This window comes from Grammomys surdaster, unplaced genomic scaffold, assembly GCF_004785775.1.
Source record: "Grammomys surdaster isolate TR1022 unplaced genomic scaffold, NIH_TR_1.0 126118, whole genome shotgun sequence".
Lineage (NCBI taxonomy): Eukaryota > Metazoa > Chordata > Mammalia > Rodentia > Muridae > Grammomys > Grammomys surdaster.
The window spans coordinates 2,832,048-2,904,136 of record NW_021620926.1 but is presented as its reverse complement, the minus strand read 5'-3'; the positions used below and the strand labels follow the sequence as shown (position 1 = coordinate 2,904,136).

At 37.1% G+C, this 72,089-nt stretch overlaps 2 protein-coding genes and 1 long non-coding RNA gene across 3 annotated transcripts in view; 2 read left to right on the top strand and 1 right to left on the bottom strand.

The window, feature by feature from the left end:
• The window catches only part of Cldn8 (claudin 8), a 2,364-nt gene extending 1,154 nt beyond the window's left edge, over positions 1-1,210 (top strand). Inside the window, exon 1 of the mRNA XM_028756414.1 lies at positions 1-1,210. This exon is cut by the window's left edge and continues 1,154 nt beyond it. The gene's annotated coding sequence lies outside the window, so the exon portion shown is untranslated.
• Positions 1,211-2,330: 1,120 nt separating this feature from the next.
• LOC114611569 lies at positions 2,331-8,399 on the bottom strand. Its single transcript, XR_003709863.1, has 2 exons — positions 8,297-8,399; positions 2,331-2,518 (listed from the first exon to the last, which is right to left on the bottom strand). It is a non-coding gene; the product is annotated as an uncharacterized LOC114611569 (long non-coding RNA).
• A 35,710-nt stretch (positions 8,400-44,109) lies between these two features.
• Cldn17 (claudin 17) lies at positions 44,110-45,277 on the top strand. The gene has a single exon (XM_028756424.1). It carries the CDS (start codon positions 44,243-44,245, stop codon positions 44,915-44,917), a length of 675 nt encoding a protein of 224 aa, XP_028612257.1. The 5' UTR covers positions 44,110-44,242; the 3' UTR covers positions 44,918-45,277.
• Positions 45,278-72,089: the final 26,812 nt, after the last annotated feature.

Below are 72,089 nucleotides of genomic sequence, written 5' to 3'. Positions count from 1 at the left end.
ATATCTCACACAAATAGAGACAGGCTTATGTGGTTCTATTTAAAGTGAAATGCCAATCCATCACGCTGAATAAATAGAACTCAGCTATTGCATTTCAGGGGAACTGGGGATAAAAGGGAAGAAGGCTGATATTAATTGCTTAAAAACAGCTTAAGGATTAGTGCACTCTATTTATAGCGAAGGTTAAAATGAAGGCTTTAATCATTAGTGTAAGGAAAACTGAATGGCTTTCTGATATCCTGCTTTGCAGCCTCGAGGAGTTAGGAATTCAGTCACCTTTATCCTCTCCCTCCACAGGCCACCGTTTTTGTTGCATAGTATCTTTTAGCGTTTAAAGCAGATGTTTTGGCAAAATATTTTTTTTCTTTCAGACTGCTTTTGTAAGGCTGTACTAACAAGACAAATAAAGCAGTGGTCTTAGAAAAATTAACAATTTCAGAAAAATGAGTTTGCCTTAGCCTTTCTGTTGAGAGAAGAATGTATTGTTTTTGAAATGAAGTCATGCCATGTAAGGGACTATCCAAGTGATATTTGTGCTTAGCTTTTTGGGAATTTATCAGTGTAAATAGGGGGGTGGGGGAGAGACCGTTTTGATTGTCATTTTCTTACCCCCAAAAGGCACAACTCCTCCAACCAAAAACTGTGTCCTCTTTCAACTCCTGTCACTAAAAGTTGTCATTTCTGTTCTGTTGAAAGTGATTTCCCCATTTTCTATGTCTTTGCTAAGTTTTATTGAAGAGGTGGCATTACTGAGTGTTTCCTCCTAATTTGAGAAAACTGTTAATATAATACTAAGTTTCATATATTGACTTTGATATTGATAAGTTGTATCTTTTATAACAATATAACATTTCTTACACTTACATTCTGTTTTATTACTCTGTACAAGTGTATAAAACTTGGTATTGACAATTTATGTTTGAACATAGACTTTGTGTTCATTTTTGAGTGCAGTGTAAGATTTAAAATCAATTTACTTTATAATGACCTCAAACATGCACTAATATTTGATTAGTATGTTCATAATATTAAGTTGTACTTAGGTCCAATGAAATGTCTGTTGTAAATATTGTGTATGTAATCATTTTTTAAAAATTTGTCCATACGTATTTCCACTTGTGAGAATTCATATGAATTAAAAACAATGCTGAATGATTTAGGAGTATATATCATGTTTATGTGAAGTATATTATTAAACCTTTGCAATACTCATATTGTAGTTGTTTTAATTTACAAATGGGAGAGCCTCAGAAATAGTTCTGTGATTACCAGGGATACTAGTAGAAAACACAAGAGGTGACATTGGAAAATTCTTCAGTGAATGCTCATCATGTTTTAGTAGATCTAATTTATAAACCAATCTTTGTATGTGGAATTAAAGGTTCAAGTACTGTTAGCTGGAAGAGCTTTAGTTCTTGTTCCCATGTAGGTCATGTCACTACACTAAGTGCTGACCCACCCTGGGCAATGTTGCCTCTTTGAGTTAAAACATTTGCTAGGAGGACTAACAAATCAGGACTAACAAAATGGCCTAGAGAAAAATCCATTTTATACAAGAAAGTCTGTAAGCAACAAATACTTAGTTGCCCTAAGTGTCACAGACTACATTCACATTTTCTTGGTCCCCTCCCCCACTAAGACAGAATTTAAGGGATTGGGATCACTTCTTTGGTGTTTTTGAAGTGTCTCTTCACTTTCTACCTTTATTATAATCCCATCTCTTCTCACAAAAAATGTATTCTTGTGTCACTCTATCAATACTAGTTTTCATCCAATTAGCTGCCAAATTCTTAGCAGAGTTGTTTCTAAAATATGTCAAAAATGGTGAAGGCTTTGCAAGTAAAGGCTCTAGCTATCCAAGTCTGGAGCCCTGAGTTCTATCTTTAGAATCCTTGACATGTGTGCTGTGGTATGTGAATCATCCACACACAGAAACATGTACATATGTTAGCAAGAAACTTTCTTAAAAATTACAAAACATAAGAATGAAATGTAAAAGTATTTCCACTATACTTTGTTCCTATCTTCAAAGGCAAGTCAAAATTCCTGCAATGTAAAGTCCAAATATCTTGCATACTACAAGTAGTAGAAAGAAACCATTATATTATCTAGAAAGTGAATTCCATCAATAGAAAAACATTGTGTGACCAGCAAAACAAAGAGATGATTGACACCCAAATGCTAGAAATCCCCATGTCAAAGCTTTCCTTTAATATTCTGAAAGAAGTATACTGAACTTGGAAAATAGTTCAGTTGGCAGCAAAGCATGTGCCAATGTAAGTTGTATAATATTATTTTAAAGGAAAAAAATATTATCACAAATCAAAAAGTAGGCAAAGAGTAAGAGAATGTATTTATTTGTTTATTTCTTTGAGGTAGGATTCCATGTATACCAGGCTGGCCTCAGACTCAGTATGCAGCGGAGGCTGACTCATGCTTCTGATCCTCCTGCCTTCATGTCTCCAGTGCTCAGGTTATTTGTGTGCTCCACAGCAGCTGCTGTATGTGCTCCTGGGAACTGAACATAAGGGGTGTGTATATGCCAGACAATTGCTGTAATTCTTAAGAGATATATTCTAAGCTGAGCATGTGGTTTTAGTCTTTCACCTTATAGCTAATTGGTTTTATGACTTCAAACCAAATATATTATTTTCTAAGCACTAGGTAGGATTAGCAGCAAACAGGGCCTAAGATTTTTGTATGTTAAAGAAATTAGAAATATTAGGCATGTTGTATAAGAAAAAAAAGACACGTTCAGGACAAAGAAAATGAGGTTTCCTGTCAAAGAATCACCCCACACCCACTTCCAAAGAAACACCGCATAGAGCAGAGCCCCTTAGTCCTTGTTAGCTCTACCTTCCATCAGTGGATTGAAGACAATTGGGTTGTTACAGAAAATAAATTTCCAAACATAACAAGCAGCCTAAAGCAATGCTAAAGCTAGTAAGCTTTGGATTGCTTCTCTGCTTAGAGAATCCTTTCCTAAAATTCAGTGGAGTTTTATGCATAATATTCACAGAAACTAATGAGGCATAAATGTTGAATGAAGACTATGTGTGTGGTAGTGCACACCTTTAATCCCACCACTAAGAGGCAGAGGCAGAGGCAGAGGAATCTTTAAAAATATGAGGCCAGCCTGGTCTACCACAGATTTGAGGCCAGACAGATCTTCAGAGTTCTAGGACAGTCAGGACTATACAGAGATATCCTGTCTTTGAAAAAAAATCATAAAAACCAAAAACAAAACAAAATTTGGAATGAAACATTCAAATCAGACTTTTTTTCATCGAGTGTTCACTATGAATATTTTCAGACTTATTTTATATATTCAGACTATACATTCCCAAGAATTACATTTCTTATTCAATGAAAGAAAAGATAAATGTACTTTTATAATGAAGACTAAGACGAAACATTCATATTTACACATTCTTGTCTAAACAAGAATTTCTACTTACAAGACTTTAGCATATAAGTAAAAAAAAATACATTTACCTTTATACTCAAAGTCTTTCATTGCTGCCACTGTTTATGGCACAGGAAAGTTCTAGGTATTATAACAATGACCTGTTTCAGAGGCCTTTATTCACCAATAAATTTCTAAGAATGTCTTTCAATGAGTGGAGCTTTTAAATAGCACTCAGATGCTCACCTCCATGGTTACTCAAAATGTAGTAAATATAAGTCTGTTGAAAGTTCCATAAGGGAATGCCACAACAGTCAATGCCTCTGGCTACTCATTTCTTTTCACTTTTGACATCCACACTGAGTGATGGTCAAAGTTCCTATGATACTACAACTTGTAAAAACGTTAGCTAAGGACTGTAGCATCTCAGCATGAAGCTGTTCAGTGGACAGAACAGCATTCTACCTGTACAACCATGTGACTCTACTGAGCCTCAACTCGGCAACATGGAATTGTGTGATCTGACACAGCTTAACTCTCACACTGCTTTATTTTCCTGTCTATGTGATGGGATGACAAGAATAGTGTCTCAGCCCTTGGGTTGCTTGGAATGTTAACCAAATGGATGCACTTAAAGCCTTTATTACAATATTGAGCATAGAATAAACTCTGCATTAGTCTCAACTATTATTCTGTGTCTAAACATTCAACTCAGAGAGAAATTGCCTTTTTTCTTACTATAGTGTATAACCTGTGTCTCCAAAATTACCCCTTGTAATGATTCTGCACCCACAGCAGGTACTAAATGTGCTCAAGACTGATGAGCTGAATTGGTCCTTCAGTACCAATGCAGAAAGCCTTCCACAGGTCTGTGAGCTAATAATCCCAGGGGTGGGAAGGCAGAGACAAGCAGATCCCATCTTCATCTGATGAATGAGATGCAGCTCTCAACTGCCTCAGACAATAAGTGAATGGTTCCTGAGAGAAAGCATCTGACATTGACATCTCTGTCTCTGTCTCTGTCTCTGTCTCTCTCTCTCTCTCTCTCTCTCTGTCTCTTACATACACGCACACCACAAGCACAAACACATCCACACAATACCACATACAGAAACAGCACATACCCACCCACAGCACACACATACACAGAACACACTCACACCACACACATATAACCCACATGCACATAGAAGCACACACATATGCACACATTCACACACAAACACACAGCCTATATAAACATACATAGTAAATTAGTTAGTTACTCCATTAATTAAATATAAATGAAAATTATTTACAACATAGTGAGTACTAAGGATGCAGCAAGGGCTAAAACGTTGCTTTGATTTCACAGTAGTTACAAAACTGAATGGACAACCGTGTGATGTCCACCATGTGCTTGGAGTTTCTTTACATTACTGATCCATCACAAACGCTGAATCTGGGGAGAATGGTGAGTCTCCAAAATGTAATATAGACAACAGATTACTATAGATACACATAAGGTAATATTGCATAATATTTAGATACATGTATTCCATAGTTCATTTAGAATATTCTATAGGTGTTTATGCAACTAATTGAATAATGCATTCTGCATATATTAATATATACATATACTCAGTATGTCACCTTTGATATTAAGTACTTTGAAATTAAGATTATGAAGCCCCCCTACATTAGCATAGACAAGGACTTTCCCTTGTGGAATTGACTTTCTGAGCATCTAGCCTCTGGTGTGCGGGAACTACTGCCTCCACAAAGATACGCATAGCCCTCTCCTCCCAAGACTTTAATGATCTTATCATGAACCTTTGCTGTCCTATTCCACTTTCCTTCCTGTTGAAGCTTCTACAGTATTCCTCTACCCTATCTCCTCAACTCTGATCTAACTGCTGAAGCAAATGGAGGAGCTTTTAGGATCTGGCCAACTGGCAGTGCCTGGGGCCTTCTGAGAAGCCTCTGTCTATAATGTTCCAGAAGGAAAGAACCACTGTGTTAAATAAGCCTGGGGATGACCATACAGTTCTGCCTGGGGCTAGAGGTAGAGATATAAATATGGGTTCAACATGCTCCATAAACAGCCCTGGAGGGTAAACAACTCTGTCTTCTCAAGGGGGAGAACATTGGAACTGAAACCTTAGTCATCTTCATGGTCAGTATGGGTCTTTTCTTCTCAGGGCCTTGGGAGAAGTTTGGGTCTAGGAGTGCAGACAACTCAAGAGCTGCAAACACCTAAGACAGTTCCCAGAATTCTAACAAAGAGATTCCAACAACTGCTAATAGCATACCACTGAGTCACTGCCAACAGGAACATTTCCTGCCACTCAGGTTTGGCTTTTTGTAAAGTAGAGCAACCTGGTTCTTATAACCTTGATTCCTTGTGGGGAAAACACCAAACAGGACTCAAAACCTGGAGAGGGGAAAAGACCCCAAATCTAACAGTTGTTCACCTTTGAAGACTTGGTCACTAAGAGAACAACTTAAAGAGACAAAGACAAAAAAAAAAAAAAGAACAGAGACAGCAGATGGAGATACAGCATAAGGACCAGCTTCCTAGTAAAGTAATTTAGAATTTTTCACTTCGTAAGTCTGCAGGGAGTTGAGAGAAGATTTTACCTATGAGGTAAAATTATGAGTATTTGGAAGATTATGGATATGAGAAGGCTCAGAACAGAAAGGAAAAAAAGCATAATTCATAAGAGGAAATATATATGAAAGCGATTTGGTTTAAAAATCCAAAATTCTGCAACACATACTCAGAGTGACAAATAGGTGAAGTTTGAGAAATTATAATGAAGTAGCTTAGGAAACTATGTAGTCATGCAAGTCAAGGGCACACATGACTCAGTGAAGCCCACAAAATAATGTCAAACCTTAAGTTAAATTCCTATTCCAGGTGCAGCAGGTAAGCACGGCAGCTAGTAATGAAGAGACCGTAGCTATAAAGCACATTTTCATGTGAATCCTTTCAGCCACACATCCAGAAGGCAGGCAAACTACTCTTTTCCCAGCATCATAGATATGGGTCACATTCGACACAGATGAAAGCCCCAAATGGCAAACACATAAAAGCATCCTGGGAGATGGAACGTGAGCTCAGGGACTCCACTACAGGCTGGACAGTGGCCTAGTGTCAAGACAAAATAAAGGAAAGTTTGTGCAACGTGGCCTAGTTTCTGAATTAAAAGTTATAATCTTTGGCAAATGACCATAAAGTGCCAATAGCCTTGGCAGACACTGAGTGCTGCTTCTCTCCCCACCCCCAGCTAGAGTTTTGTCTTCCAAGCCTCTGCTCATCTGCAATGCAGATATATATATATATATATGTGTGTGTGTGTGTGTGTGTGTGTGTGTGTGTGTGTGCACGTGCACATACACACATAATGGATGTATATATTCTATAAGTAGAATATACACAGATATGTAGAATGTATATATTCTACAAATATATATACATACATATACATATATGTGGAATATATATCATACAAATAGAATATATATGTTCACATATATTATTTTGTTTCATATATATTCTCTTTGAAGCAGGAACTATAATTTATTAGTTATTAATTGCATGTTGGTAAACTCATAGTCTTTCCATTCCCTGTTTTTTTCTCAGCCATTGAAAATCATATAAAAATATTAGAGACAGAAAGAACTTTTTTAAAATACAGAACTGAAGGTTTTCCTGGTTGAGCACAGGATTGATGCTATCTTTCTTACCAATAAGTTAAAAATAATTGGCACTTCTCCATCTTTTCCAGAGTAAACAGAATAAATCATACTACCACTGCTTTCAATCAGCGCCATGGTCCTATGTCCCCAGCTTCTTCTGTGACTGCCTTTTCTTAGCATACCCTGTTCTTTTTCCTACACAACTTCCATATGCATCCCTTCCACCACCACCACCACCACATTCCTTACACCACTGTCAACCTCAGTTCTTTGCAGTTTGCTTATTAGAGACCCTTATACAAGAGGAAATACTTTCTAATTTGGCAGAAGCATTGTAATAAGGTTGCATGGGCTTCATGAACACCACCTTTTTGGTTTGGGGGTTTTGTTCAGTTTTTGTAAATTGGAACACTTTTACTGCATTGTTCTTTCACTGTTTATTATAAATATAGATATACATTGACATTTTTATAGTTTCATTGGGTCTGTGAACAAGGAAATGGACTTTATTAGATGCTAAAACGAGACACATAGGTAAATCAAACTGCTCTCTGGCTTTAAAGTTGAGAAAGTCACCACCTCAGTGAAGTCAAACATGGATTCTCAACTTGATGGTCTTTTACTTCATGGAAGAATAGAAAGGAAAAATTAGTAAGAGCACATTCTTATGCCTTCCTGTATAACAATTATTCTAAGACATGTGGAGATTGCTCAGCAAGCATGGTGACTTGCTGTCAAGCTTGATATCCTCAGTTCAATCCCATACGGTGGAGAGAGAGAACTGACTCCTGCAAAGTCATCTTTGGCCCTCCACTAATGCACATATGTGCCATGACATAGAAACACACACTCTCTCTCCCTCTCTCTCTCTCTCTCTCTCTCTCTCTCTCTCTCTCTCTCCCTCCCTCCCTCCCTCCCTCCCTCCCTCCCTCCCTCCCTCTCTCTCTCTCTCTCTCTCTCTCTCCTCTCTCTCTCTCTCTTTCTGTGTGTGTGTGTTTAGTAGAGAAAACAAAATTGAAAATGATATGTTATTTTTATAAAAAAGTAAGCTAATTCATGAGTTTTTCAAGTTAGGGACTTAAGCAGCTTTTCTATAGATTTCCAGTTTAGATGGGTTAATAATAGCGATTTCCTTTACCAGCTTCTGCCTTGACAATGATGTCTGAAATCTGGCCTTGCTGGACTGATGCCCCTATTCTCCCATCTCACCTTTTCCACAAGGAAGCCAGGCATCCAGCATGGAGGCTGAGGGTTCTCAAGATCCAAGCAAAAACTCATCAGTCCTTTTATGAGACTTGGCTTCTTGTATAAGCACTTGGTTAAAGACAACCTGGGGTTGGAGAGTGGAAAAATAAACACTATTTCTCAACAGGGCAGACTGCCAAGGAATTTGAGGCGACCTTTAATCCACTCCAGGATGAGTAATGTTTTATTTATTCATTTTTTGAGATTGTAATTTACTTTTTTCTCCCCTTCCTTTCCTCCTTCCAATTTCTTCCGTATACTGGCCCCACTCTTCTTCAAATTCATGAAATCTTTTAAAAAATATTATTGTATGCATATAGGTATTTTATATACATACATATTTGTAAATATAACCTGCCCCTATAATGTTACTTGTATGTATATTTGGCACTGAGCAACCAATTGCTGTCATCTGAGGACAATCACCCCTTCTGGTCTCAATATTCTTTAGTTGCCTAAAGGTCTTTGTGAAGGGTTGAGATCTTGTGGGCTTTTTTGTGCACTTTCGCATGCCCAGTGGTATCACTGCTTCAGCTCATGTTTGGATACTTATGTTAACAAGACATTAGGGGTGTAGCTGCTGATACTACCAGAAGACACAATCTGAAAGCAAAGTCTGTGTTCCTCTGGTTCTTAGAATTTTTTCAACCCTCTCCTCTGCAATGTTCCCTGAGCCTTAGATGCATCCATCTACAAAACTCTTCTTCATCTGAGGCTCAGGGAACATTGCTCCACAACTCTTCATTTTGATCCAGTAAGATCTTAATCAAAAGAAATGTGCTGGAGTGAAGAGCAAGGCTACAGAATGGGAAAGAAGTCTGCCAAATGTTCAGCACACTGCAAGTTAATATGCAGAACATATAAAGGACTCAAAAAACTAAGCACCAGAAGATAAATAATAAATCAATGATAAAATAAACCAAATAGACACTGTTTTATAAAAGAAATAAAATTGGCTGTAAAGTACATCTAAAGATGTTCAATATATTTAGCCATCAATAAATGTAAATTAAAACATAAAAGTCAGATACCTTCTTCTATTAGTGATAATGGCTTCATCAAGCAAATAAACAGGTGGCTGGAGAGTTTAAGAGCTCTGACTGTTCTTCCAGGGGTCCTGAGTACAATTTCCAGTAACATGGTGGCTCATAACCATGATAATGAGATGTGGTGCCCTCTTATAGTGTGCAGGCATGTATGCCATGCAGAACACTGTATACATAATAAATAGATAAATCTTGAATGAAAGAAAGAAAGAAAGAAAGAAAGAAAGAAAGAAAGAAAGAAAGAAAGAAAGAAAGGGAGGAAGGAAGGAAGGAAGGAAGAAAGAAAGAAAGAAAGAAAGAAAGAAAGAAAGAAAGAAAGAAAACAAAAAACCCAAAATCAAAAAAGAATTCAAGCTGGAGGCCAGGTTTACGATATTGCTGTGAGTATAAATTGGTCTCACTACTATAGAACTCAGAGTTTCTCCAAAAACTATAAACAACATGAACATACAGTCTACTATATAGCTTTAATATAGTCATCAAAGACAGCATAGAGCAGAGATACCTGCACTGCACATGTATGTTTACTTCAACACAATTCAAAATTGTAAGGCTGGGAATCAGACAAAGTGTCATCCAGAAATAAATGTATAAAATGTATGTCACACTATTCATAAATACATGTATATACAGATAAGCATATACACATAGATACAAACATTCACAATACATCCACAAACTCACACACCTACACAAACACACCAATACATCTACAGACTCATACAAACACACACAAACACACGCACCAAAAATAAAATATTTCTTTCTCTACACTTTTTATAACAAGAGTGGAAGATTAAAAATTATGGTCCCACAACACAGGGCAAAATGATTAAAAGGACCGATGAGGGAAATGCTCACAATAGTAAATTTGTGCTTAGTGAAAAGTCAGGTGCTACTACCGCTTAATAAAAACATGCTCACCTGAGGACGCTTAGTGAGATCCATCTTAACAAATGAAGGTGCAGCAACCTGTCCATCTCTCTTCCTGTTAGTGAAATGTGCCAAGGTAGATGGAGAAAAGAATACCTGGCCTCAACCCTACAAAAAGAATTATAGGCAACTGAAGACAGCTGGGATCTGAAGAGGTAGTCTTCCTGAGAAAAGAGCACACTGTCTGTCCAATGCCAAGCAGTTGGACCTGAAAACATACATAAAAGTAATAGTACATGGACTGAGAAGGTTGTATTTAGAAACCATGTACATATACATCATATACATGTACATATACACGTACATATCCTATGCATAATGTTTATACATAGAAGCATATATATGCATAAGCATGTATACATATAAGCATATATACATATATATTTATGAAGTTGTACATATATATTATATGCATATATCTGCATGTAATAACAAGTAATGAATAAAGAGGAAAAGAGTTTGAAGGAGAGCAGGGAGATATACAGAATAGAATAGCTCCACAAAGAACAGCTTAAAGGAGGAAGGGCTTATTTTACCTCATTTTCTATGTTTCCTTCTGTTATTATAGGGAAGTAAAACCAGGAACTCCAAACCTCCACAGTCAAGAGTAGAGAAAAAAAAAAACAAATGTGGGGGGTTCTTGCTTGCTTGCATATACTCAGCTAGATTTCTAGTTTTAGGGAAGAAAGGGAAAGGGGAAATGTTGTAATTACAATATCAACAATAAAAAAGAAAATTATATGTATGTATGTATGGAGAAAAATAAAATACACAATATCAAAGAGGGAAGAGAAGGGTTTTTAAACTACTAAACACAAATTGTGTTTTGATTTTATCTTTAAACAATAACTAAAGAGTAAGCAGATTTTTTTGAGTTCATTCTTTGGTATGAATTTTAAAATTTAACTTGAGTCATCTTATCCCCCAAAGTCAATGCACTTCTTAACATGGTGAAATGTGGATAGAAGCCAGTGATTTACTAATGAAGCACATTTCAGCTTCATATATTAGACAACCCATTTCTTGTTGTTTGTTAATGCATTATTTATCAAAGAGTAAATGTACACCTCTCTTACTGTCTCTGGGCTACTTATTCTTCTTTACTGGTTCCTGGTATTTTAAATTTACATCAGTTACTGATGTAAGGCATATGATATCATCAAGTCTTTGCACACTTGTCTTGAAGTTAATTCACATTAATATTCGGACTTTTTGTCTACATACAGATAATTAAAGTACCTGAAGAAAAATGGCTATATGAAGAGAAAGTATATCCAACTTTTATCCTTTTAATAGCAATGGGACAGGCATAATATTCCAGTTGTCCCTTATAGAATACCTTCTGTAAGTAGTTAATAAAAAAAATTCCTCTTCCATTTTTCAAGTCCATATTTGTTGAAAAAAAGACTGAAAGTGCACTGAGGAAGCCAAGGTTACATATTTCAATAAACACCTGTTGCTCAGCAAATAGCTGCAAGACAAATTTCCCCCAATTAACCCTTTAGTTTGAAGCAGTGTCAGCTTCCTATTGCTGAGGTGATACAGGAGATAGACAAGATGGCCCATCACAATCCAATCCATCTTTAAAATTCACAATAGAGAGTATAGAATACAAAGTAATGAATTCATTATTTTACACCATGTGCTTGAAGAGAACTTTGTAAACATCATTTTAGATATAAGCATTGTGGCAAATATTATTTGGGGGTATCTACTTCACCTTAGAACATCTAATTTCCAAATAAAAGATGCAAATCATTTTATTTATAAGCCTTAAAGCATTAGAGATGGGCAGATATCAACCCTCTGTGATATTTTTGTCTACTTCTCTGTCAATAACACTGAGATATCACTTGCTCTGTTCTGCCTGGGCAGCTCCTACCCCAACAGGCTGGCCTTCATGGCCACGTGCTCACGATCCACCTACCCCATAGCTACCTCTTCCTTCTTAACCATCACCCTCTCCCTCTCCCTCTCCCTCTCCCTCTCCCTCTCCCTCTCCCTCTCCCTCTCCCTCTCCCTCTCCCTCTCCCTATCCCTATCCCTATCCCTATCCCTATCCCCCCTCCCACCCGGTCTCTCTGTCTCTCTCTCAGCCCCTGCCTCATCTTTGGGCAACCAGATCTTGGAATACAGAATTTAGCATTTGAATACAAGCAGTGTCAGACCAACTTGCCTCATAGATGTATGATTTTTCTATGTTGTTGACTTCAATCTGGAAACTTAATCCAAGACCAATCTACAATGATTTTACTGTTATCGACAGGTAGACATTTGCTGTTGTAACTATAAAATATACTATAGGTGAGTCACTACCTTTTATGATTTTTTGTAAGTACCTACACAGTTTAATATGTATCAAGTCCATAAATGAAAGAATAAGTATGTATTTTGTTCATGTTTGTCAAGCACTTATGTGCTGAACAACATATCTTTGCTTAAAATATGTTATATACAAAATAGTATTTTAACAAAAATCCTTTTAAGACTCTGATGAGCTAAGAGCATATCAAGAAACATCATCTTAGGTCTGTCTTGCCTTCAACACATCTCATAGTATGTTAAGTTACTGGGAGTGAAAAACATTTAGCAAATATCCAATCTGAGATGATATTTATTTCTAGAGAATAAGATCTAGTATTCCAAGGTTTTCCTGTCTCAAAAGTTTCTTCAGAGTCTGAAGAGAGGTGAAATTAAACAAAATAAAAATCAAATCCACATATAAATTTGAATAGCTTAGACTAGGTTCCTTAATTCATCTATAATTTAGACAGTATCACTTCTACATTTCACTTTTGGATATCAGCATCTAATATTTAAATGGGAAATTTTCTCATGCAAGAATAATCAGATGGTTTTTATTTTCAGAATTAATATAGTCTGAATCTTTTTCCTGGCTGTAAAATGAATAAAATGTTATTTTAAACTACTGTGGAATGTGGTCAGCAAAGCATGGCTGAAGCTATCTTAACAAGGGCAGCTGTAGCAACCCACAAGAGATCCTCAACAAAATGGAGACAAGAAGGAGGGTTGAGCAATGTTATTACAACCTAAAGTGAGACCCCAAGTACTCTCTTATATTCTTACTTCTATGCCATTCTTGTGGCTTTGGAAAGATTGTCTCCCATGGTCACATTAAAGCTTTTTACTACTGCAGCATTTTCCCCCCAGGTCAGCCAAATTCTTCTTAGTAAGCTTTCTTTCACTATTAAGCCTAACAAATTTATTGGTTCAACAGACAGAATGATTTTCTCAACTCTCCTCAGCACCATATCTAGACCATGGGGTTACTGCCTACAGCATCCATTATAATTTGACAGTGTTTTAAGCCTTATTCTAAAGCTGAGTGAGAGCCACTGCCCAGCATCATGACAGTATCCTGCAGTAGTTTGGGGGAAGTCAAAATATGAAACTCAAAGTAAAACTTGTATCATATATGTGTCAATTTTACACCACCATGCTGTAGAAAATAACATGAGTGCTTGCTCATTCTAAGCAGGGAAAGGTATCATTCACAGTCACAATCTCTGAGATCCTAAACTACAAACAGGGAAACAGACCACCAACACAGTCACAGTGTCTGGGATCCTAGTTATCTAAATGCACTATATTCATGCATTATTCATTTATTCAGAAAGTAATTAATGAACAGCTGATACTTTCATCATTCGTGAACTTGGCCTTTAAGTAGCCCTGTGTTATCTGAAGACTTTTACAATAAAAAAACAAGTTTCGTGCTGCATTCATTTAACGGAAGATTCTTGCTGGGCTCTATAGTAAGTGAAAACACACCAGGTCTGAATCATGTGAAAAAAAGCTGAGGAATAAAGTATTTTAATTATACTTATTTTATGTACATGATTGTTTTTTCTGCTTATGTATTCCTGATGCCCAAGGATGCCAGAAGAGGGCCTCCTGGATTTTGAGGTACTGAATGTTGTGAGCTGAGCTGGAGGTTCTGGAAATTTAACTGAAGAGTTGCAAATGTTTTAGTCAGTGAGTCATCTTTCCAGTCCCTCTTTCTACATTTTTCATTTATTAGCATTAATTAATTGAAAAGCCAGTTCATTTCATTATAACATTACCTACATGCACATAATATATTTTGGGACCCTAGTGCTGAACTTAGGTCTTTAGGCTTGCATGGTGAGTGCCTTGACCCACTGAGATGACTGGCTGCTGCCAAAATCTGTATTTTAATGATGCCTAAGATGAAACACTGTGTTTAGTTTTAGAGTAAATAGTCTCTGTGTATACTTCGGTAGATGAAAGAGGCTATTTTATTTGTGGAGCAAGTGGGAGTCTAGAGAAATAAAAATATAAGTTTGAGTCCCCATAGTAGCCTAGGCAAAGTATCTAGATTGTTAAATTAGATACACCTGGCAGTTAATTCTATCTTTGAGATGCAATAGCCATGAAAATCTAGGCAAGCTATTAATCTTTCTAGAGCATCAGTTTTACAATTAGAAAAATTGATAAAGCCACAGAACCTCCAAAGCTCATTGTGAAAACTTGCTGGTATCAGTGACCCTGAGTTGCATAAAGCCTTCTGGAAAGGTATGGGAACACTGGCTGAATGACACTCAATACACAAACTTGTTGTGATTTAAATGGAAGCTCAGACTTGGGGATAAAAACCATTGGAAATTGTGAGTTCAGATGGAAATGGCTAGATTAATTGTGCCTGATAATAAGAATGACCACGAAACAGAGGAAGAGTCCAGTATTCACTGTTAGAGATTACAATGTCAAAGCTCATTCTTGCTTAACATAACGTGTTCATGTGTACACTTCTTGAACACCTATGATAGCAAACATTCGAAATCTGCCTTTCTGGGTCCATTTCCTCACTCAATATGACCTTTTCTATTTCTTCTCATGCACCTGGGTATTTCATGATTTTCACCATTCTTCCAGCTGAATAATATTTCATAGCATATATGTACACTACTTTCGTTATCCATTCAGCAGTTAAAGGACATTTTTTGTTGTTTCCAGTTCTTAGCTTTGAGAATAGAGTGGCGATTAGCATGGATGATCAAGTATTTATGGACGAGGAGCTACAAAGCATGGTAGTAAATGGCAAGATGGGTTATCTGATAGCTTTGTTTTTCATTTTTGTGAGAAGTCTTCATGCTGATTTCCAGAGTGACTGGACCAGCTTGCAATCCCAGGGATTGAAAATAACAGTTCTCTTTGCTGCAAAGGCTCTCTGTTATTTGTGGCCAGCTGTTTTGTGGTCGTAGTTATTATGACAGGGGTAAAAGTATATCTAGAAGTTGTTTCAATTTGCATTTTTCAAATTTCTATGGGCAATAAATATTTTATTATAATTATTAACCATTTTTATTTATTAATTTTCAAATTCTGTTCAGATCCCAAACCTGTTCCTTGAACAAGTCCTGTCTTGATTTGCCTTTTCTTGATGAGCAGTTAACTCCAGATGTACTCGAATGTCAACACTAGGAGGCACTCTGGTTTAGTCTCTACCATAGGGACAAGTATGAGTCATTCCTACAAATAACAGACTATGCAAAGGTTATTGGAAACTAGTGAATGACAGGGCAGACGCCTTTGAAACTACTTACCACTGTGGCTTGTATCTATATAGTTCATAGTAAGACTCCATCCTATTGCTTTGACTTTCAAAACTTAGTAAAAGAGAAACATAATCATTTTAGCCAACATTTCAGAGCATGATTTTTAACACAGGAAAGTTTAACCCTCTTCATAGATTCCATCATTTTATGGGTCATTTGCAAGCCATCTGTAGGGAAGATATATTTTAACCACCAAAATGAAGCATAGGGAAGATAGTCCTGACTCTTAGCTTATCAAATGACTTTATTTCAGTATCCTTGACAGGGGCTATTTTTCACTTAACTACTCATGAGAATAGGTGGAATCATATAGGTCCTCTTTACACTATTAGGCATGGAATGTATACAGGCCACCAAACATAAGGAAATTATGAAGTGTCAAGCCACATCCCTGAGGTAATAAATTACTTGACACTGTTTTTGTCCCCAAGTATGTACATTAAGGAGAGATAGACAGTGACATCTAAAGAGGTAAATGCATGAGACACTGGCTACATAAACAAAGAGCAGCCAAACCATATCTGACTTTAAAACTCCTATGCACAAGCTACAGGAACCTATCCTGTAGAAACCCAGCCCTGTATTTAGAACAATTTATTCAGGGGTCAAGTCAGCTAAGTCAAACTTATAAGAGGTCATACTGCTTCTTCTAGGTTGGATCTGGTAAGCTAAACAGTAGCCTGTGAAAGCCAACTAAAGGTTGTTTTCATGCTATTAATAACTCAGTTTGCAAAGTTTTTCTAAATTTTTACTTAGGACCAATGAAATTGAACCAGTCATGTGTCACTGATCGATCCCATAGAATACTTCGCTTCCAGATATCTCAGCTCTAGTTTTCTCATGCCTCCAACATCTAATTAGATGACACCTAAGGACCTGTGACTGTGAGTCAGTGCTGGAACTCAGGAGACAGCTACTGAACCACTTGTCGAGTTTGAAGATGCAGCCTTTGTTTTTCCATACGATGCATCTATGTCTGATTCTGTCTATGTGACAATTTAGGAGAAGATCCATTGAGAAGAATATGTCAGAATTGAGGAGTAGGAAGAAATACTTCTATAGGAGATGCTTCATTTTATATAGGATGAGATGCTCAAAGCTTTTAAAACAAAGACATGAAGGAAGGATTTAGGACTGTGAAAGTACTTCCACACAGAGGGGATACAGGAAGACTTCCAAAGCTGCTTGTATGATTTAAATATCTACCAGGAGTTCAGCTTTGCATGAACACTGCAATAGGGAAAAGATGGATGAGAATGGGCATAGAATAATAACAAGGTATTTTAAGGACTTTGACTCTTACTCTAAGTAGGAGGAAATTTCTTGAATGCTTAAACAGAGAAGTCATGTATTATGATAGTTTTCCATGTACCATCTTGGTTGCTGGATTAAGACTCACTTATATGTGAGCAAGGGCAGAAGTTACATTAGACCATCTTTCATCTCCGGGTAATGTAGACAGAACTTGGATGCAACTTGAATAACATTAATAGTGATAGAAAGATTAAAAAGCCACTCAGTTCTGCATATAATTGAAGACAAGACAGATATGTTGCTGATTAATAAAAGCTGCAGTGTTAAATGAAAAACATGAAACATAGCAAATGTTGTGGATGGATTGATATCTTGAGAAGTTAATTGACACCATAAATGAGTGTTTGACATGATGGATACAATGGATAAATTTGGCCTTCATTGTGAGACTTTTGATATAGGTTATATATCTGACATATACATATACTCTTATATTTCAGAAGAAAGATTAAGAACAAGGATAAAAGTTGGGGGACTATCAGCATGTAGTTACCATGGAGCTGCAGTGTTTATAAGCTAAGCAAGACAATAAGACACAACCACATAGGAGTTGGAATACATAGCTAGAGACAAAATAGAAAAATTAGGAGTGGCACTCCTGACAGTGCAGAAAGAACAATGAAGTTAGCAACAGGCTATATTGTCTCCTAAGAATGAGAAGTCAAAACAGAGGATGAGATTTAACAAAGCAGAGAGATCGTCATTGACATGGGAAAGCATTTTAATGAAAGTTATAAAGAATGAAGTCTTTGGAAATAATCGAAAAGAAAAATGAGAGGGTCACAAATGGATATCAAAAATAGCAAGAAAAGGGCAACCAATTTGTCTTTAAAAAAACTTTAAAGAAAGAATTGAGGAGTAGAAAGATATGGGAGGTAGCAAGGTCAAGACAAAGTGTTTCAGAGGTCTACTGAGAACAAAATAGAGCTGGAAAGCGTGTTGTTTACTTGCTTTCTGTGAATGATTGACTACAACCCAATGTCCTGAATCACGGAGAGGTTGGTAGAGCAGGAACCACCAACAGCTATTTTTCTTGTAGTCCATAGACCCTGTGCCTTAGAAAATACTAGATTTTATAAATGGATTAAGTTATTTTGAAATAGATTATCTGATATTAATCACAAGTCTCCAGTGAGATAATGAATGATTTTGATGAAGAGACAAGTAAAGGAGGGAACCTAATAGAAATGAGAGAACTAGAGTAGAAATATAGACCACACACACACACAGGGAGGGAGAGAGAGAGAGACAGAGAGACAGAGAGAGAGAGAGACAGAGAGAGAGACAGAGAGAGAGACAGAGAGACGGGGAGGGAGAGAGATGGGGAGGGAGAGACACAGAAATACAGAGAGAGTCAGAGACACAGAAAGGCAGAGATAGAAGGGAAGGAAGGAAGAGAGAGACACACAGAGACAGACAGAGACAAAGAGGAAGAGACAGAGAGACAGAGGTAAAGAGACACATAGACAGAGACACAGGAGACATAGAAGAAGGTAATAGAACCTGATCAGAAAAGAAATAAGTTCACTGCTAGATGCACTAGGTGGCAAACCACATACCTTCATTTGAGATTTCTGACTCTGGGACTATCTGTATTTCATCCTGTATGGGTCTTCAAACATATCACAGTGGGATTACAGAGAACAACTGTATAAATATATGGCACAGTTTGGTTGAAAGGACTTCAGATTTGGAAGTTTAAGGGAAATGAAAAAGATGTCAAAGTTGGCAAAGACAATGAATAAGAGCAAAATGGTCCCTTATGTCTGAGGCTGAAATGAAGTTGATTAGAAATGTCTTAGGCAGTAAAACAACTGTGGTTGAAGTCATGTGCTGTGGAAGAGTGAAATGGCCACTTGTCCCCTGGAGCAGGACGGTGAAGAGACATTAAGGATAGAGACTGGAAGAAACGATTAAAGTCATTTGCACAGTATGGTGTTAATAGAAAAGATGAACATGCATAAAAAGCCAAAAATAACCTCTTTCAAAGAAAGGCAGTGAGAAATTATCAGCTATCTTTCAATGTTGTTTGTGAAAACATGTCGCCATTTTAAATTGGTCCTTTGTCCTTTTTGATAGAAGGGCACTGGATTCCACTACCTTTTAAGGAATGAGGCAACATGTTACATGATGGTTGCAAAAGGAATATGAGAAAAAAGTATGCAATTCTCCCACAGGTCTGGAAATGCTTATAGAGTTCTAAGTGTTTAAAAAATATTTTGGATATTCTAAAAATTGAATGCATTTTACTTACAGCTTTGTCTGAAAACTCAAACTTATAAATTACTACATATTTAACCTCATAAAGGATAAAATTCTTCTGCGTATATGCCATGAGTGTATTTATGTATGACAGACTGACTTAAACGTTCAATATCTATTTTTAATTCTTATTTTCTAACAGGATGTCAGTATCATTCAGAATAGAAACTCACCTTCTTCCCTTCTTCAAGGTCTAGACTTCTCAGTGCTGCTTGACCTGAAGCTGTCAAGAGATCCCATCTGGCTTGTAAGTACTGTGTAGAGATCTCCTAGATCAGAATTAACAGTTTTGTTTCATCTTATTCTGACATATTCAGAAGCAAGGCATTACCTATGCCTTTTGGTATATCTTTTCTGTATTTATCTGAGGACAAATGGTACATGATAGAAACAAAAACCAGTGTCTCATCATCTGAAACTTCACAGGACAATCACATCTGCCCTGAACTCCCAACTGTACACAAAACTATGATTATTAAGGGTGTATGTTCCATGAAATCAAGGATAATTACTAGAGAGAAAGTTTTTAAATACCTTCTTTTATCTTCTAAGTAGTAAATAGACATACTATTATAAATCATGGCTATGCACATTCATATGGTGGAACAGCATCATAGTAAGACTAAGTAGACATTTGTGTAATAACATAAAATGCATTCATGACAAACTATTAAGCAGATGAAACAGTAGATATAACAAAGTATATCGTGTTTCAACCAGATTTCCCTTCATCTAAATCGTCTTTCTCTGTAACTAGTTGTAATCAGCCAAGGGAAAAATTAAAGAAGAGGCACAAGGATGAGTTCTGAGAGCCAGTCTATGGGAACATCAAAGAGCTTACTGAGTCTTTAAAGAGTCTTAGATGGGTGATAGCACTGTAATGCAGGAAAGGCACTGGTGGTTAATTCCCCATGTTCTACCACAGATTATTGGAACATCTCAACAACTTCAAAATATGAGCTTTAATGATAATTTTAAAAAATTATATGATTAATGTTTTTCTGGCTTTTTCATGAATAGATGGCTCTGCTTCTAGCTATTATTCCTTTAAAATGAAAACAGGCAGCTAGTATTTCAAGACATTACTTACTAGGACTGAAGAGATTGCTTCAAACACTGACTGTTTTTGCAGAGTCAAAACAGTTGACAAACAGAGTCAAAAATTTTTATATCCATTGTAACACTTTTCCCAAATTATAAAAATTAAAATACAATAGCCCCACCCCTGAGACTTAGCTATATAACAGAGTCAAAATGAGTTCAATTTATAGCATGAATACGGTGACTTACAACTATCTTTAACTCCAGTGTCAGGGGATTCAATACCCTTTCTGACCTCTTCTGGCACCAGGCAAGCATGTACACAGATATCCATTCATGCAAATCACCCACAAACATAAAATAAAATTTAAAAAATTAAAAAGATATCTGCTACTGAGGATCATAGCTATTACTTACATTTAGTAAGTAATTGATAACGACTTTGGGGAGTAAAATTTCACAGTGCAGAAGATGCTGAGTCTCCAATGACTGTTAATGTTGAACTCATTTGTTTACAGTCAAAACCCATTTCATATTCTGACTTCTAAGTTCAGAGATGCCATGCTCCACAGACTCTGTTTTCATGGTTTCTAGCCAATGCTTTTGAATTACTATCCATTTAATTATGGTAAAAAGTGAACTACAAAACTCTCCTGAATCTGTGTACTATTCATGCAAGCAATGGCATAAATAATTAGCACTTGTATTTACAAATACACTTAATATCAGCTGGGTATACAGTGCAAAGAGCAGCATTGTTCAGAGAATCTTTTATATAGCTAAGTCTCAGGGGTGGGGCTATTGTATTTTAATTTTTATAATTTGGGAAAAGTGTTACAATGGATATAAAAATTTTTTACCATGTGTACCTGCTTTTCTCTTAAGTCATTGATTGCTAATTTTAAAGAAAAGCTATCATTCCTACTTTTGTCAATTTTTTTGTTGTTTTTCATTTTATGGCTGGCAGCTTTAGGATAATCTTCAGATGATGGTATAGTTTAGAGTGCTGTAGACATCACCATTCCACCACATTGTGAAGGCTTCTACTTCAGTGAATGAATGAAGGCTTGGTGTTTTACTTCTTCAAACACGGATCACACGCACTGAACAAAACCTCAAGATCAAAATCAATTTCTACTTACAGAGGCCACTCGTAAAGTATTAAGAGAAAAACCTTTCATGAATGGTTATTCTTCTAGACGTTGGGATCTTTTTCCTCCCTTGCACAATCTTTTACATTTCTGTAATAATTCCATGGAAAAGCACAGCAATTCATGTGGCTACCTGCTGTCTTCCAGGTGGACAACACTGAATCATACAGGGAAGAAAGACTTCCTCCCTGCTGTTTTAACAGAACAGAACCGGAAATGCCTTAGGAATGTAGTCATCTTTCTTTCACATATCTAACAAATAACAAAAATTGCCTTGAACTGTGGATATAATTGCGTGTTGCTGGCAAACCCAGGCACAATCCTTTTGAAATAGTATTTAATCTACCTTAAATATCACAACAGGGGAATTACTAAAACTCACATTTGGAGTTCTTTAAAAAAATATGTCATTACATTCTTTATTAATGCTACTATTCAAAAATAAAGGGAATCCAATGCATTCTTATGGAGCTTGAACTGCATTGGATTGATTAAATAATGTGGAAGAAATAAATTTAAATGGATGTTTAAGACATCACATCAAAGATATTTAATTTCAGCTATTTAATATGGAAGTCTAGGGAAGAGAGTTGATATTCTCTCAGACAAATCCTCTGGTCTGGGCTGGAGAGATGGCTTAGCGGTTAAGAGCACCAACTGCTCTTCCAGAGGTCCTGAGCTCAATTCCCAGCAACCACATGGTGGCTCATAACCATCTGTAATGGGATCCAATGCCCTCTTCTTCTGTCTCTGAAGACAGCAACAGTGTACTCACATACATAAATAAATAAATCTTAAATCCTCAGGTCTAAGTGGCAGGCTGTCCTATAGAAAGGTAAAGTACTATACTGCAGTTTTGCAAGGAAATAGATAAAGGTCATCTCTGGACCTTGGGAAATTCATAGGTGCCTTGATGAGTCAGAGTCTTCAGGTGGAAATTGTGATGGCATTTAGAGAATGTTGGAAGTTTAGCTCTGTAGGCAGGTATTGGAAATTTTTAGGTAAAAGTGAATGATATGGAAAAGTATTAAGTGGGTTTAAGTTGTCTAAAGCTATAGGATGGGAGTTACCAGCAAGTGAAATATGAAAACTATTTTCCTTAAATTGGTACATAAACAGGAACACTGGAATTTACTTCAGTAAGCTTCCTTCCTAACATGAAAAGGTTTGGATTGTGAGAACTAGATGATCCTTGTTGCCTGTCAGGTCCTTGCATAAACCACCAAAGGAGATTCTCCATATTCCCCTTGAGTTGCATCTCATATTCCAGTAAAAACTGAACCACACTAGATCTTGAGATGTTGCTAGGTCCACACATCTTTGCCTTTCTAACTAACAGTGGCTGTCCTGGAATTTACTACCATGAGCATCCTATTCTCCTGAACACAGTAGGGTTTGTTCCTATTAATCTCTTATTTCTGAGCTGACCAATCATCAGAGAGATTCAAAGTATGTTTTGTATGTCAGATTTCTTCCTCAGATGTCTTCTATGCCACAGGGAAATTTGTCTAGTCTCTATCTTTCAGTCTGTAAAGACAGGATCAAACTAATACCTGTCTCACTGAGTTACCATAATGAGCATTTTCCACCTCCATTTTAGTTACAGCGTTCAGAGTGCCTTTAGGAAGATATAGCCCTAATCTCTCTTCTAGCTGTTCCCACAACATCAGGAACACCTGCAGCTTCACTTTCTCTTGGAAATATTATAATCTTAGATGACTAGCATGAAGCCTTTGTTCCTCAGGCCATGATATAATTATCACTTCTCTTATTAACATTTATCTGCTCTGCGATGACAGCCATTCATTAGGGTCTCAATGAATCATTTCCTGTGAGCATTCTTTTAAATGATTTCAAAGTATCTGTGTCTCTTTTTTTTTCATTAAGTGTCAACAGTATAAAATACCCATACTTTTGTAGATGGACAGTTCATAAAGCTTCAAATGGCCTCATGATTAGATTTTATGACCATAATTAAAAATTTCAGGAATAACTGGTAATGGTGGTACATGCTGGTAGGATTCACAAGTTCAAACCCAACCTGGGCTACACAGGTTGGGCTTAGGGAAATAGCTCAGTAGTTGAGTGCTTGTTTAGGAAGAGTAACTCTTAGGTTCAGTTCTCAGCTGCAGGTAAGACGAAAAGGTAATGCTGATGACAGTAAGCTGTGGTTTATAGTCTTTATTTACATTTCACAGTGAAGCAGTATCTTTCAAGTTAATTAATCAACTGACACAAGAGATAGAAAAGTTTCCATCATTATTAAATTATATTAATAAGTGCATATTACTATTAATTTTTACTTGGTCTAAACTTACAGTTTCTTTGGGACTTAAGAAGGTCTTAACCTAAATGTCTTTAAATGAAACAAGCTTAAGATAGTACACGGTATTATAAAATGCACCTTTGAAGCCGTGCTGCCTGAAGGTGAGCCTTGCTTTACATAAGTATACTTTAATGTGTCGTGCATTGTGGAAAAAATTTACAGGGCCACAGCAGTGGAGTCCCAGTGGGTTTCCACACTGCAGCTGGTCCCACATGCAAGAGGAGGCCTAAGATTCCAGTGGCCTGGAGGCTTTGGCGGCAGCAGGCCCCAATGACATGAGGAAGTCCTTGGTTCCAAAAGGGTTTATTGTCATGGCAGATGGTAGATGAATCTGGAAGTACACCCCCTAAAACTCAGGGCAGTCCCGAGTTATATAGGGAGGGAGAAAGGGGGAGGATCTGGGGAGGATCTGGGGAGGCAAGCTTAATTTGATCCGCCCTCTGGCCTTCATTAGTATGTAAATCTTTAGGGCCTGAGGCCTCTAGTCACACCCTCTACCTGTGTACTTTGGAAGGGGCCCTCTGGCCTTCATTAGTATGTAAATCTTTAGGGCCTGAGGCCTATAGTCTGGCCTACTTGACTGAACAATGTAATTCTATGGAGATTGACTGCTTTTCAGGACCCTGGGTTCTTGGGGCACCCTGAACTCCTGCCAATTCTCACGCAGAATCTCGGGGTTCTAGGCGACCCAGCCATGACCCAGAATACTCTTATGCAGTCCACAGTGCTTAGTATCTTTTGAAAAAGAGGAAGTCTTTCCAGCCATGTAGGGCATCTTGGAGACATCCAGAAAGCAGAAGAATGGAAAATTTACATGCAAAATTATTATTACAATGTACTTCCATGCAGCATTAAGTGCTCGGTTCAGAGCCTAAGAACTGTGTTGCATCATGCTGAGCATTCTCCAGATCTGAAAGTTTGATCCAAAGGATGGTAGTAGAACTTAATTCTAGCATGAAAAATGTTTGATGAGACTGTCAAAAGCTCTCTAAAGACCATCATTGTAGATTGTAGTATATTATATATAGGTAATACAGAAATAATGAAATTACGTGATTCCTGAATTCTAGCATTATACAGCTTAGTGAAAAGAAAGAGTACAGGGGGTTCCTGTGTGGGAGGGAAATAGGGAAAGGGGATCATATCTGAACATTCTGAAACGTAAATAAAATATCCAATTAAAAATAATTCAGAATTTGAAATGTGAGTTTAGTTCAGGTACTAAACAACCATCCTTGGTAACCTCATTTTAAAAAGCTAAACAAATACCGAAACTAAGCATATAGCTCAAGCTCTTAGCTACTGGCAATTTAAATAAGTAATGTTCTTATTTTATTAGTTTAAAATTACAGTAAATGTAAGACCAAATTCAGACAGGCAGTAAAATCATATGATACTTAAGAATAAAATTAATTACCCAACAACCTAAACCACATTCAATAAATAACAAGAGATATAAAAAAGAAACATATAGGAATTTTTGAGATCACAAAACTGTTCATAATCTCTCTGGTCCTGTTTACCACACCTATTTCTGCTATCTGTGAAGAACCAGTTATTTTCTCAGGGTTAAATTAGTCCACAGCCATCATAGTACACAAGGACAGCACACCCTGCTCCTTCACCACTTGATTTTATCCTAGAGGATCAGCTATGGAACCATCACCCATTGATTGACTCCATCTACTCCCATAACCTCCAGAGACCTGAAATGAAATTCTTCTCTTTACATCTTCTGATTCTAGCCTACTCTTCCTGAGAACGTGTATGTTCCCCTGCTTTATTCTTTCCTTTTCTTTACTGCTGCCAGTCATTTACTTAATGCCAACACCACTCTTGAAAAAAAGACTGCTGGCCATGCCTTTGCCTTTCTGTGAAAACATAAGTGGTTACTCTGGCCCCTCTGCCAACTTGGATCATCTCACAGGTATATGTAAATCAGTCCAATCTGGTCAGACATCGAGCAAACAACCCAGCAGTCCATACCTTCAGAGTCAGGCAACAGGCAGCAGAGTCATGAGACAGATGGTTTCAAACTTCCTCATGGATTTCCTGGCTTGTAGCTGTTATCAGCCTTTAATAACTCTTGATTTTTATACACACAGGCACCGTTCTATTCTACACATCCATGGTTCAGCATTCCACACAGACTCAGATGGCATTAGCTGACAAACTGGCAGTGCATAAAGATGAGAGGGAGCTTGACTTTGGCCCCATGACACCCCAATTACAACAGCTAGAAGCCCAAACTGAATTTGATGCCCATAAATCTCTTGGTCTCCAAATCCCTTTAACCCATTTTCCATAATGTCATTAATTTTTAATGATATACAAAAGGCTGGAATATTAGATCACAGAGGCTGCCTGATAAGTTTTGCCCTCTCTAGCTGCCATGTCCAGAGAACACTACCCTCCAAGCTCAGCGACTCTTATTCTGTGACATCGATACATGCAAGTATATTCTTCTTTTCTCTGACTTGAAGGTGAAACTTTACCATATTCTATCTTCTCATGATGTGACTGGCTGGCATTATTGAAGGACCTGATCCCCTGAAAATCAATCATGAATAAAATCTAATTATCACTTTGAGCCACAACATACCCCACATTACAATCCATGTTATAGTGTGTTTTCAATGTACCAAAAAATGTTTATTTGATTTTGTTTGTTGGGACAGGGTCTCGTTTTTGTAGTCCTATCTTGGAGCTAGCTATATAGATCAGGCTGGCTTCAAAATCACTGAGATCCTCCTGCCTCTGCCTCACAAGTGTAGGCTTAGACTTTTTTTCAAAACCTACTTTATTTAGGGTTCTTAAATACTTCAACTTTCCTTTTAACCCATTGACCAGAGGTAAGGGAAAACGTTTAATAGGAAAAGGGTGTTATGGACCTGATTAAAAGCAGTTCCTTGAGGCAATTCCACTCTTCCTTGTCAGGATAGCAGAAATCCAGTTCAATAGCAAAACCAAACATGAATAGGTAGTGGAGGCATGATCCATTAGAAACAGCAAAGACTCCACCAAATCAGCACAAGCCAGCAGAAGGGGCCAATCACAATCAGACAGAGTACCACAAGATCTTTGGCATGTTTTTCTCTGTGAAGTGAAGATTACCAAAGACCAGAAAAGACCAGCTAAGACCAGTAAAGTGGTGCATGTTGTAGCAATGAAAGAGCATCCTCTCACTGTTTGTAGGTTTATATTCATATTTTTATATTTATTTTTTATATATTTTTTCTAAACATATTTATATTTTTTCTAAACATCATATCTTCTCAAGTATCTGTTTTCAGCAAAACATCACATGCTTTCTCTCAAGACAGCTTCCAGAAAAACATTACAAGACACAACTGAGTTGTTCAAGAAACCAGGAATTTTCAATTCACACAAGTGCTAGGATGTAGTGTCAATTTTGACATTTTTAATTTCTTAAAAAAAAAACACAGAAATATTATAAGAATATATTTTCATTTTAATCCAAGGTATGGGATATGGGGCTATTTTAGATTGTCTAGAGCAATTGATCATGATTTGTTTCATGCTCTAGCAGGGGCGTGATTTTGTCTGGAACAAATAGTTACTGTCATTGTGTGATGTTTAGATTACTGGGGACTTTTCAGAGGGTGTATAAATGCTAGGTATACCAGAGGTGGTATGAGTTGTTGGGTTTTGGTTAGTTGTTAGTTGCTGTTGGCTGCTGTTGGCCATGTTTGGTTACATAGTTGTACACAAAGAAGAAACAGCAAGAAGTAACTAGATATTCTGATGGTAAAGATCGAACTTGCCCCAAGGAAATCAAAGTCCTTAATCAACAGAAAATAGTCTAACAATAGATTGCTGATAGACTTATATAAAGAATGCAGATTCAAAGCAAATTAGATTACATAGATATATGACATGGAATTAAAAAATGAAGTGCAACTGGGCATGGTGGTACATGTCTTTAGAAGGCAGAGACAGGCAGATATCTGTAAAATCAAGACCAGTATGGTCTACACAGTGAGTTCCTAGGCAGCCAGGGATATAGAGAGAGAATCTGTTTTAACCCCCACCAAACAAAAAATAGCAAGGGGTAATCCAGACATATAAATGATTCCAAAAATATTTTCTAAATCAAATTAACTTATTAGTAAAGTTCTAAACATTAGGATATATATGAATACAGCAGATATAACATGACTGTAGGTTTACTTAGTTATGAGTTAATAAAACACACATGATTCCATCATATAATGCCTTACAGTGATGAGCTATCAACACAAAAACATAAGGTTATAGACAGTGGTAGAGATGCTTAAATGGAGACTGAGTGACCATGAGTCAAAGAATCTGTTTTTAGACAGAACATTTGCTCAAAGGGAAATAAAAAAGTATTAAGCTACATATGCTGCCAAATACCAGATTTTGTTCTATAAATGATGGAAAGTCCTAAGAAGATGCAAGAATGAGATCAGCCCTGGGTGAAGAGCACAATATGGCACAAAATGGCAACAATAAAGCTGAAAAAAATCAACTACAGTGATTTAGGAGATGATGTTTATAGTGGATGGAGGAGGATAGATCTGTGGTCAGAATAGATGGCCTTAAGAAATTTTGATGGGTTGTGTGCTGGATGAGAAAAAGGTATGAAAAAAAATTCCCTCAATGCTTGTGAGTTAGGAAACAGAACATATAGATAGAATCAAATCACTGAAGAAAAGTAATTTGAAGAGCTTTGTGTCAAGTAGAGTTTGGTTAAAAACAAAGAATTTGAGACGTCCAGTGGACCACGATATGAAGTAATATTCAACAGACACAGAAAGACAAGCCCTCACATCACATAGGGAGCAGTAGCTGGAGATGATTAGAAGTCCATGGATCAGATGGCACTGAAAGATGGCACTGAGATCTAGAGCTATAGATATTAAAAAACCCTGAGCATTTAAGTAGAATGCAAATTGATTCAATATTAGCATTAGCTTTCTATTAGTACTGTTAAAAATATCAACTGATTTATTGTTGCTATTAATCCAAAAGTTATCTAGTGTTCAAGTGCAAGCTTAGAAGTCCAGCTTAAAGAAGCTCCTTGAATTTCTCTTGAAATATTAATTCCATCCTGTAGCTTCTCAGTCACAAACATCTCTATATTCTTCACATACCATGTTCTCCTCAGAATTTCCTCTTCTGTCTCCCATTTCAATTACTTTCCTTATCTACTTGGACCCATTCGTGTGATATAGGATAACCTGACAATTATCAACTCAATTATCTCAATCATATTTCTTCTTCCCATATAAGAACAGTTTCTGTTGGACAGGATCTTTGATGATGCAATGTCCTACTTGTTAGAACACGGGTAAGAATAAATATGGTCTATCCAAATAATTTTTATTGAATATTTTATGTATTTACATTTTAAATGTTATTCCCTTCCCCAGTTTCCCTTCCAGAGCCTCCCTATCTCACTCCATCCTCTGTTTCTATGAGGGTGTTCCCCCTCCCACCCACTCACTCCAACTTGACCTTGACATTCTCCTACACTGGGGCATCGAGCCTTCACAGGACCAAGGGCTTTTCAGCTAATCTCATTTCTGTTGGATCCTGGGAGCCTCTTGTCTTCCTGACATCTGGGACTTGCTAGTAGCAACCACTAGTTCCTCCAACCCCATTGCTACACACCTCTGTTCAAATTCCTGACCTTTTGTATATCATCCCCATCTCCTCCCATAACTGATCCTGCCCCTCTTTCTCCCTGCTCCTCTCTTCCTCCGACGTCCCTCCAACCCTCTACCTCCTGTGAGTATTTTGTTCTCCCTCTATAAGAAGAACTGAAGCATCCACATTTTGGTCTTCCTTCTTCTTGCGCTTCATATGGCCTGTGAATTGTGTCTTGGGTATTCTGAGCTTTTGGGATGATCTTCACTTATCAGTAAGTGTATACCATGTGTGTTCTTTTGTTATTGGGTTACCTCACTCAGGATGATATTTTCTAGTTCCAAACATTTGCCTAAGAATTTCATGAAGTTATTGTTTTTAATAGCCGTGTAGTACTCCATTGTGTAAATGTACCACATTTTCTGTATCCATTCCTCTGTTGGAGGACATCTGGGTTCTTTCCAGCTTCTGTCTGGCTATTATACATAAGACTGCTATGAACATAGTGGAGCATGTGTCCTTGTTATGTGTTGGAGCATCTTTTGGGTATATGCCCAGGAGAGTGGTATCTCAATAGTGGCTTTCTTTCTTTCTTTCTTTCTTTCTTTCTTTCTTTCTTTCTTTCTTTCTTTCTTTCTTCTTCTTCTTCTTCTTCTTCTTCTTCTTCTTCTTCTTCTCCTTCTCCTTCTCCTTCTCCTTCTCCTTCTCCTTCCTCCTCTTCCTCTTCCTCTTCCTCTTCTTCAGAGAGAGAGAGAAGGAGAGAGAAAGAGAGGATAGAAAGTAAAGTTAATTCCTTCTCTTACTAAGTGTGCATAATACATATAATGAAAATACATATATTTATTTTTTCATTTTTGTGTGTATCTGTCCATGTCTGTGAGAGAGAGTGAGAGAGCGAGAGTGAGTGAATGAGCAAGAGAGAGAGAGAGAGAGAGACAGAGACAGAGAGACAGAGACAGTGAGAGAAACAGAGATAGACAGAATGTGCCTACATGCCTTGATATGCATGTATATGTCAGAGGACACCTGGGAAAATGTCATCTATAGATCACAACAATGCAGGCCAGTAAGGTCAGCTAGCAATAGTCCAGGGATTCTCCTGTTTCTCCTCTTCATCTCACTACAGGAATATTGACATCACAAACGCACATCATCACACCTAGCTTTACTCGAGTTCCAGCTATCTGACCCCAAGTCTTCATGAGTGCCTACAAGCCCTTGTACTGAACAATCCATTAAAATTTCCATGCAAAAGTCATACTTTCTTAAAGGATAGAATAGTCTTGGAAGAAGGTCCTGAGAAAATTATGACTTTGAAAAGAGAAGCATGAAGGAAAAGTGATTTGACTGCAGTGTACCAGGTCACCCCAGTATCATACAAAGCATGCACACAGAAATGAAGCCTGAGAAACACTTCGAAACAAACAGCAGACAGAGCTGCTTAAGCAGAGCACATATTTTATTGAGTTATTTTGATTTTTAATACAATATATATAATTGTTAAATATGTACAACAAAAGCAAAAATGAACAAAATATAAAATGTTAAAGTGGTACAAAAAGTAATTTAACCTTATCAATATATATATATATATATATATATATATATATATATATATATATATACTAATAATCAGGACATATTATAGCTTAAATTTTTAAATTGAATTTTGCTTTCTCATACCTTTATCAGAAATGGTAAAGGGCCAGAATAATGGACACTTACACACACAATATTATGTGAAGGTAATTTTAAAATAGCAAATAAATCTGTAAAATATTTGTCAATGTAATTGTGTACTAACAATTTATAAACAGGAAGATAATGTGAAAAAACACACCAACAGGAAATTTTTAAGAAATGATAGTGCTGGAAATAAGTTAGCAGTGATTGATTAAAGACTTTTTGTTGTAGAATATTTATATGAAGAAATATATCGGGATTTTAATATAATTTATCCTTAATTCTTAAGTAATTTATGGCATAGATTGATATTCAAGTATAAAAGTCTTCTCATAAAAATTAATTAAGTAGAACTATTTCTAGTAAATAATATTGCTAAACATTCATGTTTTTATTCAATAGTCATTTTGCACTAATTTATGTATTTTTACCTCTTGCTAGCAAGACAATTAAATAATGAGATAAACAATATCTATCCTCACTTGTACAGTCAATAAATAAGGTTTGAAGGTTTGAAGGCAAAATGTTTTTATGTATATGTGCATGTACAAGTTAGTAGATACATGTATTTCTTTGCTGCATTAGCTGAAAAAATTCGAAAATAACACCGCAGTAGCAGTAAACAATATTTAAACCAAATTCTTGCTTTCTAATGTAATTGTCTAACAAAAGTAGTCAGGGCCACTTAAAGATATTGCCAATTTAGGGCTGAGAGAAGATGTATACAAGATGAAGACATTTTTATCACCTCAGAAAGTAAGAAAGTGATGTTAAATGGGTATTGGAGACAACTTGAACAATTTTAATAGCAAGATAAAAGAGTTTTAAATTATAGCTCAAAGAATAAAACAAATCGAGTTATTCTGTCTTTTACAAATAACTGATCAAGTATATTAATAAATAAAAGAAAGACCAATATCTAATGCATAAGAATTCTAAATAATTTATATAAATACTATTCTTGTTAAATGTGTACAGTGTATTATTTCATTTTCACACAGTATAGTATGGAAAATAGAAAAAAATAACTCCCCAGCAAAAGAAATCTTACAAATACCCCTTCAGCTGGACAAGAAGGATTTCAACAGCTATACATATTAATAGTTTATACTCTAGATATTGGATGATGAAGTGGTATTTTGCTTTGCATATATTATTTATTCTTAATTCTGTGACTGTCAATCACTGATCTAGTCATGGGGAAAACAGCACATGTTGAAATTTTAATGTATCTGCAAAGGATCAGAAGTTATTAATCCTCATCTGATGCGGTCATCAACAAGAAGGAAAATATGAAAGATTGTCACAGGCATCAGAACACCAAAAACACAGTACAGAGGCAAGTTAGATGAAACCATAGAAGAGGAAAAGCACACACACTCTAGTCCAGTGAAATAGGAATAACTCACGAATCTTAATAATGCATTAAACATTGGCTTATAATGCCAAATGTCCTATAACCACAGTAATATGGCAATATGGGTGTGCCATATATTAAAAAGCTATGAATCATCACCTTAAATTTTCTGTAAATCAAAGTATTCTCAAAATTATAGTTTATTTGAAGCATAAAGAAGGTTACTATTTAGTTCACCTCAAAAGTTGTCATCTTGTTATTTTGCTTAAGGGATGGTTTCCTATAGTTTTGGATGACTTTGAACTTGCCATGCAGCTAAGGAGGAAATCCTGATTTCCCTCCCTCTACCTCCCAAGCGTTGATGTAGAGTTATGCTCCACTATGCTTAACTCCAAACAATTGTGTAAGGAAACAGGGTTAAAGGATATTTTAGTGTCATTGAAATAGATGTCTGTAGGAACCTATGAGTCAAAGTATTAGGTAAAAACCATTTGCTTAGTGAGTGGTTCTGGTGACAATTACTCTTGCCTAGTTCTACATGATTTAATATCCTGGATTAGGACCACGTGAATGATCTCACCGATGAGAGAGATTGCTTAACCTGTAAAAGTTGAGCATTTTAACTGCTTAATGTGCTTCTGGTTCCCTTGAAGCTGGCTTCTTGATGTAACATAAAAATAGGTTCCATAATATGCTCCCTGATTGAATTATTTTAATTTGTTCTTATACTCACTTGACAGTGAGCTATCGGCATTTGCATATATTAAGTTTCATTTTGAAGTTCTTAAACTGTATGAAAGAAAGGTCAACTGGGGCTGGATTGATGCCTCAGAGGTTAAAAGCACTGGCTGTTCTTCTAATCTGGGTTCAATTCCCAAAACCCACATAGCAGCTCTCAACTGTCTATAACTCCAGTTACAGGGCATCTGACATCCTTACACAGACATAGATACAGGCAAAACACCAGTGCACATCAAATAAAAATTACTAATTAATTAATTGAAAAATAGAGGTCAAACATTGTCATGGTCTATTTGTAGAGATTATAGTCACAGTGTTGTAGTTAGGATATCTAGTGCTAACAGACAGGACTGCATACTTCAACAAAGAAGTAACTGAAGTTCGATTCTATTTATAATGAAATACAGAACAAATCTCACCTTCATACAGATCCTTGGACAATAAAATGGTTATAAACATACAAAGCAGAAAAGCATTTTCTGGTGTTGTTGGTGTTTCAATTTGCTAATATTTTACTTAGGACACAATGTCAGCAAATGTAGGTCCTCAGAACACTGGTTTAGATTGAGAAGAGTCTCTGTTAATAAGAGGAAAGGTGACACTGATCAAGGATTGCTTTCTATGGTCGTTCACAATGCCCGAAGCACAATAAATAACAAATGACAAACAGAGGACAAATTTTGAAAGTACACATTTCTCTCAGAATAAAAAAAAAGAACACCCAGGATTTTATATCAAACATTTGAAGACTGTCTACCAAACACAACTAATGGTTTAGATCTTAAAAGTTGCATAGTCTTTCTTATCTGTTCTTCACTTGTTAATAATATTGATTTTATAATTTTTGGAAGAACTATAAATATAAGTGTTTTTATATCACATTTTATTTCTGAACATAATTGAAGTAATTTTGTACCATAAATATTTAAATGCTCGCTTTTCAAAGATATTTGACATAATTCCCAGTTGAGAAGCTCCATGCTTAAAGCCCCAGCAGAGGCTTTTTAATCATAACTGACAGGTGCTGCACCCTCCTCCTGCTTTTCAAAAATATCATTGCTTAATTACAGTGAGATAAGAGTGATAAAGCTATTATCTTTATTTCAAAGCCTTTACCACCTACTCCTGTAAGATGAAGTTTAAGTAGAAGTGTTAAAATATTTAGATTTCAGGTTCTTGTTATAGAATATAACCACATGTTCCCTCTCAAGGCTTAAAAGCCCTATTGGGAAAATAATATTTATTAATGAAAAATTGCCTTAAGAACATACAATCCAGCTATTTATAGCAGCCTGTGGCTTTCAATCTCAGCTTCACATTAAAATAAACTAAGATACTTAAAATATAATGATGCCTAGTCCCACTGTAAACCATTTTGATTTAATTATCTGCTAAATAAATTATATGTGAAAGAAATTTACACACATGAGTTTAATTACAAAACAAAACAAACATGCAGGAAGGTGAGGCAGGGGACAACTGCAAGTATGAGGCCAGCCTGGGAGAAATAATGAATTTCAGGTCACTCTGGGATATAGATTGACTCTCTCTTTCAAAAATGTAGTACTTTACTCCAAAAAAATAATATTACTAAACTAAAAGTAAAACCTCCAAGTAGTATTTTTCTGTTTCGTTCTGGATGTTTTTATTACAGGAAAAATGCCAAGATACCAAAGTAAGTACAACTGAAGTAATTCAGACATGGGAGGGCATGGGGAAAGGAGGGGAAAGGGGAAGAAATTACATCATATTTAAACTTTTAAAAATCTAAAATATTTCTGATGATGTACTGTAACCAATTTTATCTAGGTTAATAAATTGGGGGGGGATAATTAAGAGAAGTAATTTTTCTAAATGAATTCTAATATAAAGTCAGTGTTGAGAGGCACTCAGCAAAATCTGAGGACCCTATGCACCTGGACCTCAAAATGTTGGCTCCTATAATCAAGGAACACCCAGACTCATGTGCCTGGAAATTTACAGTGTGGGTGTTGCTAACTGTAGTCCACAAGGGAAAAGGTTTCTTTTCCACTCTCAGCAGGAAGAGGTATATGAGACTAATTAAGACAAACACACTTATTCGAAAATTTGGTTTTTATTTTGTTTAGCAGCTAAAAATCGTAAAGGCAAATAGATGATGGGTGATTAACAAATCGGGCCTCCTTGACTGACAGCTCCTAAGGAAATGTCCTACAGGTGCACTGGGGTTTTTGTTTTATAACCAATGGATTTTAGCAGCAGCATTTACCTTGCTCTGTTCTAGTTCATGTTTTATTTTGTTTGTTTGTTTGTTTTTTGTTTTTTTTTTGTTTTTGTTTTTGCTTTTTCGAGACAGTGTTTCTCAGTGTAGCCCTGGCTGTCCTGGAACTCACTCTGTAGACCAGGCTGGCCTCGAACTCAGAAATCCACCTGCCTCTGCCTCCCAAGTGCTGGGAATAAAGGCGTGTGCCACCACTGCCCGGCTCTAGTTCATCTTAAACTTATATATTTTAGTTACTTTACAAAGTAATGGATGTCCATATGGATTTTTACAGATTATTGATTTAGTTCATCTTTCAGTGTACCCTACCTCCCCCATTAACCACCTCTAAGCCTCCTCGATCCTCTCTACTCCCTGTATTCCCATATCTTCTTTCATATAGCTTATGTTTTGCTATTCTGCATTCCATAAAGCATGCTCCATCCCTTACGTTTCTAGTTTCCTGGTCTCTTCACAAACACCAAGTTGAATAAACAAATCTAAAGATTCAAATCTAGGAATTGCATATAAGAAAGAGCATGAGTAGTTTTCTTTCTAGGCTTGAGTTACCTAACTCAACATATATTATTCTAGTACAGTATACTCCCCTGCAAATTTCATAATTTTATTTTTATTTATACCTGAATACAATTCCATTATGTATGTGCATAGTTCCATTTTCCATACAATAGTTGATGGACATCTAAGCTAATTGAATTTCCTAACTATTGTACAGCATGCCAACACATGTGGATAAGCATATGGTTCTCTAGTACACTACAGAGTTGTTTGTGTATGTGAACACAAGTGGTATATGAAGCAAAATTAACCACAAAGATGAAGGACCTTTGCAATGAAAACTAAAAGCTGAGGAAAGAATTTGATGTAAACATTAGAAGGTAGAAAAATCCTCCACATTCATGGATTTAAATAGTAACTATGATAAAAGTGGTCATCTTTAAAAAATTAAATTTACACATTCAGTGAAATCCCAATCAACATCTCCATGTTGGTCATCACACACAGAAAACAAAAATTCGTATAGAGGCAGAAAAGACATAAGAATAGCCAGAGTAGTCCTTGGTAAGAAGAATACTGCTGTAGGCATTACCATACTAACATAAATTTATACTACAGATCCATAGTAGTAAAAATAGTGTGGCACAAGAATAAATAGGTCTGTCCATAAGTGGGATAAAATCAAAGGCCCAGATATTAGTCAACATAATTATAGATTACAGCCTGCTGACTGTTTCTAGGAAGATGTCAAACAAATACACTGAACAAAGACAGCACCTTTGTCAAGAGGAACAAAGTAAACTGGATTTGTAAGTGTACAACAATGAAACTAGAGTTTTATTTCTCAGTTCACACAAAAGTCAACTCCAAATTGATCAAGGCTATCAATGAAAAGCCTGAAACTCTGAATCTAGAGGAAAAGGTATAGACTACTCTATAAGACACAGGCATATATAAGAACATACAACATATGACTGGTCAGTCAGGAAATAAGGCCAACTGATAACAAATAGAACCTCATAAGACAAAAGATTCTGAACAGCAAATGAAACATTCGGATGATGTAGAAGCTAACAAAAGGGGAGAAAAAGTTTCCAGTCTTACCCCTCTTTTCCTGAGAGTTAATATCTGCAAAGATTATTACTGCAAGATTTTAACAACTATCAAGGGAACAATTTAAAAACAGGTTATTCTGTACAGAGAATTCTCAAACTAAATACAAATCACTAATTTTTGTTTTTTAGGTAGTCAACATCGAGAAATGGGGACATCATCCAGGCATGGTGGCATCGACCATGCCTTTAATTCTAATACTTGGGAAGCAAAGACAGGATTTCTGTGAGTTTGAGGCCAGCCAGACTCATATGGTAAGTTCCAGGACTGTCAGGGTTATATAGAGATGAACTGTCTCAAACTTAACTTGACCGCACAAAAAGAATTGGGGAAGTATAAATTAAAACTACTTTGAGAGTCTATCTCACCAAACTCAGACAACTATCATCAAGAAGTCAAATGACATACTGGCTATGAAGGAAGGGGGCAGGGGGAGTAGTAAAGCTTACCTAGTCACAGCACAAACTCATATAGTCACTGTAAAAAGCAGTGTAGAGATTTCTTTAAAAGCCAGAAATTGAACTACCATGTGGTACATATTCTGTGAACAAATTTTATGCCAATTTACTTTTTGCTACAATGGGATGCACTAACCAATTTCATTGGATGATCTATTTGTAAAGCTGGTGGTGTACTGGCTGGTTTTGTGTGTCAACTTGACACCAGCTGGAGTTATCACAGAGAAAGGAGCCTCCCTTGAGGAAATGCCTCCATGAGATCCACCTGTAATTTATTTTCTCAATTAGTGATCAAGTGTGAGAGGGCCCATTTTGGGTGGTACCATCCCTGGGCTGATGGTCCTGGGTTCTAGAAGGAGGCAAGCTGAGCAAGCCAGAAGAAGCAATCCAGTAAGCAGTACCCCTTCATGGCCTCTGCATTGCTCTTGCTTCCTGACCTGCTTGAGTTCCAGTCCTGACTTCCTTTGGTGAGGAACAGAAATGTGTAGGCTGAATAAACCCTTTCCTCCCCAACTTGTTTCTTGGTCATAATGTTTTCTGCAGGAATATAAACCCTGACTAAGAAAGCTGGTAATAAAACAGATTTAAAACAGTTGATAGAGATATTTCAGTGGCTGGATTTTCTCACAGATGCTTACACTTTCAGTCCTATTCACTTGAAGAAGATGCTGAGAGAAAATCTGACACTTCTACACAGGGAAAAGTCAAAATGTCTTCAAACTAAATTAGATTATTGAATAGCTCAGTACTAATCTCATAGGAGCAAGACTATAGTGAGTCAGCTATCCCTGCTGTCCAATTCTTCTCACAGACTGTACTCTAACAATAAATACCAATGAGCAAGATGCATTCTTCCATAGGAATACAGTCTAGAGTGTCCATATGAGCTCCAAAATATGTAATTCCCTGCAATCTGTACCAGGGTGACCGGCAAACAACTCAGATTTTAAATCTGAAAACCAAATTATTGATCTTTTCTCTATAATGATACTTGTATTTCAGTGTACAAAAGTATTCACTCTTTAATAAGTACACCACATGGGCGTTCTGGTTGTATGGGAGTCATCTCTGTCAGCTTTATGCACCTTGACTTTCTTATGTTCGGCAGTTTTGTCTCCCATTCATAAAAATGATCCATTCTCCTTCACCTGTTGTTACTTAATCTAGCTTTTATTATCTCTCATCTGGATTATTCAAGTAATCTGCATAGTTTCTTCATGCTCATTTTGATGTGTCTCTATTTCTCAAAGTAGCTACATAGTTTTGAGACTGGTGATTTTGTTTTATAGCTTTAAACTGGGCTTAAGCGTGATAGTGTCAGCTGTGTTCTTAGAATCTTTAACTGGCTCTGCACTTATCCTGTATAATGTTGCGGCCATGTGACCTTACATGCCTTGGCCAAGGTCTTCGTTTCTCTTTTGGTCTAATCTACTATTAGCCTCAATATTTCATGTTACACTGACTCTCTTGCCTTTATCTCTGTTTGTGTCTAATTATCTGTTTCTTTTCCAAATATCTTCATCTATTTAAAATTGAGACCCATTCTATTTATTTTCTATTCATTCATTATTTTTATTTGTAAATATACATTTAATTATATGCATTAATGCAGTAACTTGTTTATTACATAGTATGTTCATTAAAGTGTAATATCTGTGAGGATATATGATTGACTAATGTATGATCATAAAACAGGTTTGGATGTGGGCTGGTACCAAATTCAAGCACTATTGCCATGGCTAAGCATTTGAATTTATCTTGTACAGCCCAAGAAGCACTGAAAATTTGGAAGTAAAATGGAAACATACTTCAGTTTCAGTTTATTATAGTATTTGTACTTTTTATGGAATATAGACAAAAAAGGGTTGGACAAGAAAACTAAATAAACCTTATTGAAATAAATAAGAATGGAGTGCTGAAAAACTAAATTAAGCCAGAGAAATGTTAGAGCAGGAAACACTTTTAATAAATTAGAATAAGATGTAATCAATGACTGGGTTACATTGGAAGCTGGCTAAATGGCAGAGATTAATATACTGTGCTTCCTGTAGATCAATGACTGAGCAAAGACAGGAAGGGAAAGACTTGAAAGAAGAGAAGGATGGGGTTCATCTGACTCCACAAGGAACTCTGGAGCTGGAATACACACTGGCATTAAATCCCTGGCTGGGGCTGTTAGGCTGGCGCTTTACCTTCTGCAGCTGATTAGTCACTGGACATGAGCTTCCTGCATGAATGAAAAATGACTCGGGTGTATGTTTGTCTTTAGGCAACATCTTACAGAGTCTGACAACTGGGAGTGTTTTGTTGCAACCCTCTCAGCCACCAGGAGGAACATCTGGGTATCGCAGAGTCTCCAGCATCCCCCTACTCAACTCAGGAGCTGAGAAGCAAAAGATCCCAAAAATGTACGAGAGTTATATGAGAATGAGTCCAAGCTGGAGATAAACATTTCAGAAATTATTGCCTTTCTGAAAATAGTAGAAACCCTGGCCACACATGATAATCCTTAGAAAGAGTATATGAATGACAGGTGTATTGAGGTGCCTATAAAACCCTGAAAGAAAACAGACACAGGTAACCATGCCACTCAAAAGAAGAGCTGAAGAATGAGCTAAAGATAAAGAGCTAGCAAGAAAGCCTTATACTATAACAAGAACAAATAAAGTGAATCGCAATAGTAGACACTTGCTGTGCGTTTGCTAGAGGCCAGATACTCTACACTCATTACACATAAATTTAATCAGCGAAGATGCCCAATGCAGTCAGTGACATTGTGATCATGTCTTTCCACAGTACAGAAATTTTAAGAGATTCAAAAGCACCCTCAATATTGATAGCTAAAATATCAAAGGACTGATGATTTCCTTCCCCAAACATTTGTTCTTTACTCTTTCATAAAAAGGTTGATGGTTACCTTTACAGAAAGAACCAGGAAATAAACTATGGAAGGATCCATTGGTAATAGTAGCTAGGATGTCTGGATTGACACAGTATACTGGAGCATCAGTGATGTTAGGGAGACTCCAATGGCTGGAAGACAAAACTGGAAGTGAAGCAAGAAATGTGTGTTCATAATGGCTAGGAATGTGGGTTCAGAATTTAGATATTGATGATATAGATACTGACACAGGCACAGATAGATTAAAGAAAGTTAAGTCACTTGAGTTGACAGTGATCTCTGATCTCTACAAAAACAATAGACCAACAAAAGTTCCGGTATATCCTGAAGAAACTTCCTTTTACATAGTTTGTCAAAGGAGTTCATGTGACTCCCAACACAACAAAGATTACTGATTTATCTCTTGGTTGACTCTCAGAAGTTAAAGGGAAGCTCATATGGTTGGAGACACTGCACACTTACAACTTGGGCTTGGGTGATTTGAGATGAATCTACTCTGAAAACCTCCTTCTTTTGGTTTAGCTTCCATGGTACCAGAAATTACTATGCAATCTGCCAAAGGAGAGAAGTAGTTAATAGCCCTACTCAGCCACAATACCTATGAACTACAACAATGACAAGTGTGACAAGATACCCAAAAAGTTTTAATAAGTGGACTCACATTTATATAACCAATAGGTATCTAATGGATTTAAGGCCCACACAATAGGAGGGAAATCATGACTGCTATTAGAAACCTAGCCTACGTCTGGGGACAAATGAAGACACAGACCTTACAAAAGAATCTATTACCAATAATTTTCTAGAGCATCAGAATTCCTAACTAAATTCTAAATTCTATCTTTACACCCACAGATAAGTATAGCTATCAGCCCTCATCAAAGAAGCTTCTTGTTATAGCATTCGAGACCATCATGGAAAAACACAACTGAACATCATGCCTGTATAAACAGTTCAAGGGAAGCCCAGTTCTAGTGGAAATATCCATTATAACTCCTGCATTTGTGCTTCAGAGACTTTCATGGAAGAGGAGCCAGAAAGATTTTTTAAGAAACAAAATACCAGGAAATATGCTATAAAAGAATATCTCCTAAAAGCAGGGACATAAAAATATATTGGTACAATGGCAATATCAGTAGACATACAAACACAAAAGTGGGGAAAGTTCAAAGGTTCCCATCTCTAGACAAAGAATTACTGGAAACTGATGTTTATTGAGAAAGAGAATTAGCCTCACACAGGGATGAACCATCTTAATGGTTACTCAATTCTAAGTGGTCAGGTTTGAAATTATATTGACAGAAACAACAAAAAGGACTTAGCAGGTTCCATTCACATATTTCTGTGTGTGTGTGTGTGTGTGTAATAATAATAAACAAAGAAAAAGAAATTGTCAATTTAATAGTGATGGGAGACATGGAATTGGAATGAAGAAAGAAAATGGCAAAAGCGATAAAATTCTATGTTAAAACTGTGTAGACATTCTTTCAAAGGAAAACAAAAGGTGGAAGATCTTTAGATATGCTTATATTGTAAAGGACAGCTTGAAGAACAAGAAAGGGCACAGGTACAATGGAAAGAGGAAATGGAGGATGTTAAAGGGTCTTGAAAAGCAGGTTGCAGGTGATGAGGGTCTTAGCAATACTGAGAGGAAACCAATTTCTTCTCCCGAGCAAAGTGAAGGAAGTGTGACAGCTGGTTTGACTTCTAAGCCCCAAAGCCAAAGGCCCTTAAACTGTTTAGGATTCTGAGATTAGCCCTATATACTGGAATCAGCACCATGTTCTAAGTCAACATCCTCTTACTTGTGTTTCCTGTGAAGACTGGCCACATGGTCTCACTGGGGGAGAAAACAAACAGCTGTAAAAGAACAGCAATAGGAAACTCCCACAACAATGTGGAGATAAGACTGAAGATTTGTTGGAATGAGGAAAAGCAACGGGAACAAGGAAGAAGACGCGAAGGTTGCAAAATCAGCGTTCTGTTGGCCAATCGTGGCAGGGTCAGAATGGCTAAACTGGTGTGTCAGAACAACGAACAAAGGGCCTTAAAGCCCTGCTTCCTGACTGCTGACAGGAAGCTGCAACTACTCAGATCATCTGCTTCCTCAGTGATTCATACTCAGCAGAGAGGGAGTTCTCAGACCATCCATCCTAAAAACCTATAGATTCCAGAAGTCTGAGAGTCCTGGCATGTTCATTAATTCTTTTGTTCGTATTTCACCAGAAAGGAAGATAATTTGCACACTTCAATGTCTCCCAGGGATTGACTGGCTGACATGTTTACATTTGATTAAAATGATTCCCACAGGATGTATTAAGGAGTTAGAAGGGTCCATACTCCCTACTGTGAGGGCCAGGGAAAGGGTAGTCCAGAATGCACAAGTCATTTTTAAAAGGAGCTCAATTTAATTTTGTTTGGAAACGATTTGAGATAAAAGGAGAAAGGGTAGTGTCAAATGCCAGATTCATATGAAAGTGTTTGATAAATACATCTCCCTATCCTGCTCTTGACTCAGAATAAAAGTAGGAAGGAAATGCACAGAATAACTGCAAAGCTTGCCCCTGGACAGGTATCACCCCAAACATTGTGGAGCTAACCTTCTCTGTCTAATAATGAAAGATGCAGCTTGTAAACTGCAAAGATACCTCCTTACTCTGAAGAGCTGTCAATGAGAATTTTGAGTGATATTCCAGCTCAAAGGGCAATTTTATACTTTTCAAAAGACAAAGTCAGCTTTCAGAGTCCATGAGTATGATGTATTTCATGCTGTCAGTGAAGAACTATCTAATGAAAGTTTGCATGCAGTCTTTCAGCAGGCGGAGAGGTGCCACATAGCAGCTAATAGAATAATTGCTAGTATATTCAAACAATTATAGGCTATAATCTTCTTGGTCCCTCCTTTCACGATCAGAAGAGTAACTGTGAAATTTTAATCCCATGCTAAGGGTTCTTCCTAAGCATTCCTAGTCTTGGTAAATGTCATGATGTCATATAGCTAAATGCTACTACCCATAAGTCTTAGTAAACTCAGAGTTAATGAGCAACATTTGGAAAACAGGCTTTTCACAAGAAGAAATTAGTGGCCAAGTGGTTTTCATTTTATCTCATAAAAGCTGGCAGAGTTTTGGCATCTTCAAATTCTGACTTAGACACATATATTTATACTTTCATATCAGACTGCTTTTTAGGTGAATGTTTTCAACTCTGTAATTAGTAACGCACAATAGAGGCTTTGGCACTTAATTACAGCATGGCTAAGACAATAATAACATGAGAAATGCTAACATTGAAGGCAGTACTTCTTGACATATCTTTGGCTACATTCTTATTGGCTGGGAAAGAATTATATATGCTTAGTGAATAAACCAAACAGAAATGAAGGCGTGTGCGGGAATAACTCACATGAGTTTACAACAGGTACTTCAAGTTAATTCAAGTCCAGTCACTGCTGCTGATTTGGGTGAATACATCATGGGTAGCAGGAGTGGAGAAGACCAGGCACTCCTCTAGACTAGAAGACTCCTAACATTCTGCATCCTGACCATCTTTCAATCCTTCCAGGCTGGACCAGTAGGCAAAGGAAAGACAATGGCTTTTTATCCCCTTCAGATTGCTGGGCTTGTTCTTGGATTCTTCGGTTTGGTTGGGACGATTGGGACAACACTTCTGCCTCAGTGGAGAGTGTCAGCTTTCATCGGCAGCAACATTATTATCTTTGAGAGGATCTGGGAAGGGCTTTGGATGAACTGCATCCAGCAAGCTATGGTCACGTTGCAGTGCAAATTCTATAACTCCATATTGGCTCTCCCTCCGGTACTGGAAGCAGCGCGTGCACTCATGTGTGTGGCTGTGGCTCTTTCCTTGGTTGCCCTCATTATTGGCATCTGCGGCATGAAACAGATCCAGTGCACCGGCTCCAGTGAGAGGGTCAAAGCCTACTTGCTGGGTACCTCAGGAGTACTCTTCATTCTGACTGGTATCTTCGTTCTGATTCCAGTGTCCTGGACAGCCAATATCATCATCAGAGATTTCTACGACCCAACCATCCATGCAGGGCAGAAGCGAGAACTTGGAGGAGCACTCTTCCTTGGCTGGGCTACTGCTGCTGTCCTCTTCATTGGAGGCGGGCTGCTCTGTGGGTATTGCTGCTGCAACAGAAAGGAACGATGGCACAGATACCCAGTCCCTGCATACCGTGTGCCACAAAAGGATAACCAAAGGAAGGTTACTGTGCCTAGAAAAACTTCCACCAGCTACGTCTAAGGTTTGCTTCCAACATCAGCCCATGGCTTATGCTCATGTGTTTTATAAGGTCACCTCAGAAACTGTGAGTACATCAGGCAGGAGAGCTACTTTTATAGCAGATTTAAATTGAGATGAAAGTTGTGATTTGTTTTCCCTGAGTTAGGAATATAAATGACTTATTTGGACATTGTGATTCCCTTTGTGTTATTTGTGCTCACTCGTGTTGAACTCAGTATTTATTCTAATTTATATAGTAAAATATCAAGTGTCTTCTCACTGTAGGCATGTGATGATGATTACTAAATTTTGCTTCTCCTGTATTCTAATAAGAAAGTAAAATTTTAGATTATAATTGATATCAATAAAACATACCTGTTTTCAAACATAACTTATTATTTTCACTCCAATTTTTTATTACACAGACATTAATAGCTAAATGGCAATAAATGTAAAGCAGTAGACCTAGAAAATTTATAGATTAAATAATTTTGGTTGAACTCATCAAAGGTTATGACTGATTATTTAATATTGATTTTTTAAAATTTCTTCTGGAAAACTCATACTAAAAATTCAACTTTTTAAAAGATAATAAAGGAATTCCATTTTTCCCTATGCAAGAGGGTTTTCAAAGTCTTCAATTTATGTAGGTTAATCTTTCTTGACCCATCTATTCAAAGAAGATAATTTATAAATTAAAATAATATACTTTCAAGGTTTATGATTTGCACATTCAAGCAAACAGAATCTGGGTTAGGCAAAGAAATAAATTAAGACAAATGAAATTCTTGTTGAAGGGATCCACAAGTTCAAGCACTGAAGGAATGGCTTCAGTTCTCTTCCCTATTTAGTTAGTGTACAGGTTTAAACATGCAAAGAGAAACAAAGAGCCAAGGTACTTATTCAGATAATATTCAGGCTGAAATAATTCCTACTGCTTTTTTTTAATTCTCTAATAGACAAATGATGATGTGGATGCATTGCATCATGCTTGAAACATACGTTCTCAGGTCTTTGAATTTTGTGTGTACTTAACAATATCAAGATTAAAAGTGGAATGGGTTTCAGAGGTAAATATGGGTATAAGATGTTAGTGAGAAAAATCTATTCTTGTAAGTGGCTTCTAATAGCCTTGCTATGCTGTGAATTAGTGTTTGGATATTCAATATTAATCCTTAAAAAGCGTATTTATTTTATAATAAAATATTTAATACTCAGTATGTAATTTAACAAAAAGTTTTAATTGCTCATCAAATATTTCTCATGTGTTCATGCTTATCATACTATAATAAGCTAATAAAACTGCTATGTATATGTTATTTAGTTACAAGGTTAGTTGGAGAATGCATATCTATTCTTAAAAATCTACCCTTTTAACTGACACATTAATTTAACACTAGCTCAAAGCTAGATCCTGTATGAAACCTTTCTTTTCTTTTCTACCAACCAACCAAGTTCTCAATAATTCAAAGCCCTTTAACAAAGCAAAAATTACATTCAAAACATAAGGAAGGTTAAATGTAACAAGTACCATAGCTGTAAATATTTTCAAATAAAAGCAATAAAAATATTTGTAAAAGTAGTTACTTCAGTGACATTTTCTGGGTATTTTCTTTTACCTGTAAAACCCTAATATGGTTGTACTGAGAAAGAGTCATTTATCTTATGCAGCTGAGTAGGTAAGCCATCAAGAGAGTGAAGACATATGCTTAAAGGTTGTCAGGCAATCATTTGTCTTATCTTTTGATTGATCTAGAAATAATTAGCTTTACAAGAATTGGCCCTTCACTCTAAATGAAGTGTGTCTTTCTGCTGGCCAGTGGATCACAGAGTACAAGGTACAACTCTGGTGGAGTCATGACATAGCGTTAGCTATCGTATTTTTAAAAACGTTTTAAATTTTTCCAGACAGGGTTTCTCGTTGTAACCTTGGCTATCCTGGAACTCTCCCTGTAGACTGGGATGGCCTCAAACTCACAGAGATTCACCTGCCTCTGCTTCTTGAGTGCCGGGATTAAATGCATGCACCACTACCACCGAGTAGCTACCAAATATTATGAAGAAAAAAAAAGCTCACCAACAGATTTGTTTCCTGCTTTTCCATTAATCAAGATATACTTTTGAAATGTTAATTTCCCATCTTATAATGGGCTGCGATATTTTCACTAATACAACAAAATAAATTTGCTAATTTTAAATACATTTAAGGGTACATTATAAATGCAGCCTTAAGAATTATCTATCACAATCACAGGCTATTCAAAAAAATACGTGCTTATTTCCTAAGATTTAACTGAAATTCAATTTTATGGAAAGCTTCATTTAGACTTAATAAATATTTGAGGATTCTGCATAAGCAATTTATAGACTGAAAAATAGTTGCCAAATTTTACCAATATGTATCTTTCCTCCTCCAGTGTAGAGATAAAACAAAGAAATGTAAAGACAGTTATTATTTTTCAGTCTATATGTATAAATTCTGAGGTGGATCAGTGGAGCAAATATTTCCTCAAATTTAAGATTACATAGGAATTTCTTAAGGAAATAATACAGAAGAGCAGAGTTAGGAGACACTAAATGTCTTTGTCTCCAGAGCACGTGTGTTGGGAGAGGCTCCTTCTTTTTAAACCCAGTATTTGAAGGCAAAACTCAGGAAAATGATGAGCTCTAAGATAGGTTTAAGAACCCAAAGAAAGACAGAGCTATGTCATGATTTATATGTTGGGAGCATGGATGGGTTTTCAAAAATCCATGTTGGATACAGGGAGATAGGTAGAGATAAGAAGCATCTATGTGACGTGTTTCGTCGGAAAGAAAAAGAAAATATTGTTTAGATTTCCACAAGTGAAATGTCATTAGAATGAAGAGTATATTCTCAAACATACATAATACATACATACATATTACATACATACATACATACATACACACATGCATGCAACTGCACACACACACATACACACACACACACACACACACACACACACACGTGTGTGTGTGTGTGTGTGACAGTCTTCTCTAGCCCAGAACTTTAGTAATGCACAGAATAGCCACGCAGTCATCTGTCCTCAGAGCAATCCTTTTGGTCCTTGTCTTCCCAACAAGATCAGTCTCTGCATCTTTGTGCTATGGAGTTTGATGTCAATGTCTATGCACAGCAGTTAGTGAGACTGTTGTGATTAGGGAAAGGTCATCATCTACAACAAATTACCAAGCATAGGGGGTTTGGAGAGAGGAAGACTCAGGGAGAAATGGTGTAATTACATTAAATTGTTTTAAAAATACAAATATTAAAATGAGATAAATTTTCTCTTCGTTATTTTCAGTTGGTCACTTTTAAAAATAACGACACATTTAAAAATTGTTGCTTAAGGAAAAACAGAAAACATTACTTGATCTTCTCAATGCCCAAAAAAGTAATACAAGACAGAAAATGTAGCAAAGTACTATTGAGCATTTTTGTGTGTCATGGGTCATACTTTTAAGCGTGTTTAAAGTGCCCAGTGAGCCTTTGTTGGAAAAATAATTTTTCCTTTGCAAATGGTTGTTAATTGGAGATAGCTTTTGGGTAAGGATGAGAAATCATCTACTTAACCCTCTTAGCACCAGGTCACCATCAGGCTTGAACCTGTGCAGGTCATGTGTCTACTGCCTCTGGCTCTGTAACTTCATATGTGCATCCGTCCTCTTGTGTCTGGACAAACACTGGAGGTTTTTGGTGTCATCTCTCCCCTATTGCTCTTATAGTCTTTTGGTCTCCTCACCTGCATAGCTCCCTGATGCCTGAGGGGAAGGAATTGATGGAGACATCCCATTTAGGACTGAGCTTTTCAAAGTCTCTCACTCTCTGCACATTGTCCAGTTGTGAATTTCTGTATTTGTTCTCATGCCTCAAGGGGAAGTTTATGTGATGCTGGCTTAGGGAAGCACTGGTCTGTGAGTAGAGTGGAACATTGTCAGGGGTGAATTCATTGCTGTTACAATAGTATTTGGTTTTTCCCTAGGTCCATGGTCTATCTAGTCTCAGGTTCTTAGCCACCTGAGCAGTGTTAGGCATGGGTGCATTTTGTGGAGTAGGTTTCAATTCCAATAAGATAGTGGTTGGTTACTCCATAATGTTTGTTTTGGTGCTAAAATAGTATGTTATGTGGGCAGGTCACCTTTGTAGATCACAGGTTTGTAGCTAGGTTGCTATTTACATTGCTCCTCTGGTAGTATGCAGATTGTCATGAACTGTCTGGTACCACGAACATTAACCAGTAGAGGAGAAGGCTCTAGTTAGGCATTAGCTAAACTTTTCCATGTGGGTTTTGAGTCTGCGATCAAATGAGGCCATTCTCCAACCCCAAAGAACTGAAAGGAATCCTCACTAAATAACTTACTTTAACATGAGAGTTTGAAACACAAAATGATTAAGTACAACTCTTTAAAAAAGTTATATGTGTAGACCAAAACACCTGGTACATGGGAGCTGGCAACAATTTGCTGAGAAAATGAATATTTCATGAATTAATGAAGGAAAAATTTAATCAGCATATAATAAGATATGACACCTAGGGGAAATCAGAGATCTTAGTCAACTTGCACTTTTAATATTCCTTTAAATAGAAATTTCAAGAAAATATTTATTTAATGGATAGATACTATTCACTAAGGAACTATTCCAGATAAAATGACAGGCAAAAACCAGACTTTAAGATGGAGCAAAGCTGTGGTCTCAATTGAGATGTGACTTAGGAAAGCCCTAAGGAAGTTTCTAGCAAAAATAATTATTTAAATAATTACTCAGGAGATTAAAATGTAGGTAAAGCTACAGCATAATCATTGATTTTTTTGCTATGATAATGTTGTGTTTGAGAATCTTTGCTATGCTACAGTTGAGGTGTGAGAATCTTTCCACGTCACGGCAGATTATGGCCCAGAGAACAAGGGAAGAACCAAGGGCCCACGTTATAACTGGCAGATGGGTCCATAGTGATCTTCTATTACCAACTTTTTCCCATCTTCTAAAGGTTCTACAGCATTCCCAAATAGCAACACCAGCCAGAGAAGCCATGTGAAAACATGACCCTGTGAGCCCTCACAAGTCAGAAAGAATAAACACTAAGATTAAACAAGCATGCAAGGCAGGGAGAAGAGAGGTCGGTCCTGGAAGATTGCAAGGGAAAACAAGGGAAAACACTCCATCTCATCTTGAAGAAAAACCATACTATGAGCATTGTTATTTACAAGGTGATGGATGTTCTCACAGGCATTGGGAACCCCAAGACCACTGTAAATACCCCTTTCTTCCTTTCTTCTTACCCAGGGCTGCCAACATGGTAAAACTCTCAGACTTGTGAAGAGTCAAGAGTGTCTCTAGATACCTCCTTCTCAGTCAAGGAACCTGACTCGTGCCATAGTGCATTTCAGCAGTGATTCTTGACACCTAACCTGCCTAGGAAAATCTTGCCTTTCAACTATTTCCCCACAGGGCCTGGAATCCATTATTATTCCCTGCCACACAGTCCAAATCCACAACTGCAATTCTGCCCTATCTCCTCCCACATTTGATCTTCTATCCAAACTGCATTCTTTGCTCTTGATTTTCACCTTAGTTACCTCTAAAATATCTAACTCTTCAATCCTCAATGTCTGTGTCAATAAACTTATCCTGCATTACAACTTTCGGAATTTAACTCTTTGTTAAAAATTATTTTTGAGACTTAACTATACATTGGAGAAGACATATTCTTGTTTTCTTCTCATAGATACTTGATCCTTGAGAACTCACCTTAATCCCACTCTTTCACATGCCAAGACAGGCCATGAGTCTTCATAGACAAAGCACTGACCTTGGTGATTTGAGTTAAGCATGTGCCTCCCCAGCCAAACTGAGCTTCAGTCTTCTCATTGTTAGAACAAAATATACATGTGTATATATGTGTGAACTATAAATCTAAACTGAACTTATCTAAACTATAAGTAAATTTATATATGGAAGAGAAAAGGTAGAATACTTTATTCTATTATTCTCTTTAATTTTCACATTAGAGGAAGAAATCCAATACTTAAGGAGGTTATCTCACCTTTCTAAGGACATAATGTGAGGCCATCACTTCCCCCACTGTTTCATAATATATTTAAAGAGCATGCGCTTTGTAGCTCCCTTCCTCTCCAAATAAGGGGGATGATAATCATTACTCCCTCTACTTGAATGGCCACTGTGAAGATGGAGCAAGGCAGTGCCTGTGAAAGCATTTTAATCACAACACATTATGTAAATGTAATATATAATTACTATTATTATCCCCAAGCAGCGCAAGCCTTAAGTTCTTCATGTGTCTCTTGCTTTCTCTTATCCATAAAGCATTTCACGTGAATGTCCTGTTGGATATAAAAGGAGGCCAAATAATATTCATTATGTTTCTCTGAAATTTCTGTTTCAACAAGTTTTTATTTAAGAGTTATAATTTATTTGCTTTTAAAAGGATTGGAATGAGTTTTCATCGTGGTTTAGCTCTAGTTTTCTGGACACTTATACTCAAAAATATAAAATTAAGCAACAATTTATATAGATACTTTATCCCTCTCAGTGTCTCCACATGAATAAGGCACATAGATGATGACGGTGGTGAGGTGAGAGTTGGGATTCTTAGCCACTCCAGTCCTTATAAAAATCAATGTTGATATCTCTGACATATAGATGAGCTTAAGCTCTATCAAACACAAACTATATTTGTCTTAGCACTCTTTTACTTAGATCACCATTGCATGGAGCTGTGGTTGAAGAAGTAATGCTTGCTTAAGTTGACTTTGTGTTTCTTTTAGTACGGCTATATATCAATGGCAATAGAATTTCTTTTCTACTATCCCTATATATTTCATGTGCAGGAATGCCTGTGAGAGACCTAACGGAATACACAAAGTTTGACAAAGTTGTCTCTCTACCTCTCTGTACCACTCTTAAAAAGTAGATGCTTCCATCTTTAGATAAAGAAACTCATCATTAGAGCACTGAGTAGCTTCTCTATGCCTTTCCAAGCCATAAGCAACTTATACCAAACTGGAAACATTTTTCTTTGTTACTTCTATCAAGTACTTCATGCATATAATGAAAACTCCTATTCTTTGGAGAAGATGTCAAAGTGACAACACACATAAAGAAAGATGAATCAAAAAGCAACATGACATGGTACAGTCTGTGAAAATTGACATGGGAGATCAAAGTGCTCCTGGAAAGCAGGGGATGGGGCATGAGTAAAGATGGTTGGGGTATGGTTCCTTAGAGAACATCATGCAAGCATGCCTGACTTAGAGGAAAAATAAAGGTTAAAATAAAAGTACATACCAATTGAATATCTAATGATATGCTTCAAAAAACAAATACACAAGCAACCTACAGATTGAGCAGGTTGTAGTTATGTATTTTGGGGTGTGTGTGTGTGTGTGTGTGTGTGTGTGTGTGTGTGTTTTTGTTTAACAACAATTAATGAAAAATGGAGGTCATGGGTTTGAAAGAGAGGGGAGGTACAGATAGATATGTATATGGGAGGGTTTGGAGAAAGGAAAGAAAAAGAGGAAAGGGGAAATGATTTAATTATATCATAATCTTAAAAATTAAAAAGAAAGTAAGGCCGAAGTGGAAATGCAATTACTCAACCCTTTTAAATAAATCCAGGCAAGGACCTACAATAGGGATCCACTGGGGATGTGTTAAGGCTTCAAAACAAGGAACATGATGCAATAGGATGCAAAGCCTTTTGCTTTGTAGTCTGTTGGAGGAATTTGCGCAATTGAACCATGCCCTTAACAGGGGCAATAAAGCCTTCTCCAGCATTGTAACTGACTCTGTATCTTTATTCCCATAGTACATATTCCTATCTTATATATGTAAATATTTGAAAGGTATCTTCCATCCCTCATTAAACACTAAGCTCCTCAAAGCCACTAGAATGTTAATGTGTCCCATTAACACATTAGTGTACCCTTATTATTTGGAGCTGAACTAGAGGCAAGGAACATAGAACCATAACTTCAGTAACTACAGAATTCAGAAATGGCTCCTGTTTAGCAGACAAAGCAGTGAACAAACTGAGAAGGCATCCTATGAAATGTGAAATAATATTTATAAGCTATATGTATAATAAAGGATTAGCACCCATCAGCTATACAAACCGAATAGTTCTTGTTGGTGTTATCAAAGGTATTCATCTAACTTCCATTCCATCATTCTAAAGCTATATTCTAAACATTAAGGATGTTCTTTGAGGTAGTTTTATTATCACTCACAGTGCCTGGGTAGGTTTCTTCTCTTATTTCACACTCAATCTCATGTATTTGACCATGGATAATGTCCTGTGGACCCATTTACAACAACCAACCAAAGGACTTTTAACAGGTGCCTGTGGGTGTGTCCATAAAGCTCACTATTGCTTCCTTTCTATTGGAATTTATATAGTTTTCCATGGGAGTCTAATTTATAAGAGTTACTTAAATATGCAGGGGCTTTGGCACGAACTGCAGTGATCAGGCTTGACTGAGCAGCAGTTCATCCTTGGCTGGCTTGATGGAGTCTCATTTGCTGCAGAGTTGGAATTATACCTACATTTTAGAAGCCTGTGTGTCCTATTTACCCCTAAATTCATCGCTCACAGTATCCTGTATTTCAAACAACTATAATCACTTTCCCAGGGAAACATTTGAAATGCACTAAAACTAAAATGAACTAACCTATCTGATAAGGATTAAACATAATAAAAATCATAATCTGTGAGTTTCTTTTTGGAAAACTCATTCCCCACAAGTCGTTTGTAATTGTTATTTTAATTTGTTCTCTGAAAGTTTGGCCCTTCTGTCTTACCTTGTGAATGATTATCTTCTGTGCTTTCTTAATTAGTTTTTAGGCTGGGTATCATTATACTTAATCCCTTCTTTTTCATCAAGATCTCTCACAATGAAATCTCCATGTAACACATCCTAACAGATGTTTGATATGGAGGGCTAAGATCACAAAAGCACAAATAAATTTTTTTAAAATGTAATGTTGGGGCTAGTAGGGTAGCTCAGTGGGTAAAGGCATGCACACTTCCAAGCTTGACAGCCTGAGTTGCATCAGTAAGACTCCTGGTAACAGGAGAAGAATCACTTCTGTAAGTCATCTTCTTGACCTATATATACCACACACCACACACACAGACACACTGACACACACACACACACACACACACACACACACTAAACTGCTCACACCACACACAGACACAAACACACACACACAAAACACAAAACACACATAGACACACACATACACCATACATACACACACAAACACACACCACACACCACCACCACCACACACAGACATACACCATACATAATCAATAAATGCAATAAACATATTTAAATACATTAATATTATCCATTTAACTATCAAAGCTCTTTTGACACAGCAGAAATTTCTGACCCCTGACTTCTCTTTGTATCTTTAGTCTTTGACACTCATCCCACCTTGCTTAGAATTGCTTTCTGGTGCTTCCAAGCCTCTCTTCTCTTCTCTTGGGTTTGGTAATGTCACCTTGCCTTTGCATTCCTGATTCTCCCCTTCATCCTTCCTCTTCAGTGTCTGTAGGCTTGCAACTGAAAAGAGTTTGCTATTCTTATTGTTTGTGAGGTTTTGTGGAGCTTGGATAAAGGTAGGAAAAAGTGTAGCCTAGGCAAGGACTGTACCACTTATCTACACACTCATTCTCAGTTCAACTGAAAAAGCCCAGACCTTCACCATCCTTTTACTTAGGTGGATAAATACTACTGGTATTTTCTTTGGATTATTTTCCCTCAAAGTAGATGATCCACTGCAAGTCACCATGGTATATTAGTCACAACCACTCTCTAAGGCTGAAGTCTAACCAGGCCCTAATTTTAACTATTCACTGGTGTTTTCTCTTTAATCCTCTGCATAGAACAGCCTGATTCCAGGCATCAACACCTGGGCCCTTTATGAGCTCACCACACCTACATTTTAAATGCTGCCTCCTCTGGCTTAGAAGCACACCCTGAACTTTAAGCCATGCTGACTTTCTGGCAATTCTTGAATTGGGCCTCAGGAGCCCAGGCTTCCAGCATTTTGTGCAATTTGTGAGAGCTTTGTAATTTCTTCTGTCCTTGCCTCTCAGCAAACCTCACCACTCAGTGTTCAAGGCAAATATTTCCCCTCTGACATTTCCTGAATATCCCAGATGAGTCAAGCAGCCAGCTCCACTTCCCACCTGAATGATATAAATAACATTATCAAAACTTTCTGGCCTCTCCTACACATAGCATAGATGGATAAAGCATTTTTCTTGTATAAATGAAAAGATAATGATTATTACTATTATTATTATCATATTACTATTTTAACATTCTGATCTATAGACGCTACTACTTTGATTCCCTAATATTTCCGTAGTTATCCTCTAAAGTTATTTACATATAGCTCCCCTGGGTTTTTTGTTGTTTGAAAACAGTATAGTATACTACATCATATCTTTGCCAGGTATTTCTTTCTGCATGGTGTGCTCCCCAGATGATCTCAAAGCAGAGACATAGGGATCTTTAAATGTCAATTTTCTGTTGCCTGACCACAAATGTCTTCCAATATTACCCGTTTTAATTGAACAGATAAGATCAATTTATTGTCCAACATGATGTGTGTAGCATTGTGACTGAATGTAAGGTCACTCTTGACTGTGACATTCAAATTTACTGAAGACAGGAATTCTGTATGCCTTTGGCGATCCTCTAGCTCTAAAGTCAAGCTTGAGGGCTGGCAACAGCAGGACCTCCAAAATCATTGGTAGACTTAAGAAATAGCACTGACCATGCTCTGCTCATTGGTTCCTTTTCTTCTACAAGTATGCAGATTGAATATAGATATGATTATAATATCATGTTGTTCCAAGAAATATTATATTCTAAGAATGTAAATTATATGTATGATAGTGTTGATTATCAACAGGACAGGCAGAAAGAACTCTGGACATGCTATTGGAGGATTAGCTCAATTGCATTGACTAAAGTAGGAAAACCCATAAACTGTGAGTGGCACCATTCCCCGGATGAGATCCTGAGTTGTACACATGTAAGACAGAGCTGAGCAGCAGCATGTATTTCCTGTTGTCTCTTCCTGTGGATATGATGTCTTCAAGCTGTTTCAAGATCCTGCTGTCTTGACTTCACTGCGAGGATGGAATATACCCTTGAGCTGTGAGGTAAAGTAAATATCTTTTGTTTTAAGTTGCTTTTCCTGAGGATTTTATCACAGCAAGAATAAAAGAAACTAAAAGAGTTATTGGATATAAAATACCATTAAAATCTAATATCATAAAATATAAAATAATTTAACATAACTAAAAAACATAAATAGTATAATTTTGGGTCTAATTCATATGATATTGGCTTCTGTCAATTATAGTGTACTGGAATTGTGGAAGTGTATCTCGACAATGACTTAGGGTTGTAAGCCTTAATCTGCTTTCTCACCACTTTGATGGCGCAAAGCAATATAAGTTGTTCCCTTGTAGACACTGACCTGGCTTGCACTGTGTGCAGTAGAGATGAAAGGAAATAATGTCCCAACATGAGAGGTGCAGAGCAAGCACCCAGAACAAAGCATAGTAAATGTTCATTTCCTAACTAGTGGGCATCAACAAAAATGTGTTAATTTCTAACAGAATCTAAGCAATCTGTGCTTCTGAAGATACAACATTTACATGACTGGATTACAAATAATTTAATTTTCAGATATGGGATGCTGTTACATTTTAACTTATTCAATACTCAGTTACCAAGGTAGACTCAAATATTGCTGCCTCCTGGTTCTTTGTCATCAACATTTTACGTAGTCCTGTTCAGATGCTCATTCGGTCTCTAATGAGTAGTGACAGAAAGATGGCATGACATTTCTTACACATTGTTATAAAAGGGGTTGACTTTCATTTCAGGCACTGTGGAAGATACAAGTATCATTTTGTCAGTATCTTTGGATACACACACATATCAATAGAAAAACGTTGCCTCTGGACAACAGTAGCCAAGGAGCTGAATCTAAAATAACATATGGGATAGATGTAAAAAAAATTTTATTGAACTGTTGCATGGATGTTTATGTGTTCGCACCCCTTGGAGATTCTCCACAAGTTCACCTCCCCGAGGAGCCTGAGCTCGTGGCTTGCAGCCCCTGCTCTGCTCATCCTAGGTTCCTGACCATTGGTACAGTGTCATAGTATCTGTGGCTATAAGCTGATTGGGTTTTCTGCAATGTGCTAACAGATAGTTAAGACAAGGATCAAGCAGATCTATTTGTGAATTGTGTACCTGCATTATAGTTCATCATCAAAACTCCAGTGTCTTGTAAACGGTGGTATAAGTGCAAAAGAAAAGAATGAACAGCAAGCAGACAGCAAGAAAGGACAAATGGGAGGAAGGCTCCTGTGAAGATGGTTGGTCATGTGTCTGTGGCTGTGATGCCTTTTAAGGATGAAGGTGCCTACACTGAACTAGAACTCAGCATTGGGATGGAAGTCTAGACTATAATTTTTTACTTCTCCCAGTGATAGAAATATTGTTCATTTATCAAACATTGCAATTATAATTGCTTGTCTTGTCATACATTTTTTTTTAGATTTTATTTATTTTATTTATATAAGTTCACTTTAGCTGACTTCAGACATATCAGGAGAGGGCATCTGATCTCATTACAGATGGTTGTGAGCCACCATGTGGTTGCTGGGAATTGAACTGAGAACCTCTGGAAGAGCAGTCTGTGATCTTAACTGATGAGCAATCTCTCCAGCTCCCTGTCTTGGTTTGCAAAGGTTTCTCTGGTGAGTCTTGAACTTATCTGAGATGTTGATTTTTTTTAACTTCTGTTCAGTTATTACACTGTTCAATCAATATTTCTCATGTTCAAAGATTCATATTTCTCACCATTTCTGGGGAAAGGAGATATTCACGAATAGTTCAATTTCTATGGCATATCTTCCACTGAAGACATACTTCAAGCCTGGTTCTACAGTCTGTTAATTTAAAAAGTATTGGGGGCAATTTGGGGTTATTTGTCTTGGGTAAGAGGTAAGCTGAGGACAATATGTGAACTACTTGCAAATATTTCAAGCTGCTGTGTGCCAGAAAATATTCTAGCTCCATGAATGCTAGGTTTAGAGGTAGCAAGAAATTTCAAAGCAACACATTCCAGATCAATGTAAGTCAGAAATTCATAACACATTAGTACAAAAATTACCCTGGCTGGTAACACCATGAGTTACATATCACTAAAGATGAGTAAATAGATGTCCACTTACTTCTTTTCTTTTTCTTTCTTTTTTTTTTTTTTTTTTTTTTTGGTTTTTCAAGACAGGGTTTCTCTGTGTAGTCCTGGCTGTCCTGGAACTCACTGTGTAGACCAGGCTGGCCTTGAACTCAGAAATCCACCTGCCTCTGCCTCCCAAGTGCTGGGATTAAAGGCATGAGCCACCACCACCCGGCATCCACTTACTTCTTACTGGAGAATATCCATGAGGTTCTGCAATAACATGGCCACAGAAGAGTGAAGTCTAATTCTATCATTCTGTAGCTCTATTGAATAAATGTTCACTGTTTTACAACAGCAGAGGTGGGCTAGAAGTCCACATGTACAGGGAGTCTTCAATCTTTGATAACAGTCTTCCATTATTTCATTAATGACATTACCCACATATGAAAGTATCTAAGAATGACCCACATCTGCTGTGCATGCACCTGTTCTTTTATTGGCTTTTGTAGCTGATAAAGCTGTGAATGGAGCAGGCAGGGTTTGAATCAGAGGTTTATGTTTGTGAGCCTCAAGGACTGAGTTGGACTGCCAGGTTTGGAATTTTTACAGCTTTCATATGTAACATCTCTTATGTAAGAGCTCATAAGGATTTGCTGCATGGTGTGACTTTTAATCTTTCTAGCCTCGGAGCTCCAGTGGAAAGAATGTTAGCACCTGGAGCCCTGAAACTCTATGTATCAGGATGTATTAGTGTTACTTGTTCAATTATCAACTCCAGAACTAGTAACTGTGACTTAAGGAAAGTCAGGAAAATCAGAGTCCTTTACATGTATTTTTCGATGACAGAAAAATAGAGTATTAGACTGTGTGAAAAATACCTGATAAACAAAACTATTCCTTACTTTAACCCACTATCTATTTTAATCTTTCAACCTTTTCTAATTTCTTTTATGATTTTTCTAGTTATCTAAATTTATGTAGCTATGAAAGTTATATGCAAAGCATTGAAGTTACCTATAATTGAAAAACTGAATACTTACTTTTCCCATTAATACATCCTGCCACATAAAGTTTCTTTTGCTTCAGAAGGATATAATTCTCTCATAAGATGTTTAGTCACTCTTCAGTTCCCTGAGTAGTTTTCAACAAGCATGACAGAATCAATCTGACTGAAAGGTTTTGTAATTAAGAAGCATTGCCCTGAATTATAACATCACCTCAAGAGGCAGAGAAAGCTAATCACATCTGCTGTGACAAAAAGTGCATGAAGTGTCTCTAGCATAGATTCCTATGAGCTTATGCAGGTGACACTTCGCCAGCTCCACCCTCTGTGAAAGATTTCTTAACCCTAGTAGCTTAGAGCATCTTATTAAAATACCCTTTACAAGCACAGGCTTCTGAAGGTTTTGACTGTGATCTTACTATTTTTCACACATTTTATTGTGATAAAAAAGCAAAATAAATAAACAAACAAACAAACAAACAAACAGGATTTTCTCATGAAGGCAAATAAGCTACTGAAGAAACAATGTAAAACATGGCTTTAAATATAAGGGTAAATCCAAGAATGTGGAAAAATTGTAGTAAAAACATAGCTACAATTATTTTCCTGAGTGTTCAGATTTTGCAAAAATGATGGTTGAAAAACATAGTTTTGTCTTTATAACATATTTTTAAGAACACAACATTCAGAGAAAGGGATAGTTTAAAACATAAACTATTTTAAAGAAAGCCAGAAATTAAACCAGGATTATATTTTTCTAATTATATATTTAAAACCTGAATTTTGCCATATTCTACCTACCAAATGATTGTGCTAGTGGTTCTAGCCTGAGTGAAGACTAGTGACTATGCTGGAAATGTCTTAATTATGTGGCTGGCTCCATTTGAAACTTCCTGGTGTGTGTGATGTAAGCCATCCCACCAGCAATTCTGGTTTCCTGGATAACTTGGGAAATAAATGGAAATGACTCAATAGTTAATTGACTTCTTGCGGACTGCCAAAGCCAGAGAGCAGATATTCCTTCACCCAGGTGTTTTCAAAGCATTCTTGGAGAATTTACTTATTCTCCCAGCATGTCTGGATGATGACAGCTCCCATGTGCCAAAATTTGTACCACAAAACACACAATTGTACACACACACACACACACACACGCACACACACACGCACACTATTCCAGAAACACTAGAAGTGATAGTTTTAAGCATAATAAAAACCATAAGCTAGATTTAACTACCTTTTGTAAAGATTTAAGGTTACCAAAGTTTTACTGAAGTATTATAGATTGCCAGTATTATTTAAGTTTATATAGATAAAATGATATAAAGCCTCATGCATAAGAATAGCAATAGAGAACTAATAACTTTTTCTTTACATAAACTTTTGATATTTCAAATTTATGAAAGTTACAAAATATAAGTTCAGCTTATGTTTATCATTAAAATGTATAAAAGCTACTTCTGTTAACTACTGTCCTAAAGTATCTGATAGAACCAATAAATGTAAATTTTAACAAACAAATATACAGGTTCTTTCAAAAGACACTGATGTGAACACTGAGTGAAGAGGAGGGATGGTTTCCAGTTCTGGAGCCTGCCCTGTAGTCTTCAGTCAAAAAGATTTCAAGCATAACACTTGCAGCTTTAAAGACTCCTCGACTTACTGCATCTTAGCTGTGAATCCATGACTTCCCCAAACAATGGAAAGATGGGAAGGTTTGAGATGCACATGAAATTCTATTTGAGATCTAACCCAGATTCTTGTTTTGGACCTAACCCTAGTCATGACTTACTCTGTATAAGGAATCAGTGTAGACCAGGTAGAAACAATGGTGCTCTACAGGAATGTCCTGAACTTCCAGACCAGCTAACCTCTTCCTAACACCACTCACCCTGCCAAACTCAGCCACCACTTCAAAGTCCAAATCTCCAGTCATTACTTCTCTTTTTCTTGTGCTCCTATTTCGTGGAGCCTATGCAACCTCCCATAGTGGATCTTCCTTTCAATAAATTTCATTGCAATGGTTAAGAATTGGAGTATTGTTGCAGAACTGTTTTTTTAATTAATTAATTTATTTATTTTAAACTCCAAATTTTATTCCCCTCCCAGTCCACCCTCTAACTGTTCCCTATCCAATGTCTCCTCCCCACACCCTGTCTCCACCAGGATTCCCCAACCCCCACCCCACCAGACTTCTAAACTTCCTGTCTCCAGCCTCTTAAGGGTTAGTTGCATCTTCTCTGACTAAACTCAGACCCGGCAGTTCTCTGCTGTATTTGTGTTGGGGCCCTTATATCAGCTGGCGTATGCCGCCTGGTTGGTGGCCCAATGTTTGAGAAATCTCAGGGGTCCAGGTTAATTGAGATTACTGGTCCTCTCACAGGGTTGCCCTCCTGCTCAGCTTGTTCCAGCTTTTCCCTAATTCAACAACAGGGGCCAGCAGCTTCTGTTCCTTGGTTGGATGCAAATATCTGCATCTAACTCTTTCAGCTGCTTGATGGGTCTTTTGGAGAGCAGTCATGATAGGTCCCTTTTTGTGAGCACTCCATAGCCTCAGTAATAGTATCAGTTCTTGGGATCTCTCCTTGAGCTGTATTCCACTTTGGGCCTGTCACTGGATCTACTTTTCCTCAGGCTCCTCTCCATTTCCATCCCTGAAGTTCTTTCAGACAGGAACAATTCTGGGTCAGGGTTTTTGACTGTGGAATGGCAAACCACTCCCTCACTTGATGCCTTCTCTTCCTCTTGGAGGTGGAATCTGTAACTTTACTCTCCCTATTGTTGGACATTTCATCTAAGGTCGCTCACTTTGAGTCTTGAGAGTCTCTTATATCCCAGGTCTCTGGTGCATTCTAGAGGGTCCCCCCAACCTCCTACCTTCTGAGGTTGCCTGTTTCCATTCTTTCTGGTGGGCCTCAGGGCTTCAATTCTTCTCCCTCACCCAATACCAGATCAGGTTCCCACCTTCCCTGCCCCCTGTCCACTTTCCCTCTCTGTTCCATCCCTCCTTCCCCACTTGTGATTGCTTTCTTCTCCCTCCCATGTGGGACTGAGGTGTCCTCACTTGGGCTCTTCAGCTTGTTAACATTTTTGAATTCTATGCTCTCTATCCTGGGTATTCTGTACTTTTTTGTCTAGTATCCACTTATTAGTGAGCACATATCATGCATGTCCTTTTGGGTCTGAGTTATGTCACTCAGGATGATATTTTCTAGCTCCATATATTTGCTTGCAAAACTCAGGATGTACTCATTCTTAATAGCTGAGTAGCATTCCATTATGTAAATGAACCACATTTTTTTTTATCCATTCTTATCTCCTGGGACATCTGGGTTGTTTCCAGGTTCAGGCTATCACAAACAAGGCTGCTATGAACATAGTGAAACATGTGCCCCCGTGGCATGGTGGGGCATCTTTTGGGTATATTGCCAAGAGTGGTATTGCTGGGTCTTCTGGTAGATTCTGAGGAAACTTCTTATTGATTTCCAGAGGGGTTGAACCAGTTTGCAATCCTACAAGCAATGGAGGAATGTTCCTCTTTCTCTTCGTCCTTGCCAACATGTGCTGTTGCCTGAGGTTTTGATCTTAACCATTCTGATTTGTGTAAGGTGGAATCTCAGGGGACCTCATGAAACTGGAAAGCTTCTGTAAGGAAAAAGATATAGCCAATAAGACAAATCAGCAACCTACAGATTGGGAAAAACTATTCACAAACTCCACGACCCAACCGATAGAGGGCTAATATCCAAAATATATAAAGAACTCAGGAAGCTGACCACCAAAAACCAAAACAGCCCAATCAAAAAATGGGGTATAGAACTAAACTGAGAATTCACAACAGAGGAATCTCAAATGGCTAAGAAACACCTAAAGAAATGTTCAAGGTCCTTAGTGATCATAGAACTGACTGTTTTTAACCTTAATACCAATCTCACTTGGCCTTAGAAAACACCATACCACCCTCCTGTGCTCCTTTTCTCTTGCTTTATGGGTAACTAGATGTGGCCTCAGTCACACTGTCCTGGAGGTAGCTGTTCTTTCTCCAGTAGGCCCTACAGTCTGCCTTTTGCCAACTGCTTTTGCTATTGTAAAAAAATATTTTTAGACATGTAAAACCACATTCTGAGACATCTGTGAGGTTCAAGATATTTTATCTTAGCAGTTGTCTTCCCTATCATAGTCTTGTAAAACATTTCTCACGTTTGTGTCAGTATATACAGGTGTACATATATATGATATATATGTGTGTGTGTAATGTATAGATATGATATATATAATGTGTATATATATAGATGATGTGTATATATAGATGTATATGATGTATATATAGATAATATATGATAAGTATATCTGATGTGTATGTATGTGTGTGTGATGTGTATATACACACTTTTTTAGTTTTTATTTATAGCCAGGAATCTTAATCATGAGAACAGTGTTGTCACACAGGACCTTTACCTTTGATCTTTCCTTTGTAGTGCCTTACTCTGATAATTGTCTACATTCTGTACAGTCTCAGCTTTACACAGTTAACTGTGGCACATACTTAAATTTTCCATCCAAGAACTTTCGTGTCTGATTGTCTGACTACATATTCCCATTGCTTAGCTGTCTTATTCATGCTCCTCACTTATATTAAAAGAATATTCATGGCAAGCATTAACTTATTTTGAATTCACAATGAGTCCTACTTTTTAACTGCACTTACCAGGAGGATAGGAAGATTACTGCAGAGAAAGAGCTTAAGGTCTTTTTTAGATAGATGCTGATGTCACTCACAAGCACAATTATGTCACCCAACCTCAGACTTTAGGAGAAAAGAAAAGCTGCAATGGCCCTATACTCTGGGTCTTACTTCCTCTGTTCTGCCCTCATCTGGATGCCTCTGGTGTCATAGTCTACTTCCTCCTTCACTGAGCTTTCCATCCTGATTTTCTCTCCCTTCCTGTTCACGTGGGTCAGATAAAGGGCCTCAGATGTCTTGGTGACTAATGTCCTTCCAAATACCACCAAGTCACATCATTAGAAAGGCCTTGATCACCAGTCATCACATTACATAGCACTGGGATGTAGATGTCTCCTGTCATGTTCTTTGATAACATACAAACAGACACAATTTTATTTCACCATAAAAATAATCCTAGAATTATTTCTAATCACAGTTTGTCTTCTCTTCACAAAGTTACTCTAAATGCAGTCTGCTTTTGTTCATCTCATTCATTTATGCGTCTACCACAAATTGGCTCTTATACATTGTCTTCAGCATCCCACATTCTACTGAAGGGAGGATTGCCAAGTCCAAAGAAGAGTTTTCAGTCTGTTTTTAGCATTATCCATTGCTAGGTGGCCCAGACTGTAACTCATCTTCAAAATCAGTCTTGGTTATATGTTATATATCTTTCTCAATATTGTTTCTTGAGCCCATCCAATTATGATTTTTCCTTCCACTTCTCCTTAACATTATATTCAGGAGGAAGTTTTGCTCCTCTGCGCTTTTCCTTCTTTCTTTCTGACTCTCGGTTTAGTTTATATCACTGATCTTAAGATCTCAAACCCACCCTCACCTTAGACTACATATAACCACCGGAGCTAATGTCCTTACTGTTTCTGACTTTCTTTATGACTGTATTCCCTAACGTGCTCTGTGATGTCACCCTTCACAGGACAGAAGTGGCTACTTCCTTGACTCCAGCTCTCCATTATCTTTAGCTCATCAGTCAATGGTCGCTGATCGCTAAGTCTTTATTCTAAACCAACTAAATCTGTTTCTGTCTCTGGCTTCCCTTCCACCCTCAGGTGTGTCTTAGCAATCTGTCACATCTAGGATTACACTGTCATGTCAATTGGTTTCAGTGCTTCTAGTCTTTTTTCTTTTAAATGTTTCATCTATAGCAGGCAAATTAATATTCCTTCTTAATGTAGTGTTTTAGTTGTTTAATAATTTCTAACATGAATCCTGTACTTACATCATCTGCCTGTTTCTCTTCTCGGCCAATTCCTCAGTTCCCCTCAACTTCTCAAAGTCATGACCACTTTTTCTTTAGATAGTGTGCACATGTGCATGCTCGCACGAGCACGCACACTCACACAACTTAGTGTATAGCAAAAAACCTTTCCCCTAATAATAGCATAATTACCATGATTATTCACAGTAGATTTTCCATATTGCAATTTTATAAACTTTCTATACACCTCTCCACTCTTGTTACCACAGCTACTCCTGTTCTAATTCTGAAAGCTTATGTAGCTGTGCAAGAATAACCAGTGTGTCCCACCCTGTGCTCAAGATACTCACCGTCTTTACTTTTTCACTAGCTTGCTCATCCCAGCTCAGCTTTATAATCACTTTATGACACATACCTTTGAGTGCCTTGTTGCTCTCTGGTTTCAATGTAAATCATGGGAAACTCAAATCCAATTAAACCCAACTCACTGCATAACTTTCACGTGAATATAGGCACCTGAAGAAACTGAGATGGAACACGTCCTAATATACAGCTAAGATTTTACTCATTAGCACTGTAGTTATAGTAGTACATGTGGATTTGTGTACATGAGTGCAGGACCTGCAGGGTCCAAACTTGTCAAGTGTCCCTGGAATTGCAGTTAGAGGTAGTGGTGAACCATTCCCATTGGTGCTTGGTCACAAATTCAGGCCTTCTGCAAGAACAGTATGTGCCCTTAACCACTGAGCCACCTTTCCAGGTAAACTGTTTATGGTTCTTCCAACTGTCAGAAACCTTCATATAGTCCTCAAATCCAGTTTTGATTTCATTCTTCTAGAGAATTATTTACTATCCTTTGATGTTCCCACCCTGTTTTTAATCTTCCTTTGTACCGTCAATCTCCCTGATGCACTACACACTGCCTACAAAAGAAACAATTCACACCCACCAGGCTTCTTCCGAGAGAGTGATCACCTCCCTGCGTATGGATATGTACACTGTATGTCCTAAGTCTGCGGTTCAATCTGAGTTTTTATCCACTTGCTTAATAAGGCAAATCACCTGAGAAATAACCTTCTGTGTCCATCACACGATCTTCTTTACTGTCCTTGTTAAATTCCTATCCTCATTCCTATATGAATGGTAGGAGTTCTAGTGTTTCCCTTTTCACATTTCAGCTTTCCAGATATTTTTCTGTTTATTTCTGAGATTTTTTACTTGTTATTTTGTAACTTTGTATGCACAAAAAGCTTTTCTCTCCAGGTTTATGTTTTCCTTGGCCTTCTGGCATCTGTTATTTCATCCACACACCTAGAAGCAGTGGTAGCTGGTCATGCTGACCCTTAGCAGTAAATTAGTGCCCCGTGAATGATACCAATATATGTGAGATAGGAAGCAGGACTTTAAGCAACATCAGTGCAGCTCTTTTTAAAACACAAATGAAACAGTGTTAGAGAGATGTGTCAGAGATAAACCAAGCAGGTGGCTCTTACAGAGGCCCTGGGTTCCTGTCCCACCTCTAACTTCCAGTCCAGGTACTGTGACATTCTTTTTTGCCCTCTGGGTATCAAATGCAAGCATGTGGTACACATACATACATGCAAGAACTCCCCCATAAACATAAAATGAGTAGATCTTAGAAATAAAGCATTTAAAGCTTATAAATTACTATTTCCTGAAGATATAGCACCGTTTCATCTATTAATAACTAGTGATTTGAATTTAAGTGGTGCCGCATGAGCATCTGTGGAAGACAGGGAATGGAAACAGCTAGTCAGCTCTCAGGACAATTCTAAACTAGAATTTTAAAAAGAATCCCAACGAAAAGAAAACTGTTGTTAAAATATGCTGCTCCATTCAACAATCCCAAAACCTTATGTGAGCCTCTATTTCCAGAAAGTTCTCTCTGGACTTGAAGCCATTGACCTTCCCTAAATGTCTGTCATGTTTCTCAACATTTAGGCAAGCAGAAGAGTGTGCTATCAGTTCCAGTAAAGGGAATTATCCCTGCATCCGAATTCAGTGAGTATGAACAGTAAATTCTGTAATTAATTTTTTTTTATTTTTGTGTTTCACATTATGCAACCCATATAAGATTATTTGTAAAATTAGGACAATACTCCTTACATATATTCATCATCTGTCAATAATAAATTAGTAATCACTCAGAGATTGCATTTCGAATACTCTCCCATCCTCTCACATGGCAGCAAGCTTCTGAGCGCAGGTGGAAATAGTACAGACTGAGAGTGGTACCAATGTAGTTTCTGCCATCAAGGTGAATTTTGGCCTGCTGTACTTGAGTTACAACTTCCATTTTAGATAGACGCACAGATATGTAGATTGAAAAGTTTTTGTACATGTGCTGAATATGTAGATTATTTGAAGAATATGATCTACTGGCTTTCTTGCACTGTTGGTTCTAATGAGAGTGAAACCTTGACAAGAATTCTTCTATCAGTTCTTCTATTCTACATATGGATACAGTTACAACTTTCTATTGCAGAACACTGAGTCCTGTAACAAAGTCATTTGCACATGAACCCGTGGAAGCGGGACTTGCTGAAAATGAGAACTTTAACAGTAGAAATAAATGTGTTAGGACAAACTCACTTCAATGCATGGGAATGAAGTGGAATGAAATAAAGGGTAATGAAAATGTCAACAACTTGATAAACATGAAGAAAGTTCTAACACAGAAGTAGAGTCAGCCTAAACACACTAGACTGTTTACTTTGTGAGACTAATAAAAGTGGAAATTAACTTACAAATGCTATGTCAATAGGATGCCAAACATTTCATCAATCAGATAGCTGTTTTGAGTGATCGATGAAATAGATAAAGCAGCCCATTTCAAAAGTGAAATCAATAAATATTCAATGGGATGCTTAGCCTTTCAAATGTCACACGATACATCCTTTAAGGAATTGGCAAAACAGAAAAATGTCACATGTGGGAAGAAAATTAACACAACATGAAGGAAAGCAGAAAAGGACCACCAGTATTCAGTAATTAACAAGGCCTCTGTCTCAGAGAAAACAGAAAAGGGTGACTTCTGGGATTCTTGTTTATTAAGAAATGCTGAATAGTGACATCTTGTTTGTCACATTGACTATAGATAATGCCAAGTGATGATGCATCAGGAAAAATGAATTTACAGATACTGTGTCTGTCTCAGAAAGCTGTGTTACTCTGCTTTTCACTTGGAATGTTCAAAGAAACAGAGATTGCAGTCCTAACAAGGCTGAGGTCAAAATAGAAAATCATAGCCCTGCACCATTTAACGTCATCAGGAGTAAATACCCACTCAAAAAATATCTAGATCTGAGAGATGAGAGACTAAAGGAGTGAAACATCTCTCGATGTACCATAGGAAAAAATATTAATATTGCATTCTCAATGAACACTCTTAGCAAATATTCTCTAGAAGGAAAATAAGAATTGTTTTTACTCTTGACTATATTTTTCTTTTAAAGTAAACAATGCATCCAATTTTGTTTACTATGTTACAAGCTAACCTGTAAACGCTGGAGAGAAAAGTACATTGTTACTTTAATAAGTGTTCAATACATGGGCTATAATCTCAAGTGAGATTTTGTGTTCCCTCTGAGCTCTGGCTCCATCAACCACTTTGGGGCAATGAAAACACTTCTAAATTTCTAGTTATAAACTTATGGGAAAATATAGCCTGAAAAGTCATGTTAACTGACATTTAATGAAACTATTTTATAGAAGACATAAGATCCCAGAGCACTGTAATGATGTGACCATCACAATCCTTATTTATTGATTTGTTATATGCTCCTTAGAAACAATCATAAGGTTAGCTCCCTACTCACGCTATAGCCAGCTAAAGTTTATGGTCACCTTTTACTAGCTTAAATGTCTTTATAAATATGTAGGTGAACTGCCCTGAAAATATGTCCGTACCAGTTAATTGAAGCCTCGAAACCACAAAGGGTAGTATTCAGCTTTCCATCACAGAGCACATTTCCCAGACCAGCGTTGAGTAATTTATTGGGCAATCATTCCCAAGAAGCATAAAGTATGATATCATGTCATACAAAGATATTAATCCAGTTGAGGACATAAGATAAAGAGGTAAGGAAGTCTTAAGTAATGATACATGGATAGAGTGTGCTTACAAATTTTAATGTAGGCAGGAGGATGGAGACACTTGGGAAAGTGAACTAAAATTTAGGCTGCATCTTGCAATAAAAAGTAAGATACCTGAAAATTGTGAAGAAAGTACATGAGATGCAGAATTCATTAGAGGAAAGCTGAGGTTGAGAGCTCAGAAGCAGAAGTGGAAGGATCTGTGTGTTCCTTCTGTGAGACTGTTTTCCCCAGTTTTGACATGTTGCCTATAAAATGTCTGCAACCTGAGACATCCACATGATCCCTGAACAAGACTGGTTTATCTTAATCACAGTGCTTTATGACTTAGTATGGGATACATGTTGACATATGTCTGCACATGATCTGGAAATGACTGTATATTTGGGACCTGGTCAGTATCTTGTGGCATCAGTGAAAACTTAAGAATTCAAGTAGACTAAGCTTATGCTTGTATTATTATCCAAGTTTACTGTATTTCTACAAATTTTGAATGTATTCGTTGCATCAATCATTGATACAGCCCACCTCTAGTAGAAAGACAGAGCATCAAGAGAAGGGGTGGGGTTTGCCATCCCACAGTCAAAAACTCCAACCCATAATTATTCCTTTCTGAAAGAACAGCAGGAACAAAAATGGAGAAGATTCTGAGGAAAAGGAGGTCCAGCGACAGGCCCAAAGTAGAATCCAAGTCAAGGGGAGGCTCCAAGGTCTGACACTATTACTGATGCTATGGAGTGCTCACAAAAAGGGACCTATCATGACTGCCCTCCGAAAGACCCAACAAGCAGCTAAAAGAGTCAGATGCAGATATTTGCACCCAACCAATAGACAGAAGCTGCTGACCCCTGTGGTTGGATTGGGGAAAAGCTGGAAGAAGCTGAGGAAGAGGGTGACCCTATAAGAAGACCAGCAGTTTCAACTAACCTGGATCCCCGAGATCTCTCAGACACTGAATCACCAACCAGGCAGCATACACGAGCTGATATGAGGTGCCCAAAACATATACAGTAGAGAACTGCTGGATCTGGACTCAGTCAAAGAAGATGTACCTAACCCTCAAGAGACTGGAGGCTCCAGGGAGTGGAGAGGTCTGGTGAGGTGGGGGTGGGAAGGTAGGGACACCCTCCTGGAGATGGGGAGTGGGGAAAGGTATGGGATGTGGAACATTCAGAGGGTGGACATGGAGGGGGATAAAGTCTAGGCTGTAAAAAAAAGTTAAGAATTAATTAATATTACAAAAGAGAGTTTTATAATGCTAGAGTGTGCTGTGGATCCATTTCTACCCATTTGCATTGCATTCATTCTGATACTTTGTCAATAGGTATCCACATATATTATGCCCTCTTGATAAACTGACAGTTGTTTTTAATCATGCAGTGATTCCATCTATTTTTAGTGATGCTTTGTGCTTAGTTTAGTCTGTTTTGCTGGATGACACTCTAAGCACTTTGTCTTTATTTTTAATGAGGACTTTCACAGTTGTTTGATTTCTAAGTTTTAAGAGTTCTAAGCCATGTCATTCTCAATATCTAAGTGACATTATTCATTTCATTAAATGCAATTTTTATCCGAAATAGAGAATAAATTATAAGTAGTCATTGGATAGTGTGGGCAAACTAAATCATTGTTTGGATTGAATTTTCATAGAAATTTCATTGATAATTTAAGCAAGCATCTGTAAATTATATTTCATGTAGTTCATTTAAGACCATTGATTAATAGATTATTTTCTGTCCCTGAGTTATATGGTGAGAGTCCCCAGATACATGAAGTGATGACTTTAAGGAATGTGAGACAAGATCTTTGGCTTTAGTTTTACTTTGCTTATTTGGCTTTCACACGTGTAATGTAGCTCAGTTCTTGCTATAATAGAACATGTATGTACATATATTAATATACATATATAGATATAGGTATACAGAGATACAGATAGATATAGAGATGATAGAGATGAGGAAGATAGAGAGAGAGGTAGAGATGGATAGATAGATGATAGATAGATAGATAGATAGATAGGCATTTATGTGTGTGTGAAGTGAATTTGTTGAATTATGGAGAGATTAAAGAAAAATTCTTTTAATTAATTTTAGATTTTTGCAAATGTGACTTCCATAACTTCAGGAAATAATTCCAAAACATACCGAAACAATATCTGAATTCAATTTGCAGTTTCTCCTGATTTCCCATATTCATTCTTTAATCCTTTTTTTCCTGCAACACCAAACTGAATCATTTCCCTTCCTATTTAATTAGCTTCTCCTTCCCTGTGTTTTGTTCAGTGAGTCACACAGGACTTAAATCTCTCAACAAAATGACAAACCCTCTCTTAATTCCTTCTCCCTCATCTCTATCTTAAGCTTCCTTTACCTTTGTTGATACTTTGAACATGAGTTATTAATCAATTAGATTTGAGTTGGCCAAGCATGGCCTGTTCCTCAGCCCCAACAGGGTAATCTGAGACTTGAGCAAGTCTGAAACCAACCTGGGGTTAGCAATTTTGTTTTCTTTTGTTTTAAGACATGAAGAAACAACCTTATGACTGTGTAAGTAGTCATTAAAACTCTGATCTAGTAAAAGAAGAGGATAGATAACATTAGTTCACATGACCTAAGAGTATATCCTGAAACTTCATTCTATACTGTTAATCTAAGCCAAAGATTAATTAAATCTGAGTTCACACTTAGTGGAGTATATTGGAGCAAAAATTTAGCTTATTACTTATTTGGTTCTATTTCTAAAGTGGGAATCCCATACTTTTTACAGGAATGATGTTAAACTTACAGTGACAATAAGGTTAATGAAGTATATGTCCCCATTGCTGTGGTAGTGGAGAGAAGCAGAAGTAGTGTATTG

Bases quoted from the DNA above. Each gene is read 5' to 3' on its own strand.
- Cldn17 (XM_028756424.1), top strand. From the start codon at position 44,243: ATGGCTTTTTATCCCCTTCAGATTGCTGGGCTTGTTCTTGGATTCTTC.